The sequence below is a fragment of the Aethalodelphis obliquidens genome, unplaced genomic scaffold, assembly GCF_003676395.1.
Source record: "Aethalodelphis obliquidens isolate GAN/ISIS:26980383/991018 unplaced genomic scaffold, ASM367639v1 scaffold3, whole genome shotgun sequence".
In the NCBI taxonomy this organism is placed as follows: Eukaryota; Metazoa; Chordata; class Mammalia; order Artiodactyla; family Delphinidae; genus Aethalodelphis; species Aethalodelphis obliquidens.
Genome location: NW_020837947.1, coordinates 35,262,750 through 35,334,838, shown reverse-complemented (window position 1 = coordinate 35,334,838; position 72,089 = coordinate 35,262,750). Strand labels below are relative to the sequence as shown.

The window sequence follows — 72,089 nt, the reverse complement described above, 5'->3', positions numbered from 1 at the left end:
TTTTTTAAAGGAATATTTTACTGATTAGTTCTGGCTCAAGACATAAATCTCTTTTATTGCTTGATGTTACTGGAATTTTGCTGTAGATTATTTTTTGAATCTCTTCTGTAAGATTAACAATAGAAGTATTTTCATCCTCAATTCCTTCTTTGAGCTACTACTTTGAATTTAAGTTTTGTATATGGATGACATTTCCTTCTGGCTTAATACCTGAGCTGGTAGAAATGTCTCACCTAAATCCTCTATCTTCTTTCTGTTAGAAAGGTTCATAATCCAGAGCCCTAATAGTTGGAAATGCATGTGATGACCTGTAGGCTCACTCCTGTCCCTGTTTTTTAATTCCCATGACAATTACTTCGCTAAATATTATCACCCAAACTCTGTTTGATTACTTCCAGTGATGGGGAAATTTCTCTTCAATTTAGGCATCTTGGGTCATGCTCAGGTCATTACCAACTATTTTCACCTTAATACAGATTCCTACCTATCAAAGTGTTTTGTGGGTTGGACCATGGAGCAAGAAGACTTAATCTTGGTTCAGGAATGTAAATTGACCAAGGTGAACTCTGACCTATAAGAGAAGGGTACCATTGTTCCCATGAGATTGTGATTGTGGTAACTAATAGAAAAGATTGTCAGCCATGCTGGCCCTGGGAGTGGGGCAGGGAGTATTTCCCAAGACTGGTTAATGTCAGTATCCTGTGAGTTGAGAGTATTCTGCGATCTGGCCTGTTTTCAGGAGAACTGAGGCAACTGAGACAGCTTACTGAGCCAGGGTTCTCACTACTATTATTTTCTTTTCTTCACTGATTCCTTCATTTTAATGACTTTTTGCCAACACTTAGAGGTAAGAAATAAGATCCACCAAAAACATAGCAAGTCATCCTGTTGGACAACAGACACTTTAAGAGCAGACTCCTTGGGGTAAGGAGGAAAATTTAGAAGAAATTGTAGACAGTTTCTACTATCAATGAATTTACAAACTGATGGAGATAAGGAAGAGACAACCAACTCATAAATAAGCCATGTAAAACATGAAAGTTTTATAACTTTATAGACTGAAGTATTACATACTGACATAAACTCTAGAATGCACAGATTCATCAAAGCAGAATGGGGGTTGAAAAAGTTTCTACAAAAGAGAGGGAAAGAATATGATTTTACAGGATCGAGCGAAAGCTTTTGGGGAAGGAAGAGGTATTGTTTAGTAAGGCAAGGGTATCCTTAGATGATCTGCAAATCCCAACAGAGCAGAAGTGTTAAGGAAGTTAATCTATGCCCAGAGCCTTGCTGTTTGGGGCAACATTTCTTCTTTCCCCACTTTTTGGTGGTCTTTTCCTTCAGAGAATTTGGACTCCCCCTACCACTCAGGGGGATCTGGAACAGAATTGCTTTGCCTTGCACATGGGCTAATGGGACTTGATTGTTGGTGTCTCCAGCAGTCTCTTTTGGGAGCACTCTACATCATTTTCCCCTGTGGTGTGTGCTTGAGACAGCATGCCAGCTTGAGCCCCTTGCCCTGTAATATGGCTCCTCTTCTGAGGATTTAAACTCCTTCCCTTCCTCCTGATGTGAGATCTCTGCTTTCACTCCTGGTGCAGGTAGGTAGACAGCTTTGTACATTCACTCTTAGAGGAATCATTTTTATGACTCTTAGTGTTCAGGGCACGTCCTGAGCTGAGAGTGCCTATTCAGGAAATGAATCGAATCATTGTCTGTGTCTTGCGACCCTCAGATCACCTTTATTATTTTACAGTCTCTGCCCAGTCACTGAGGATCAGCCTGGCTGCACACACTGAGAATGCCTTTATATATTCTGTAATTAAAAAGCCCATTTTAAAACTGGGGATGTTGCACTTCACCTACCTCCCTGCAGGGTGATGAGGTTGGTGACACTGGGAAGACTTAACAACAAGAGAATTCACGCATTCCTCCCCCAACACCACTCACCCCCAAACTGCAGGCTTCTTGGACTGATTGATGGCATTTCCTAATATAGCAGCGGTGAGATGACTTATTTTGAAAATAGAATTAAAACTTTCCCTTTTTAGGAGCAAGCTCCACTTTGGCAACACCATCAGCCCCAAACACATTAGTTCTTGTGGTCAAAACATTAACAGGGTGCTTTGTTAACAATATGTTCAGGTCATGATAAGGCCAACAAAGGAACTGTTAAGACTTTATGAGCTGAGTCTTTCCAAATAGTGCTCCAAATCAAAAGTACTGAGAGTAAAACTTCCTCCTGTAAACAAGGCCCAAAGGAGCCAGGGTGAGAGTTTTCATGAGTGGGCTGAGGTGTCAGGGTGTCGCATTGACCAAAATAAGCCACCTCATGAAAAGTAGGAAACGACTGATGGGTCCACAAAGTATGCAGCTCTCTGTAAGTTTCCAGTAAAGGAGCTGAGATGGGCTTACTAATTAGCCTTCTTGGACATAGTAGGAGAGCTGGGAGCCCTTTAAAGAGGTCCCAGGGAGTGCTAAGTGCTGGGGGAGTTTATTGCTGTGCTCATAAACAATGGCCATGGACAGGGGATTGAAAGGAGATCCTGTGAACTGCAGGGGCACCTGCTGTGGGAACTCATCTTTATGAAACCTTCCCTGACTGTAAACTCTGATTACTGTCCTACTCAATCACCTTGGCATTTTAAACAAGAAATCTAGATTAATTTTTACTGTTTACTTGGTGCTTTGTCTGTTTAATGAGGGGGAGAGGGGAGAGAGAGAGAGAGAAAGAGAGAGAGAGAGAGAGAGAGAGAGAGGTTGGGGGATGGTTGATGCCCACACCCTGGGAGAGGCATCTTTAATCCTCAGTTCAAGTTCCATCTCTCTGGGATTCTGTCTTGTCCTCTGTAAAATAAGGGAATTTTATTTTAAGGGATACAAGATATCACTTTGATTTTATTTTAAGGGATACAAGATATCACTTTGATTTTCAAAATCACTACTGATTTCTTACGTTTTTGAGTGCCCCGACACACCTTATTTGACATTATAGTAATCCTTGAGGTAGGTGAAATAGAAAACATTATCTCTGCCTTAAAGAGGAGTTATCTGAGACTCAGAGCAGTCAAGTGATTAATTTATGAACCACAGCAAATACATAGTGCAAACTGGGTCAAGAACCAAGGAATTTTGATTTCTACTTCTTTCTACACCCCTCTAAACTACAGCTGTAGTTTAAATAGTCTAGAGTTCTTCCTTCACCAGAGTACTTGAAGGCGAGGAGAACATTAAGTATCCACTGTGTAGCTGCTGTGGATCTGGCTAATTCTGCACAGCTTAATGAATGTTGCTCACTGCAGCTTAGGAGACAATGTTCTTACTCTGAAGTCCAGAGTAGAATAACAATAGTAATGATAGTTTTTTTAACTGCTACACTGTGCCAGAATCATTACATACGTCATCTCATTTGTTATTCATTTTGAAGAGGAAGCACCTAAAGCTCGGTGGCAAGCCAACTGGGTGGAGATGGAATGTGGTCGAGGCTGACCTCTCTCTCTCTGTGTATCTTTCTCTCAGTTCTCCCTCCGGCTCAGAATTCAGACCTTCTCTGGTTCTCTGAATTGGAGGAAGGCATCTAGGAAAGAGCATAGACCCTGTGAGTGTTGCAGGAGGATTCAGTAGGATACGTGGATTCTAGGAACTAGGGGAACCTGTACCTGGCTTTCCTGTAGTGTTGCTATGGAGCAGAAGTTTTTCCCCAAGAGGAGAGGCTGCATAGTTAGTAGGGTGAAGCCAGACCATATGTAACGTCAGAAAAGAGTTTCTTGCGCGAAAGCTTGGCACAGGGACGGTAGCTTGTTTAGGACCAAGCAGAAAGGACTGACCGGGGGCTTCCCTGGTGGCGCAGTGGTTGAGTCCGCCTGCCGATGCAGAGGACACGGATTTGTGCCCCGGTCCGGGAGGATCCCATATGCCGCGGAGCGCCTGGGCCCGTGAGCCATGGCCGCTGGGCCTGCGCGTCCGGAGCCTGTGCTCCGTGACGGGAGAGGCCACAACAGTGAGAGGCCCGTGTACCGCAAAAAAAAAAAAAAAAAAAAAGAAAGGAGTGACGGAGTTTCCAGTGACAATCTGTGAGGACTGATGTTCCAGAGCTGGGTCCATCTCCCTACCTCCCTGATGCATTTGCACAACAAAACACCTTGTGGCACTATTCCAGGGGGTGATGATCTGGAAGTCTGAGGTTTTATTTGTGCTGCTAGCCTGGTGGAATGGGCTTCTTACACTCAGAAAGTAATTTGAGATATAGAAATTAAAATTTTAATTTATTGTCTATCTCAGATTATTGATTGTGATACGTATTTCCTATAGACGATTTCACAGTCCTTCATGTAGAGACCAGTGATGGAGAAATTGAGCCCTATACTTCAGGCATGCTGGACTCAAAAGAACTGATGCCATAGGAATAAATGTATATCAATGTTTGACTAGCAACTAGTGTCCATCCCTTTAAATTAAACCTTTAAACCTTTAAATTAAGGTTGCAAATTTGATTTTCATTGTCTTATTATTTCATTTAACTTAATGTAAGTTGTATTTGGCTTCATAGTTTAAATTGACTTTATACTTTAAAGTTTAAGAGTTATAAATATAAAATATTTATATCTGGTTTTATGTTCGCACATAAAACACACTAAGTATATCTAGTATCAACATTGGAATCCTTGAAATTATCTCTTTCTTCATGGCCCACTGAAGTTTGAGGAAAATTGGTCTAATTCAAGGGAATGATTCTAATTGTAGTTGTTGAAGGTCAAGAAGGAGGAGAAAACATAGTAGGTCAGTAGGGGAAGTATCTTGGGACAGTCCCTGGAAATAAGTCACCTTTCTCTATTCAGAATGTTCTGCAGATAACTTAGATTTGCTTTGAAATATTTATTTGGTAATATGATTTATTTCTAAGTGAGGAGTAAAGTCAGTAGGACTGGCTTAGCTAAGCTGTTAAGGTCAGCAAAGTTTATCTTACTCTTTCAGTCTTCCTCAGGATGCCATCCCTAATCTCCCCTTGGTGTTCTTTACTCTCCTTTTTGGAGACCCTTCACCTTCTGGAATGGTGAGCAATGATCTGGTGAGGAGCCAGCCCTCCTCTGCATGTCCTAGCCCCAGGCTGCTCTCAACATCCACCTAAAAATAAATATTGCAAGTCTGCTGAGCCTGTTTATTCTGAGAGTCACTTGTATTCTCTTAATGATATGCTTTTCTAATTTAAAAAAATTCTCCTATTCATTAATACTTAATTTTCCTATCTGATGTTCTTCTATTCTCTTCCTTTCTGCTTCCCAGGGTAACACTTGCTGATTTAATAAATGGAACCATAATTTAAGGTAATTGCTTTAGGGTTTAGTTAGCCCTCCATATTGGCATGTGCATTTTAAAAGAGTCTTCTGAAGGAGATGCTGTAATCCCAAAGATTAACTTCAATTGTGAGACTTTGGGTCCTGTGGTTTTTTTCTTTGTTTGTTTTGTTTTTTGTGAGGTAATGAGGCCTTCCATGGCTTGCCAGAAAACATGACACAGGCAGCTTACTGGTTTATAAGACAGAGGACAGAGCATCTCCATTTATTTTGGTTAGACACATGTATCCTGGGCCCAGGATAACTATATCTTTATTTCATTTCATCTAAGTTAAGCATACAGCAGGATTTTCTTCATTAAATTGCAAAAATACATTTCTTTGGGATCTACAAGAATATCTAAATGAAACTTCAAAAACAACCAGTTGTTTTTTTTTTTTTTTAAGATTCCATATATATGTGTTAGAATACGGTATTTGTTTTTCTCTTTCTGACTTACTTCACTCTGTATGACAGACTCTAGGTCCATCCACCTCACTACAAATAACTCAATTTCATTTCTTTTTATGGCCGAGTAATATTCCGTTGTATATATGTGCCACATCTTCTTTATCCATTCATCTGTCGATGGGCATGTAGGTTGCTTCCATGTCCTGGCTATTGTAACTAGTGCTGCAGTGAACATTGTGGTACTTGTCTCTTTTTGAATTATGGTTTTCTCAAGTTAAAAAATAAAACAGTTTAACTGAATTCCTAGAATGTATTATGGTGCAAGAAGTAGGATATTAAATTAAAAAGCTATACCAAATAATGATTTTGGAAAAGAAAGCAATGTAATATTTTCATTGCGACTAGGAAGCATCTGTTATGTTGTGTGACTTCATCTGGTCACTTCCTCTCTCTAAGCCTCAGTTTCTCATCTGCTCCTGACTGTCTCGCTGAGTGGATGTAAAATTCAAATAAAATCAATTAATTTGGGTGAAAGGGTTTGTTAACTTTCACAGCTGCTGGAATTGGGTTTAGAGGGTGAAGGGGACCACTGGAAAGGACAGAGGAGCAATTGGTAAGGGGAAAGGATGGAGGGGAATGCTTTGTGAAAGTGGCCACCCCCATGGAGGGCTAAGAGTGGGTAGGGTGGGGCAAGGAGAGATGTGGTCTGTCATGCTCAGCCCGGGGCCCCTGGAGCCCTGGGGAGGGCTCTGCAGCTGGCTAGGTGCCAGGTGGTCACATCCTACCTCCATTACCCTCATAACTGAGAACCCAGGTAAGGGACCCCAGCAAGAACCTCCTATTTCATTCTCTGTCAAGATGGCCACTGGGTAGAATGTTCCTATGGGGTTTACAGGCATTGCTTCTTCTCTCCTCCTGCCCCAGGGTCTGCTAGCTGAGCAAACGCCTATTGCTTTATGTATTTTATGTCGGGGGGCGGATGGAGTGGGTGGTGGAGACCTTTGCTCTTTGACAGGTCAAGCTCCAGGACTGGGACTGTGTCCAGCTAATCTCAGGAAAGGACCCCCACCTTCCATCCTCACAGGCTGAGAATAATAATAGTGGTGGATTAATAGCCATCCGCATTTGCTAGGCACTAGACTGGGTGTTCGTTACAGCAACCCTGGGAGATGGGATCATCATTCACATTTCACAGGGGAGGAAACTGAGGCTTCAGAGGTTAGGTAAAAAAAAAATTTCATTGCATTTTTCAGGTGTCTGCAAAATGTAGACTTGAACATTGACAAATTACAATTAAATATTACCTAGCATAATGGCTATTTTAATTATATTAACTTAGAAATCTTACCCTAGTATATAGCAGAATTATCTTCTTACTACCTAGGAGTCTTTCAAGTATGTTGTAGGAATTTTGTTAAATATTCCCCATAGACCTTTGTAATGTCTAATCACTTTTTTCCTTGATGTTATATTTTTTGAAACAGTTCCAAATTCTGCATTTGGCTCTTTGAATGAATCCCTCATGATCTTTCGTTTTCTGATCACAAGAACTTGTAGACTGCTGGATAAAATTAATGAAAAATAACCCTGAATTTTGAATTTCAGGGATAAAAGAAGAAATACACATCTAATTATAAAATCAACGCCCTTTTTAGATAAAAAATACTCTGCAAATTAAGACAAAAATGAAACTTTATTAGCCTGCTAAAGGCATCTATAAAAAAGCCTATAGTTAATATTTTATATAATGGTGAAATACTAAATACTTATGCCTAAGATTGAGATATAAGCAAGGATATCTATTTTTGTTACTTCTACTCAACTAAAGTCCTAACCAGTATAATAAGAAAAGAGAAAAAATATATATACAGATTTGAAAGGGAGAATTAGGATTGTCTTTATTTGTAGATGATATAATCATGTATAAAGAAAATCTTATGGAATTTACAAAAAGACTACAAGAACTAATAAGATAATTTAGCCAAACTGGAGGCTATAAGACTGATATAAAAACATCAACTGAATTGTTATATACTAGCAGTAAACAATTAGAAAACAAAATTTGGAAAACAATACCACTTTCACTTGCAACAAACAAAACAAAACAAAACAAAGTACCTGAGAATAAGTCTAATGAAAAATGTGCAAGACCCTACCTTGAAAGTTATAAAGTGTTACTAAAAGAAATGAAAGAAAACCCAAAGTAATAGAGAAATACCGTGTTTGTGGATTGTTAGACTCAACATTGTTAAGATGCCCATTTTCGCCAAACTGATCTACAGAGTCAACTCAATCTCAATCACAGTCCAAATAAACTTTTTAAAAGAAATAATAAATTTTAAAACTTTTGAAAAAGTAGGCAAATTCTAAAACCTATATGGAAATGAAACGAATCTAGCATAGACAAAACAATCTTGGAGAACGAAGTACAAAGATTTACACTACCTGATTTCAAGACACATCATAAAGCTATGATAATCAAGACACTGAAGCCTTGGTGGAAGAATAAATTAAATATATCAGTAAAACAGAATAGAGCTCAGAAATAGACTCACACAAATACAGTCAATAGATTTTCCATCAAGGCACCCAGTCAGTGAAGAATTCACTGGGCAAAGGAAAATCTTTTCAACAAATGGGGATGGAACAACTGGGTATTCATGTGTAAAATTGTAAGCCTCAGCCTCTGCCTCACACTATAAATAAGAATGAATTTGAGATGGATCATAGACTTACATGTAAAAGCTAGAACTATCAAACATCTAGAAGAAAACTCAGGAGAATATCTTTTTGACCTTGAGGTAAACAAAGATTTCTTAGGACACATAAAGCACACATTATGGAAGAAAAAAATTTATAAAATAAACTTCCTCAAAATTAGCAATCAGTTTATCAAGACACCAACCAAAAAATAAATAAGTAAACCACAGACTGTAAACAAAATAATCACAATCCATACGTTTGACAAATGACTCACATCCAGAATAGATAAGGATTTCCTACAAATTAAAGATTTCTTACAAATTGACAATAAATAGACAACTCAGTAAAAAAAGGCAAAAGTCTTGAACGAGCACTTCACAAAAGAAGATATAAGAATGGCCAATAGGGCTTCCCTGGTGGCGCAGTGGTTAAGAGTCCGCCTGCCGATGCAGGGGACATACGTTCGTGCCCCGGTCCGGGAAGATCCCACATGCCGCGGAGCGGCTAGGCCCGTGAGCCGTGGCCGCTGAGCCTGCGCAGCCGGAGCCTGTGCTCCACAACGGGAGAGGCCACAACAGTGAGAGGCCCGCGTACTGAAAAAAAAAAAAAAAAAAAAAAAAAGAATGGCCAATAGACATATAAAAATGGTTCAACACTGTTAGTAATGAGGAAATGCACTTTAAAACCACAATGTGATATCATTTTGTACCCACTAGAATGGCTAAAATAAAAAGTTTTACAATTCCCAAATTGTAAGTTGGTAAGGTTGTGGAGCAACTAGAATTAATTTGGTGCTCTTGTGAAATAGGTTTAAATTTCTGTTCAAAACAATTCAATTTATGTGATTCTTTTTTCTAGAAAATGTTTATTCATCATGCACTTATCCAACATCTATGTATTTAGAGTTCACAATGGGTAAAACAAAGTTCTTGCCTTTAAGGAGCATGTAGACAGTTTGCAAACAGAAGACTTGTTCAGTTAGCCACCAGATAGCTAGCGTTATTTACCATATTTTCTTGATTCCCAAACACATGTGTTATCTTACAACCAATTTCAAAATAAATCTGACAACTGATTGATCTTCTCACAAAGGCATTTTTATTGAATCAATGGTACATTTTACAGTTGAGCAAATGCTCTCAGTAAATCTAGCTGTTATATTCATATCAGCCAGCTGTTCTCCCTGGAGGAAATTAATTTGAAAGGTTAAAAAAAATAATAAAGGAAACAACTCTGTCCTTCTGATTAAAAACAAAAGTCATAGGAGTTGTAGATTTTTACATTTAATCAATCAATCAATCAATTAATTAATATTTAGGGATTGGTTCTTTCTGCTTTCTTTCACACAGAGACTGAAAGAAGAGCCTTTGAGTGCCAAAAGGTTGAAAAGGTGATTTGGTGAAGGGGTTAAGAGATGTACTCTGGGGTCAGATAGAGCAGAGTTCTGATTCTCTATTTACCAGTTAGTTGAATGCAGACTAGTTGCTTACCCTCTATGGGCTCAGTTACCTGATGTATAATGATGCAGGGTCCGATGGGCAGTGGTGGGGTTTAATGAAGTTTTCTTTAGAAGATGCTCAGGATGGTGCTTCACATATTGTAGGTGCTCACTAAATTGTCAATCTTATCGTAAACTAAAATCTTCCTTCTGATTAGTATCAGAGTCTTAGCCAAGGTGAACTGAGCATAAGACACTTACGGCTAAGGTAGTTTGTTGAGTACTTAGAGATTGGTAGCCTGTCAGAGGCACCTTCATTAGTGAAACAAGAATGGATTCCGGGCTTCCCTTCTGGCGCAGTGGTTTAGAGTCCGCCTGCCGATGCAGGGAACACGGGTTCATGCCCTGGTCCGGGAAGATCCCACACGCCGCGGAGTGGCTGGGCCCGTGGGCCATGGCTGCTGAGCCTGCGCGTCCGGAGCCTGTGCTCCGCAACGGGAGAGGCCATAACAGTGAGAGGCTCGCGTACCGCAAAAAAAAAAAAAAAGGAATGAATTCCGAGGATAAAATTTTGTCTCTCAATTAAGATTCAAGGCTGATTGATTAAGGAAAACTACGAACCAGAAAGTCTCCAAATTTTACCAGGATGTCACGTTTGCTTCACTAATTCATTAAAAAAAATATGTAATGATTTGAAAGTTAAATCAGTTTAGCGATTTTCAAAAATGACTTAAAAATAATAATAGATGGTAGGAAAAGTGTACAAACCTGACAGCTGAATCTGTCTGTAGCCTCTCTTCTTAAATCTCACAGCCATAGCATAGAGTTACTTGAAACTTGAGGGTTTGAGGATTTTTGTTCTTGTTTGAGAGATGAATAAAGCTTCTTGTGATGTTAAGTTTGCATATGTAAATAGATACAGCCCCAGAGAACCAAATTACCCTTTTCAGAATATATTAATTTTATTTTTAATGATTATAATATATGATTGGTTAAACAACTTCCTATCTTGGCATTTTCCAAACATCAAGCAGAGAAAATTGCACAGATTTGGCCAAGTCAGTCTTTTTCATCTGGGTATTTTTATTCTGTAATGCCACAGAAACACATTGAGGATTTCTGGAACAAAACCATAAATGTGCACCTGGAAACAAGCTATACTAGAAAGCAGTATGAGTGGCTTTGGATTTGTATACAGAAGAGTTCTGGTTCTATTAGTATATATTACTGGCTCTGTTGTGGCTTTTTGATCACACAAACAAATGGCTTAAGTTTTCTGAGCTTCAGCTTCATCTTTACAATTATATATATCCTACAGGGTTGCAGGGAGGAACATAGGGATGGGAGTTTCTCCTGAGATGTAAATTACTTTCTTGAAATGAGAGGTACTTGAAAAGATGGACCTTACTGAGGAAAGACACTCCTTGGGAATGAAGAGGAAAGCTGGACGATATCTGAGAAATGATGTCAGGGATCCTGGGGGCTTCATAGTATTCCCATGTGTGTTGTTACTGGCATTTATTCTCTTACTCACTGAACAGCCAGAGTTGGGGCCTTTGCCAAGTTAAGGCACTATGCTAGATACTGAACATACAAAGACGACTGAGACTCCTTTCTTTTAAAGATCGTATAATGTACTTGGGAGACAGCCCAGTACTTTTACAATACAATGTGATAAGTGCAATGGAAACATTAGGGCAGGATGAGTTCTTAATTTAACCTGCGTAGTAAACATAGGCTCTTTATCCTTGAAAGAAAGGAGTTACTTAGTACAGAATGGGGAGGCCATTGCAGGGGAGGGAGCAAAATGTATCAATAAAAGAAAAAGATGTGTAAAGTTGCCTGGTGATGATGGATTTGGAGTGCCTAGTGGGTGGTAAAGCTGGCCAGCAGGCAAACCCTGTGGCCACTCAGCTCACTCAATCTACAGCTCTGATGAGAACCAATTACTTTTCCGGAGTTTCCTCTGTGTGTGTGTGTGTATGTGTGTGTGTGTGTGTGCGCGCGCGTGCGCGTGTGTGTGTTACTTTGTAGAAGGAGAAAATTGGAGAAATAACCATGGAAAATCCCTGTCAACATTTCCCATTCAGAGATTTTGGGAAACACATCGTATAGGCAATGAAGTTTTTCGAGAAAGATGTCCCTAATTCTGAATGTAATTTGCAAGTCAGTGATGATGACTTGATGAATGACTTAACAATGATGAATGTTAGTGTTTCCTGCTGTGAGATTTACCAGGACAAAAGGATCAGAAATCATTGGTCTTGAATTTAAGAAGCTTGAGTAGAGCTTAAGCAGAACATCCATCCCTACAATGGAACATTGATGATATAGCTTTTTCATTGTGTTTGACTTCATGTCTACAAATGCTCACAAAGATATATTTGTGTTTTCTTTTCTTTTTAGTATTTATTTATTTATTTGTGTATTTATTTATTTTGGCTGCCCTGGGTCTTAGTTGCAGCACGTAGAGCTTCGTTGTGGCATGAGAACTCTTAGTTGTGGCATGCATGCAGGATCTAATTCCCCGATCAGGGATCGAACCTGGGCCCCCTGCATTGGGAGCACGGAGTCTTTCCGACTGGACCACCAGGGAAGTCCCTGTGTTTTCTTTTGAATTTTCTTTTATCAGTAAGTTTATGAGTGCCTCAAATCCTAAAGAAGATGATGGTGGTGCCACTTTATAATCTTTGTCAATTTGACAGGCAAAAATATCTTACAGTTCTTTAAAAAAATAAATCTATGAACATCCTATTGCTTTATTTATTCAAATCTTCTTTTATGCTTCCCAATAAAATTTTATAGAAAATGAGAAAATTTTTACTTAGTTATTTCCCTGAGGGCTAGGAAAATGAGGCCCCATGTACCTGCATCAGGTACTGAGGTTTCTATTCCTTAAATGGCCAATAAATGTAAGAACAGATTTTACTTTGCCTGTAGTTCCTAACATTGATTCTCTGAGTTTTTTTTTGTGGTTGAGCAGGATTGGGATAGCCCTGGCCTAGCAATATAATAGCATATTATATAGATTTGCAAGATAAGTTCATGTATAATAATTTAACATTAATAATCCTTGGGAGTTCCCTGGCAGTCCAGTGGTTAAGACTCCGTGCTTCCACTGCAGGGGGTGCGGGTTTGATCCCTGGTCCGGGCACTAAAATCCCGCATGCCGTGAGGTGTGGCCAAAAATTTTTAAAAATATTTAACATTAATAATCCCAAATTCTTACTTGTCCCTCAAAACATTCATTGTTTGTTTACATATTTCTAATCTCTGGTGTTTATGTACATCTTTTACTCTTGTCATTAGTGAGATGTAGATAACTGTGTTATGTTTTTACAGATTGCACAGCACTTTATCTTTTAAATCACTTTTGTTAGAGGACCCTGGTATCTGGAAGAGCTTGTGTGATAGCTGGCCACGGGCCTCTCACTGTTGCGGCCTCTCCCGTTGCGGAGCACAGGCTCCGGACGCGCAGGCTCAGCAGCCATGGCTTACAGGCCCAGCCGCTCCGCGGCATGTGGGATCTTCCCAGACCAGAGCACGAACCTGTGCCCCCTGCATCGGCAGGCGGACTCTCAACCACTGCGCCACCAGGGAAGCCCTAGCTGGCACTCTTTTTAACCTCATCTGTATTTCTGTAGTACTCCTCAATTTAGGACGGTGTTGCAGCAAGTGCTTTTCTTGCAGAGTAGCTTATCAGTGTCTTCACTTGGCCAAGGTCTTGTGTTAGTTACTTGATGGACATAGCTTCTAAACCCTACAATGGCTTTCTTTAAGTAGTTTCTATTGTCCCATTTTATTGAGGACTAAAATTAGTTCCTTGGAGAGCTTAACAGAACAGCTCAAGGTTATAAGTAATGTAGCCAGGATTCAAACCCTGGTCCACCTAGTCATCAAATCACTTTTCTCCTCAGTGTACCACACTGTCTCCATATATCTAATACCTTAGCATAGTTGAGGCAGTATGTTGTATGTAGCAGTTAAAAGACGTGAACACTGCCTGGCTTCAGATTTCAGTTCTGATGCGTACTTGCTCTGTGACCATGGATAGATCATTTAACATTTTCATTGCTTCAGTTTCATCACTTTAGGGTTTTGGGGGCATCAGATGAGTTGATGTACCTAAAAGCACAGTACTTGGCATAGAGTGTGCATAGCTGCTTTTTATTCTCTGTTTGCTTTGGTGCCTGATGTTAGGTCCTTCCTCTCCAAGCAGTGGAAATGTCGAGTGGTCACTCTTTCCTTTGTGCTACTTACCATTTCACTGATGATACACGTCACTGATCATTTATATGACGATTCAATTATTTCTTCATAAAATTCGTTCCTCTTGCATACTCCCTGAAAGCTTATCTTATTCATCTCAACCCTGTGACGTTCACTGATTTACAGATACATTAACAAATGTAATTAATATGGGTTTTAGAACCTAGAGTGGACTACCAATCTGCTCTAGACAACTTTTTGGATTTATACCTTAGAAAAAAGTTTTATTGTAATTTGAATGGGATTTCAGGTTGAAACAAATATAAGTGAATTTTTCAGTCTGCCATGTTTTATGCAGAGGTTGACAAACTGTTTTCTAATTTATATTTTTCACTTAAGCATATAACAGGAACATTTTCCCATTTTGTTAAATGTCCTTGATCATCACACATTTTAAAGGCTACATAGTATTTCACATTATGGGAGATTATTAGTGCAATTTCTAATGACTGGTCCAATCCATAAAGATTTCTGCATGTTCCTTAGATCATTTTATCCATTATTTTCACTGTATCAAACAAAGCACACCTGCTCCTTTGCCTTTCCTTCCACATAAATCAGCTTTATTATATCACCGACAAGATCATTTATGAATAGGAATGCAATAAGGACACAAATATATAGATTTTCTTATTTTGACTTCTTTCCTATGAGTGTCATATCCTATCACTTTTGTGTGGTTAGAGGTATCACAATCCTGCTCCCCAGCTGCCCTCAGCTCTCACAAGGTGCAAGCTTGTAAAATCTAGAAGGCAATGAAGGACTAAGGGAAAACATGAACACAAAGGACATACACCAGTCTAACAAAAGGGCCTCTCATAACAAGTAGACTATTTCTTATCCAGGTGAGAAGAAATAATAAAACTCCTTATCAGTCAACTTGATCTTGAGTGGAGAAGAATGAATGCAGTCTTTGAAGCAACTTAATAAGACAGAATAGACTTGGTGGGAACATTTTAGACATAGCTTACATTCTACTCTTAACCTTTCAGGACACAGTCACTGCCCTCTGTCAATTACTGCCATCTCTTCATTGACAAGTCTGATGGGTTATAAGTACAAGAATCTTCCAGATGCATGGCAGAGGAAAAAAAATAGACCTCTAACACTGGGGTGGTGCTTCTGGTTGCAGGAACTTAGGGCCAGAAAGGGAGGAAACCATTGTAGGGAAAGAATGAGCCTGAGAACTGCTCTCTATCAAAAAAAAAAAAAAAAAAAATTGTCAGTGTGTCCATTCTTATAGTAAGCATATGTAAGGTTGTTGCTCTTTCTTTTTTCAGATAATTTAAAGTGGGTCTTTATGAAAGCTAAGAAGAAGTTTGATTTCTTCTAGTTTTCTCTATTTCTGTATCTTGTTTTCAGATAAATCTTCCAATGGATTCCCACCTGAACCTGATCCTAATTCCAGAAACACAAAGCCTGGTTTCTTTGTGTTCACCACGCTTATTCTGTCTTTCTATGAGCTAAGGCTGTAAATCCCACAGTGAAGCATGCATAAACACAAGCTAGGCAGGATTAGACCACACTATTTAGTTAATCTCAGTTTACAAAACCCCTTCTTTCTTTGTGTGACAGGCTGCCACAGAAATTCAGCAAATGCAGTTTGCAGACCAAGTGTGAGAACTTTCTGCATTATGGGTAGAGAGACGGTAAAAAATAACTACTCGCTGTCATAAGCTCTCTCTCTTGGAGAAACCTTAGGGATATTATTCAGGGTGAAGGATCTCTACAGTTAATTCTTCAAATCATCATCATGAAGGAGAAGAGCACACAGTGTTTCCTTCCAAAATTTAAGCACCATAACCTCCAAGAATCTTGACATGTGTAACTAAGACTACCAAGAAAGAAGCCTCTTCCCGACGTCCACCCTCCAATTCACGCCCCCTCTCCCCATGTTTAAAGAATTTGTGTTTCTGGATCCAATGACACTAATACTGGGAGGACTTTAACCAAAGTCCTTTGAGTTCTAGGAGGAGAAACAAAGGATGGTTTTCTATAGCATGTTCATATAAGTGAACATCCATTAAATAATTGGTGTGCAGCTGGGAATAAAAATGGCTTAACAGAGAAAAGTTCCTATAACAGATGTGAGCACAAAGCCAATGAAGGACTTGATGGCCGAGCACTTCTAATATCCTGTCACAATCACCTGATGTCATGTTCCTTTATAGAAAAAGCACTGTGGTAGAAACATCCATATATATATGTCTGGTGACAAACATTCCATTTCAGTTCTGTATTTAGATGAAAGATGCTCTGGGTGATTTATTTTCTGCAATCCTCAGGCCTGTGGCTCTACAGACTGCTCTTTGAATGTCCTCAAGGATCATGTTTGCTTTGGTCAAAGATCAGATACACATCCCAATGTTCACATTTTCTTCTCTCCCAAGTTGGAACAAGTTGAAGTTGCTTTCAGAGTCCAAATGTGTTAGACTAATCCAGAGCTCTTAAAGTGTGTTCTAAATTACAGAATTTAGTTTGTCACAGAACAAAACTTTACTTCAGTGAAAACAGTGACTGTTATGGATATATATTATGGGATGCTAATCTCCTGTAAATCAAGGAGAAATTAAAACTAGCAAAAAGTCCTGATGGTGTCAGTGGTGGTAGTTGAAGGGGTATGTGTGTGGCTGATATAGTAGGAAAGAGAACCACATCGAGTGGTAGACTGTAATTATCATAATATTCTCTGGCCTTAGTGTTTACCTTCTTCTCCTCCAGAGAACAGCAGTATTATGTTATTTTAAAATACAAAAAGTCAGAAATTAAAAAGACCCACCACCATGTTTTAATCTCTGGAGTTTATACCTAGTTACGAGTTCACTGCTAAGCAACATATGTAGTGACAAAATATGACTCTTCAGGATTTAAATCTCCATTCTGGTCTGATACACATTAATAAAGAAAGACTGACTCATCACTGGCTTGTCCTGATTTTTCTGGCTGAGAGTAGTTCTCTCTATTGAGGCAGTGGTTTTTAGATAATGGTGCAAACACATATTCTTAAAGCATTGAGAATAGGGAGTGTTTAGACAGAGATTGTGGGGATTTGTCTGCTAACATGGTTTTAAATGAAAACTAAAGTAACTATCCAAAATGAGCTGCCTGCCAATATCATATTCCATAAGAAATCTTGGCATCTGTAACAAATGATATATTTATTGATTCAATCTCCTTGGTAACTACTTGGTCCATGGACAAATGCTTCTCTATATCTGGGACAGCTATGACAGTGCTCATCATAAAAATGTTGAATACTGGCCATTGATTTTAAATAATGAAGATTATGTTTCAAATTTGCTTCTCTTAATAAAAAGAAAACCTTAATAGGAAAAATTTGACATAGATTTTATTCTAAATTATTCTTTGGGATAATTTTCCTTAGATAAAACAAAGGTGTAAAAAGTTGGCAGTTATAAGGAATGCAGTCTTTAGATTGTACATTCTGCATGCTGCCTGTTCTATGTGCTGTTATCCTACATACTCCATATGGGACCATCGCCTTCCAAGAACTAGAGAGCCTTTCCACAGATGTCTTTCCCTGTGGATTGGTTCTAATTCTTTCAATTCCACAATGGACCCAGGAAATTATAAAATAAGCCTACTGTCCTGTTTTTTTTCAAATGATATTTCACAGACTTCCATTTTTCTCTATTTCTCTCCTCCTTGAAGCGTTTGACCCCAGTCTCTTTGATTTTTCATGATAATTTATATCTTGGTCCTCTTCTCCTTATTCCTCTTCTTCTCTACACTTCTAGAAATTTTTTCTTCTATTCTCTCTTTACTTATCTTTTTTTCCTTAAATTATTTGTCCTCTTCTTCATTCTCTCATTTTCTTACTCACATGACTCTGTTATTTCTTTTTTTGCCTACTCTATTTTAGAGTTCTTTCATATTCTGCATTAAATTGTAAGGAATATAACTGTGGACATGTATAGCCCATTCAATGGAGCCTTGTCCTATAGCATTAAATTGTAATTATGAATGCTCTACCTTCTCCTCCACTGTTGCATTTTATACCCCATAAAAATAGTCTTTATTTGTTTTTATGTTTGTATTTTGCCCAAGTCCTCACAGAGGTGATGCCCTATAAATGCTGGCTGAATGCTGAATAAGTTAACATTCGTTAACCTTTATGCCAGCCACAGACGTGAACTAACCTAAACTCCACTGTAACCCTGGTGCATAACATGGTACCTGATATATAGTAGGCACCCAATAAAGGTCTGTTTAATAAATAAGTAATCAAAGACCAAGATTACACCTAAAGCCTGTTTTAACATACTGTTGTTCACATAAATGTATATTCTGTCATTTATAGGTTGATATACCCATATTTAGAAACTGTTTTACTCTCAAAGAGTATTCGGGACTTGATGGGCCAGTCAGAATTTCATTCACTTTCTAAGGCTTGAGTGTGCCTCACCCATATTTCAAATCAACATTTCTTTTGACTATTTATCTACATGTATTCCTACTTTTTTCCTGTAGTTAAGACCACAAAAAATCTTGGCTTGCAGCAAATATACATTTCCATGGAAACCAAGCCAAAAGCGCTAGAAAAAGAAGGCATTAAATATAAAATGTCTCTTAGCTGCCAAACTTCAGACCACTGCCTGATTTTCTTTAGCTTTGTGTTGATTTCTTTAATTCAATGTGAATACACAGACCAGGACTTTTTAAATTAAAAACTATTTTTTTAAAGTATACTGTGTTTGTTGATTTAAAACATATACTTACAAACATACACACATTTGCAGGGTGTGGAAAAATAGCATTAGTGAATGAGGTTTGTGTTTCAGTGTTACTTTTATAGAAGCTTCATCTTTACTGGGTTAAGGGCATTTACTGTAAATTTAAACTGTTCACTGACAGATGAGGACATTATTCATTTATAGAATCAAGGCTTTTTTTCCCCTACGTGAAGTGTAAGGGAAGTGTAGCCGCATATTATTAAGTAACAAATGGTTACATCAGCAATTGCATAAAGAATTCTGCCTGCTCTTCAGGCATGAATGTCTGAGGAATAAAACAGATGATCTGAAAACTGGTGGTGTATGACCGAGTAAGTGATCATGGCAGATAACTTCTGGGTGAGCACGAGCCTAGGGCCATTTTCTGCACCTGAGAGTTGTACGCTTGCACAGGGCCCTGTGCTCAGAAGGGCCCTGGCCTTGGTTTAACGCTCTGTTGTTGCATCTTAACATTGTCAATAATTTTTGAACAAAGGGTTCTACATTTTCATTTTGCAGTGAGTCTTGCAAATTATCTAGCTGGTTCTGCTGAGACTTACCCTTCACACCATCTTCAAAGTTAGGGAAGACTACTTGGATTTTCCATAACTGTTTTAAGAGTATAAGAAAGATTCCAAAAGGGTGAGTAGAAATATTAGTGAAGGTGTAGCCTTTTATCTGAGACCTTCCAGGTGTACTAAGAGACTGTTTTATTACCTCAGCCCACCCTGGTCACCACTGGTTGAGAGCAATCCATCTCTTTGGCAGTGAAAAGCAATTTATATGGTGTTAATGAAAGGCTTACCTCAAAACCAACTTATACTATTGTATCTCAAAAACCTTGAAATATACATACCTATTAACTCAATAATTCCACCACAGGATAAATGGTGCAAAGCTGTATGTACTTTACAGTATTACTCATAATAATAGTAAATAATTGGAAATGATCTAAGTGTCTATCTGTGAATAATTAAATAAATTACATGCTACTTGATGGTATATGAAGTAGCCATTAAAATGCTACTGTAGATGTATACTGCTAAATATTAAAATTATATTACAATATACTATGTACAGCATGATACATTTAAAAATCTCTGCATAGATAAAAAGTTTACAAAGTTGTCTAACACAAGGTAATTATCTCTGGATGGTGAGATAAGGTTTTTTTTTTTAGCGTATTGATACATTCTAATTTTTCTAGATTAAGTTTGTAAAGCAAAAATATTAATAAAAAGAATGAGATTCTGCCATTTGCAGCAACTTGAGTGGACCTAGAGAGTATTCTGGTCAATGAAATAAGATAGGGAAAGACAAATACTCTGTTATCACTTATATGTGGAATCTAAAAAATAAAACGAATGTGTATAACAATACAGAAACAGAGTCACAGATATAGGTGAGTGATTACTAGTTGGGAGAGGGAAGAGAGAGGGGTGAGATAGGGGTATGGAATTAAGAGACACAAACTATGTATAAAATAAATAAGCAACTAAGGTATATTGTACAGCACAGGGAATATAGCCATTATTTTGTAATAACTTTAAATGGAGTATAATCTATAAAAATGTTGAATCACTGTATTGTACACCTGAAACGAATATAATATTGTAAACAACTATACTTCAATTAAAAAACACAAAACATACATACAGATAACAGCAAAAAAATCAGTCAAAACAACAGAGAAAAGCAAACCAAAAATAATCATCTATTGCTAAGCTTTGTTTCCATGCTCAAGAAAACTATGACTTTTTATTATTTTTCTTTATAAACTATAGGCATTGAAGAAACAACCATGTGTTAAAGAGAAAGTTTCAATAGGATATTATTTTCTTCCCATTGAAGATATTGTTGTCTTCATGTACTTTTAGTTAGTCAGCTATAATTTACTGTTCTTTGGTCTTCCTCAGAAACTTCTCCAGAAGCTGTGGCAGGTGCAGAATGCATCAGCTCAGCTGCTACTGCATAAAGGTGTGAGAGAAGTGGCAAAGCCCCCATCTGTGAGGCACACTGCTTGCCAGCTTGATGAAAGGATTCCAGAACAGATCCTTATTTTCTGCTGTTAGACTATGGCTCTCTCTCACAACCACTGAGGAAGAGAAGTTACTGTATATACTAGAAGGCCTGTGAGTATTATATTCTTTCAGTTTTTCCTACCACCACAGGCTATCCTGATGGATACAGTCCATTTAGCTCTGAATTTTACCTTAGAGGGCAGTGACAAGGTTGGAAGCTTATAAAATCATCCTGTCTGTACTTATACATATGTGTTCCCTCCTAACAGATCTTGATTCCATAGGTCAATTACAGCATAATATGGTAGGCTGGCAAGAGCCCATCTTGCCTGTGGTGGCCAAATTTCATTTCCTTGGGTGTTGATGGAGGTGAGTTATGGTTCATTGTTTCTGCCTGAAGCTTCTGCCAACATTATGTACTGTGTACACTATGTAGCAACTAATGACAATATCATATACTATAGCTTTGTCTCCAGCTATACCAAGACCTGTTTTAGCCAAGGATTAGTAAGCAAGTTGGGCAGGTCTAGTTGTCTAAACCTGTTGGCTTTTTGATAGAATCTTTATGGTAACTGGATTTCTTAATGTTTATTGTAAAATATTAATAACTAGGGATGTCTCTTTCCATTCAATCTAAACAAACATTTTTTTTTAAGAAAAGGCATCTGAGGAAATTTGGTAAATATATATATATATTAAATTTTATATAAATATATATATATAAACAAAATATACTTTTTTTTTTTTTTTTTTTTTTGCGGTATGCGGGCCTCTCACTGCTGTGGCCTCTCCCATTGTGGAGCACAGGCTCCGGACGCGCAGGCTCAGCGGCCATGGCTCACGGGCCCAGCCGCTCCGCGGCATGTGGGACCTTCCCGTACCAGGGCACGAACCTGTGTCCCGTGCATCGGTAGGAGGACCCTCAACCACTGCGCCACCAGGGAAGCCCCCAAAATATACATATTTTAATAAATGATGAAAATTCTACTTTTTTTTCATAACGAAGTGAGTTTATTCCAGGATTGCAAGGTTGGCTTAACATTAGAAAATCAACGTAATTCACGTTAACATCTTAAAGGAGAAAATACAGTCATTCAATAGCTTTAGAAAAAGTGTTTGAAAAAATTTAATCTCTATTCATAATTTTAAAAATTAGCAAATTAGGTAACTGAAGGAGATTTCTTAATTTGATAAGAGGTATCTACAAAACCTAGAGCAGAAATAATATTATTTAACTGTACCTCCATATCTCTTTTCCTGTTTGTCACTTATAATTAATATAGTTGATCTTATTCCTCCTCATTTCAGAGCTCTTCTCAGAACCATGCTATGCAAAAAAGACCACTCAAAGCGGTTAAAAGATAAATCCTCTCATTTTCCCTGCTAACGCAGGCCTTCTCATAGTCCTTGAATTGGTGTGTATTTTAAATGCTGAAATCGAACAGAACGTACTTGTTATATTCATTTGGACCAAAATGGCATAGATCACACAGCTGTCATAAGAATTCCAGTTCCCTGAGTCTGCCGAAGTGACATTGCCATGTTTTGGAAGCATCTTCCTCAGAATATCAGCTTTCTTGTTATATAGTTTAGTTGGGCTTATAGAACCTTCACATTTCCTCTTACCCACTCCTGGCCCTTAATTACTCCCTACTTACTTCGCAATTAATTCCAGTAGGCATACCCCCATCCCACTTGCTCTCACCCACCTGTATTCTGTCTTTTCTTTTGCTTCTTTGCTTTACCTTCCTGATATTCTTTCCCATGCTTTCCATCACTCATGTTCGCCTAATTCTCTGGCTCATCAACCCTACGTAACACTTCCCAATCTTCATGGTACCCAGTCTTTCCCCAGCTTCTGTTTGAAGCTGTTTTCAATGGAATAGGCTCTTCCCCATTTCCAGCTTTTTTTCGCCTCTTCTCAATCCTTATCTTAAACTTTTATCAAACTTTATGTCAAGTTATACACCTATGTACCTCCCCTTTCTCTCTCTGTACTCACTACCACCTCCTACCTTGGAATTGATCTAAAGCTGCTTCTACCTGGCCCATGGGGCCCCCAGATCAAAGCAGGTCTCATAATTTTAGAGTCACCACTCTGCAGTAATATTGGGGATGTGGCAAAACCAGTTACAAATCAAGTAACAGAAGCTGTGCTTGTGCCCTGTGGCCTTCCTAGCCCAGCAGGCCTATCCACCCAGCTTGCAACTTCTGTCCTCATTGTTTTGCATTTTTATTCTGTTTCTGATCAATAGAGATCCATAGACCGTTTCAACCTATATGTGTCTTTCCCCCTTTTTATCAATATATTAATCCATCATTTCTCTGTTAGAGCAATATAGATTAAATACTTATATACTCATTTACCAAGAAGCAATCTGCCAAGCTGGTCTTCAGCATTCATTCCCTAACTGATCTATTTAAACTTTTTTCTATTCTCTGGATCGTCTCTGTTTCTTCTGGGAGTCAGATCATTGTTACTCTTGTTTCTTTTCTTTTATGCTCTGCTTTTTCTAAATTGAAGTATAGTTGATTTACAATATTTTATTTGTTTCAGGTATACAACATAGTGATTCAATATTTTTATAGATTATACTCCATTAAAGTTATTATAAAATATTGGCTATATTCCCTGTGCTGTACAATATATCCTTTTAGCTTATTTATTTTATACATAGTAGATTGCATCTCTTGATCCCCTATCCCTGCCTTCCCCCTCCCTGCTTCCTCTCCCCACCGCTAACCACTAGTCTGTGCTCTATATCTGTGAGTCTGTTTCTGTTTTATTCATTTGTTTGTTTTATTTTTTAGATTCCACATATAAGTAATAACATACAGTATTTGTCTCTCTGTTTCTTACTTATTTCACTTAGCATAATACCCTCAAGGTCCATCCATGTTGTTGCAAATGGCAAAACTTCATTCTTTTTTATGGATGAGTAATATTTCATTTTATATGTATACCACATCTTCTTTATCCATTCATTTGTTGATGGACACTTAGGTTACTTCCATATCTTGGCAATTGTAAATAATGCTGCTGTGAACATTGGGGTGCATGTATCTTTTCGAATTAGTGTTTTCGTTTTCTTTAGATGTATACTCAGGAGTGAATTACAGGATTGCATAGTACTTCCATTTTTCATTTTTTGAGGAACTTCCATACTGTTTTCCATAGTGGCTGCACTAATTTACATTCCCACCAACAGTGTGCTAGGATTCCCTTGAAAATTCTATTTTAATATTGCAATTAGCAATTAGCAATAATTTATTAGGATTTTAGTGCTAGTGTACTCAGACCCCAGTTGAGATTTGAACAGATACACAAGTTTGAAATAAGTGCATTTATAGTGAGGGGAGAGAGAATAGGAAGACTCAGCCATTTTTCATCTCCAAGGATGAAAAAAGGTAGAAAAAATTTATTTTAAAAAGTTAAGATAGGAGCACATTATATTTCAAAGATGGTTGTCCACTAGTCATTAAGGGAAATTTACTTTATCATAACATTGATTTGAATTATAGTCAATTAAACTGTGTTTTGATTTAGAAAATACATAGACTCTTTTTTAGGGGTATAATGAAGGATAAATTGAAGCACTATTATTTAGCCAGGTATCCTTGTGTCTGTTTCTTCCTGGCACAAGTTGGAGGGAAAGTTGTGCTAGAAGACAGCAGTTATGGAGGACATCTAGGAGATGGGGATGGGAGAGGCAAAAGGAAGATGGCAGAAACCGCAGACAGACACATAGATAACACACTCGAACATGTGTGTATGTGTGAACACATGTATACACACACACACACACACACACAGGAGTTGAGCTTCCCACTCAAAACACTGTTATTAACCGTGGTTCCCTGTGTCAGTGTGTAGGTGTGTCCCCTTAAAATACTGTCTTAATAACAATGATCCCTGATATTCTTTTTGGGATTTGTTTCTGTTCAGAACTCTGCCTTTTAAAACCTGCAGTGTAACTTAGAAAATGCCATTCTTCTGATTATTCTTTGTCAGGCTGGCAAAGTCCAGGTGAGTCTAGATTGCTTGACATAATAACCTAGCCTGCCTTTGAGCTGATGCCCTTAGGTTTACTCTGGATCAGTGCTTCTCAAACTTTAATGTCTCTGGGAATCTTGTCTTTGGGGCCCTAGATTCTGCATTTCTAACCAGCTCCCAAGTAATACAGATGTGGCCAGTCTGTGGACCACAGACTTTGAGTAGCCAGGATTGGATTGCTCTACTTTAATTCACAGCACAAGAGCTGTTCAGTTATCTTGTTCCTGGTATTCTCAGTGTCTTGTAGGGTTGGCATGTGAAAAGGATTATATGAAGCCTGGCTGTACCTAGTTATCTAACACTCAAAACATGTCATATTTTTGCTTACAGCCTTGGTGGAGAAGCTAATTTTAATCTGCAGTGAGTTATTTGCTGAGTGCTGCTGGTTCAGAACTCATAATACTTCTGGGATTCTTTAGGCCCCTCTTGGATTTGGTCTCTGTGCCAAAGCAAGGCTTCCTCCAAAGCACACTGGGGTTTGTAAATAGGCTTCTGGGTACCTTGTCAATGAGAGAATATTTGACCACTAGTCATGTCTTGAAGGGAAATTCACCTTAAGTAAGCATGACTTTGAATTAAACTCTGTTTTGATTTGGAAACTTACCTACACTCTTTTTTTTTTTTTGAGTGTAACAAAGTAGGAATTATTTCATTGAGGAAATAAAACGTATTGGATTGGCCAAAAAGTTCATTTGGGTTTTTCCATAAAAGGTACAAAACCCCAAACGATCTTTTTAGCCAGCCCAATATATTAAAGCAATATCTTTTAGCCAAGTATCCTTGTCTGTATTCTTGGCAGAAGAAGTTGAAGGTCTCATGCCATATAATTTATTGTTAACTTTCACATCTATGATGTTTAATATCTGCGATGGATATGATGTCTTTTGTCCAATGTGCTTCCCTCTTTCTCTGAGAATTTATTCTCTCCACTTGTAATCAAGTGATTCTGGTAGGGCTTCCTTTTGTGGTGCTCTGCCTTGTATCCACAACAGTGAACACATGACCAATCGCATTGCTGTATTCCCCAGTCTAAAATGATTTAGTCCAAAGAAGGGTAAGTGACCCACCCTGAGCCAGTTAGAGGCCTCCTGGGAATTGTTCTGTCTGGAGCTGCATGCGTAGTGCGTTGTATCTGGGCCATGCAGCTGCTAGGAGGTGAAGCAGAAAGCAAGAAGCTACTGATTCTGTTGGGGAGAATAAAGCCACTCAGAGACAAACAGATGAGAGACAGAGCACATTGAGTTAGTAGTTCTAAGTCACTGAAGATCTCAGAGTCGTTTTGATTCCCTTTGACTTTTCTTTCAAATCTCTGGGCTTCTCAGATCTCATGAGCCACTAATTTCCTATTAGTATAAAGGCAATTTGAGTTGGTGTTCGAGCTGTTATAAAGAAGCCTATTAAATATCTAACACACATTTCTTTAAAACAGTAAACTGAAGAGGTATCTCAGTGAGGCTGCCATACCTCATGGCTGTGCTGCCGTCAGTGTGTGTAAACTCAATTTGCAAATAAGAATCAGAATTAATGAAGAACAACTGAAACCTGTCTTTGTTTGCCAGCAAGTGCATTACATTAGTAAGTGATACCAAAGGGCTGAAAAATAAAAGGTAATAATCACAGTTATTGTCACAACAAGTTTGAATGAAGATGAACATTTTGAATACAAAGTGCATAAAATGAACATTAACTTTAAACTAAAGACATTGATTAAAGAAATAGAAAAATAAATCTGCCTGGCTCAAAAAGTAAATGAGGTCCGGCCATTGTAAGATTGAATATAGAAAAAGAAAAGCAGCTTAGACCAATTTTTAATGGAAACAAAGGATTGTTGGTGAGTGATGATTTGCCACAAAGAAGAAAAAGTACTCTGGAGTTTATTTTACTCTCAATAATACATGCATCAGAACATTTACTAATAGTATCTAGGGACCTCAGTGAGGAAGAGGGAAAGGAGAATAAGCAGCACATACTTGGGGGTAGATGTTTGAATCACCCAGAGGCCTTCCAGACTACACATGCTGCTTTCCTCACTCCCCTTTTTGGAGCTTCTCATAGGCTTTTCTAGGGACTATTTTTTCCCATGCTAAATCCCACTCTCAGGTGAGAACTCAATAAGGGAACAATGATTACTAATGGGAATGTATAATGTTTTTCAGATGTGTAAAACTTTAATAAAGACTGATAAATTCAGACTCAATAAGAAAGCTGGTTCTTATTTAATGAAAAATGGAGTAATTTATAAAGCATACATAATGCAAACAAGGACAGAATGGCTCCATTATTTACAAAAATGTCTGCAAGTATGACAAAAGGCTATAGCTGCCCATGAAAAACCAAGAAGCAATGGAAGGAATGTGGTCAATACACTGAGAATCTGTGATGTACTCTATGGAGTACATAACATCTGTCATTAAGTTATCATAATGTATTATAAGTTAGGCATTCTTATATGTGTTTAACAGATAAAACAGATACAGAGAATCAACTTGCTCAAAAACCACAGGGCTGTTACATGCTGGACTCATATCTACTATTGTCTGTTTCCAAGTCAGTGAGCATTCTCGTCCTCTACAGATGAGCAACAAATAGCTACTGAGTGCCATATAAATAAAGGACTGGGAGGAGACTAATATAGATAATTTATAACATAATTCAAATGTTTTAACCAGAAATAGATACAATATACTTACAATAGAAAGGAATTTACAACATAGTTCAGGAGTTTGCAGGAGAAATGGGGACAACGAATAGAATAATATATAATCAACTAATGTTTATGGCTGCTTGGATGAGTTATATAAGGGAAATTATTGAGGAAAAGTTCCTGGAACAGTAAGGAAAAAGATCTTCAATCTTTTCAAATAATCAGTTTAGAGTGTGTTAACAATATACTATAAAATGGTATATTTGTATGACCCTTTGCATGCCATTTGAAAGTGTAATTGGTAAGATGAGAGAGGGAATTTTATGAGGATTGTCTCTAGAAAATAGAGAATCTTAGGGCTTCCATGCTGTATCCTAAGGTATGGATAAAATAAGGAATTGTATCTCTTAAATAACTTTAATTTTATTGAATATAATTTTCTGCGTAAAGCTTTATGACCAATCTTTTTTTTTTTGCGGTACGCGGGCCTCTCACTGTTATGGCCTCTCCCATTACGGAGCACAGGCTCCGGACGCGCAGGCTCAGCGGCCATGGCTCACGGGCCCAGCCGCTCCACGGCATGTGGGATCTTCGCGGACCGGGGCACGCACCCGTGTCCCCTGCATCGGCAGGCGGACTCTCAACCACTGTGCCACCAGGGAAGCCCTTTATGACCAATCTTAATCTCATGGAACAGCCTTAATAGTTAAAGAAAAAATAAACAAACTGATTTCAGAGTCAGGAGATCCGTGGTTCAGCCCTTCACTGGCTGAATGACTTGGGCAAAATCATTATTATCCATATCCTATTGGTAAAGTAAGGAGATTTTATTATGTCATTTCTGACTTTTACTTCTATTTATGAGTCTAAAATATTGATAACCTCAGTCATATCAAACTTCTTTATTAAGTTGCAAAATCTGAAATAGATCAATTATTTCAAATATTTGGGTGTGTTATGGTTAAGGCTGTTGGATGTTAAATTATAACAAAAATAGTAGAGCTTCTACTTCTCTATCTCAATCTCAGATACTTCTATCCCACCATTAAATATAGGAAATCATAATTGTTGTTTTCCTAGGTGCTGTGCTCTTCTCACTCTATACTTTCTCTCTAGGATATCTCACCCTTGGACATGCGTGGTAAGCAGAAGTCTAAGGTGGCCCGCAAGATTCCCACCCGCTAGTATACACATGCTGTATATTCCACACCCCTTAGTATAGGAGGGACTTGTGAACATGATGGAGGATTTCACTCCTATGATTAAATTATGCTAAACGGCAAAGGTGAAAGAATTTTGCAAATATAATTTAGATCCCTAATAAGTTGGCTTTTGGTTAATCAAAAGGGATATTAGCTTGGTCAGCCCTGACCAAATCAAGTGAGCCCTTGAAAATTCAGATATTCAAATTGTCTAGAGATTTGAATTGAGAGAGCTTTGAAATGAGAGAGATTGGCAGCTCTCTTGCTGACCTTGCAGAAGCAAACTGCCATGTTCTGGAGAGGGTCATATGGCAGGAAACATTAGGTGGCCTCTAAGAGCTGAGGGTCTCAGTCCCATGATCACAAAGAACTGAATTCTGCCAGCAACCAGTGAGTTTGGAAGAGGACCCTGAACCTCAGATTAGATTGCAGTCTTGGCTGACACTTTGACTGCAGCCTTGTGAAACCCTGAGCAGAGGACCCAGTTTATCCCTGCCTGGACTCCTGACTCATGGAAACAGACATAATAGATGGATGTTATTTTAAGCTGCTAAATTGTAGTAATTTGTGATGAAGCAGGAGAAAATTAATTCAAGATGATTTCAGTTATCACCAGATGACTCATAAATTTATATATCCAGCAAGACCTTCTCTTGCATATCCAACTATTTGACCTCTTCTCATGGCTGTCTCAAAGGTATTTCAGGTTCAGTGTGCGCGATACCAGACTCATGTTCATTACTCTTGAGCCAAGTTCAGTGAATAGCATTTATTATCCCTCAAGATGAGAAGCAAAACACCTAGGAGTCATTTTTTATACCTTTTTCAAATTTATACTTTATATCCAATGCATCAAAAGTTCCAATTTATTTCACTTCCTTGTGGAAAGTACTTTAGTCTGATTCACTCAATGTCTACTCTATCCCCATCAAATATGCCTTCCTTATACTTTCAAGGATGACAGGCTAAAGATAACATTTATTTTTCTTTGTAGCTGAGATTTCTCATGACACTTAGCTTCTGTGAGACAAATGAATTTATGTGAATTTGGTAAATGAGAAGTGGCAGCCGTGTATGAGAAGTACAGACCATCTAGCAAGCATGTTGAGGAGATGATTGGTTTTTCTGGGGCAGCTATGGCAGGAGTTGTACTATCTGGTCCTTAGCCTCTTGAGGGCCGTGACTAGAACAGTTCCACTAGAACAATCAGTCTTGTGTGGTTGGATGTTTCTCTTTGTTGCAATGTTTCTGGCAGTGGAGCATTACATCTTGGTGATTTGACCCTTTTAGAAATTCTGTAAGTTACCTAATACCTTGAGATATATCTCTTTTTTGCTTACAATAGATTAAGTGAAAGGATATATATTTTTAAAAGCCAGCTAATCTATCTTTTCTCTCCATCTCTACCACCACCATTACCACCATATTATTACAAGTTTTCATTATTTATGGCATGAACTCTAGCAATAGCCTCTTAGCTGGTTAACTTCTGTATTCACCATGCCCTCATATAACCCTTATAATCCACTCTCTACTCTTCAGCCTGAATGACCTTTCCACATGTAATCCTCTCCCACTTAAAACATCTCCCCATTGTTTTCTGGATAAAGACCTAAATCTTCACGAGCCTATAAAGCCTGGCCCTTACCACCCTCTATCCTAATTTTGTACTTCTTTTTCCCTTAGTCACCACTCCAACTGGAGACTTTTAGTCTCTTGTAGGTACCGTGCATCTCACCTGCACAGGTCTTTGCATACAAGTTGCTTCCTCAAGGAAGGCTCTTCCTTCCCAACTTTCCCTAATTAACATCACTCTGTGATTTCCAGATTTAAGCTAAATCCTCAAGGAAGCCTTTGCTGACTTCCCTACCTTGGTCAATTATCTCATATGCTTTCTTGTGCCATCTGCTCCTTAGGGATTCTGGTTTGCAAAGTTGCAATTTTATGTTTGTGTCATGATTCGACTAACAATTGCTTTTCCCAATATATGGTCAATACCATGTGAACAGGTACTTTTTGGTTTTGCTTTCATCATATTCCCTCCACCTAGCATAGGATTTGGTACATGGTAGGTACTCAATAAATATTTGCTGAATAATGAAGCAGTTATAATGTTCTAGGTGTTTTTCTAAGTGATTTATACTCAGTTTATCCTTAACAAAAATATTATGAACCAGGTAGGATTATTCTGTCAGTTAGGATAAGCTAGGCAATGCTGTGGTAACAGATAACCCCCAAATCCAGAGATAACATCACCTAATGCTTCATGCTTACGCTTCACATATAATTATGGTTAGCAGGTAGAAGTCTTTATCATAGTTACTCAGGGAACCAGGTCAAATGCCCCATCTTGACACATGCTTCCACAATTATTGCATCAGGGAGGATAAATGATGGAGAATCATGTACCAGCTTTTTTTTGTGTGTGTGTGGTACGCGAGCCTCTCACTGTTGTGGCCTCTCCCGTTGCGGAGCACAGGCTCCGGATGTGCAGGCTCAGCGGCCATGGCTCACGGGCCTAGCCATTCCGCGGCATGTGGGATCTTCCTGCACCGGGGCACGCATTCGTGTCCCCTGCATCGGCAGGCGGACTCTCAACCACTGTGCCACCAGGGAAGCCCCATGTACCAGCTTTTAAATGCTTCTGTCCAGAAGTGTCACACCAGGGCAAAGCAAGTCACCTGGCCATGTCTAATGGCAAGGGGCAGAGATGTATAGTCATTTCAGGTGCCTGGCAGGAAAAGAATCAGAAATATTGGTGGTTGGATAAAATATTGGTCTACAACATTTATTATTTCCATTTTATAAATGAGTAAATAGACAGAGAGAGAAGCAACTTGCTTGAAAGTGAAGAAGCCAGGGTTTGAATCTGGGAAGTTTGACTTCCTCCTCCCCCACCTAGAGTTCCACGTTCTTCTTCTTTGTCCACATTGAGACCTAAACATTCATGAGAATTCTAGGAACAAATGGTTAACCATGCTTCTGTCATTGCTTTTGCTCCCAAAAGAGAGGAGTGAAGCCAATTGCTGCTCTAGCCAGAGTTTCACTCCCTGAAGATAACAAAAATGAAGACTTTTTTTATTTTCAGGAAGACCCTGGCCAGAAGCTGATACAAGAGCAGTCTTTTTTTTTTTTCCCTCTGTTCTTTTGAAAGAGTCCACTTCTACCACCCTTATATAAAAACACTGTAGATAAAGAATGATTTTGTCAAGTCTATGTAGCCAAATGTTATCCTGAAACAGAAACTTTAAACAAAGCTGATCTTATTAAAGTCTTTTTCTGGTTGTTTTTACCTTTGGTTTGCAAAAGTCTGTTATGCTTTCTATTTTTTCAATCAGAAAAACATTTCCTTGGGTACTGTTACTTTGGACTATTAAATGAGTTTGAGAAGATGATGAATAATTATCTCTGAATCTCTAAGTTCTTTCGGGCTTTTATGAAAATAAAATCCAAAACTAGTATTTTACATAATAGAGTAAAGCAAAAAAGTTAGTTTTGGTTTTGTTTTTTTTAAACTATGGGATAAGAAGAATAAGAGGGGGAGACTTGAGTGTATTTTTATTAGTGATGTCCTAGCTTTTGAATATGATATAAAATAAATTTGTGATTTTGACTCATGACTTGTTAGGATTTATTTTGTCAGTACAGAAAATGCTTTTTTCAAAATACAGAATTTCAAGCAAAGAAATATATAAACCTTACTAACTCCGATCTCAATTATTTGAGGATATGGTTTGTTATGTATTCAATGAACATTTGGTAAACATTAGTATTTTGCTGAAACAGTCATATTACCTGCTAACAATATCTTCTGTGCTCACATTAGAGTAATTTTTCTTATTTTCTTCCCTTGATAACAAAGAGAGATGAATTATAATTATTCCTACATATAAATGTTTATCAAATGAAGTTTGCTGCCTATTATAGGAATACAAATATTATAGTAATTGAATAATATATCTGGGATATATTTTCACTAGGAATAGAAAAAGAATAAATAAAGCTCAACAAAACATGATAATACTGAAGAAATTGTTGCATACATGTGTTCATTTGTTGCTAGCATACTTTTTTTCTAGTTTGAATTCCTAATTTACACAGGTACATTTTTAATGGACCAAATTGTAAGACTATTTATTTATTTTAAAATATTTATCCTTAGGTAAATGCTAAAATAACTAGCAAAACCTCACAAAGGACTAAAATAGCTCTGCAATAAAGGCTTATAGTCCAGGCTTCAGTGTTTCCTTCATAGAAAAAGCAGGCAAATGTGCCATGTTTCCTCTCCATGGGGAGAGGAATATATCTGAGAAATCAGGTTGTCTTTTCTGAGTAACACTGTCAGTACCTGGTACTCCAGAATTCCAGGTGCCAGGACCAGTTTAAATCTCAGCTAAACATAGGAGACTCCCACTGAAATGAGCCAGAGAGATATATGAGCATCTTATCCAAGCAGAGTGATCCTTCCTCTCTACCATGGAGCCTGATTTTGTGAATACTTACATACCTCTGTAGAACATTTGGCTATTCAACCATTTGAGAAAATTGCATAAAAATACGATGGTGTGTTTTGAAGAGAAGTTTAATCTCACCTTCTCTAATATTAATAAAATTCCCTTCTTCCTTCTGAAATTAACTCCCCAGAAGATATTTACAGTGTGCTTCTGTTTTGTTACCTGACACTGCTAGCCCCTCCTCTATTTTAGTTTAGCTAAGGCTTCCCACTTTAACACTGTTCACAGGCCAGCGTATCTGTTTCTCATCTCTATTTGTCTCTGTCTCTATCTGTCTGTCTGCCTCTCTATTATATCTCCTTTCACATGACACTAGACTCTGCAAAAACCCCCTCCCTCTTGGAAATGAGACTACTTCCTGTTAAGTGATCCTGGGGTCTGTGGCATGTAAAAACAACTGAGAACAATGTAGTGTGTTCTGCTGTAAAGACACATAAAAGCCATAAAACACCAGAGCAGGGGGTGGGGTATATGTGTATGAGTAGGAGAAGAGGGTGCTGAGTTTTGCGATGTGCTGTTTCCCTCTAGATCTGTTTTTTAAAAGTCACTTCTGGCCCTTTGGCCAATCTGCACTTAATTACCTGTGTCTGCCCTACTCCCCAGACAGTGTGGCCAGTCTATTCCCCATTCCCTCTGCGAGGCCCAGCTCTGGGGCTGAGCTGATGCATTACAAAAGCCTTGTGGACCGAAAACATGTATGTGTCTGATGGGATTTTCCCTAAGTGGTCAGGATGCCAACCACAGTCCTGATCATTTTAAATGGCTTGCGATCTGAGGATGGGGAGATGCTCATTAGCGGCTGTAGGAACCCGATATCAGGAACAGATTGAACCAAGATGCTCTGCCAGCACAAGCATTAATAGAAAAGAGCGTGTCAATAAAAGTTCCCAAGATGAAGCCATAGAATGAGGCACTTATGGACGATTATAAACATTTTGCCCCGTGGTGACTCTCCTCTATCAAACCTACTCCAAGCCTGATAAGCGCTGCCTCTTTAGGGGTCATTAATTTCCCTGAAAATTTAAACAGCTGTCACTTGTGATCCTCCTCAGGTGCTCATGTGGGAGAGATTAGCCTGTGTTTATAAGCCAGTCTGTTCATTAAGCGCCTGCCCATGTGGAACCCCCTCCACAGGCCTGCAGATCGCCCACAGATAATTGGGGGCAGCAGCGAATTACACAGAGGCATTGCAGGCAGCAAGAATGGTGTGGCCTTATTAATATCAGCTGGGGAGAGTGCACCATTTTAATGATTTCCAATAAACCAAAGCAAGCCCTCAGAGTTTCACAAGCGTTTGGGCATGACAGTTAAAAGGACTATACAGGTTTGGGTTTCCTGTAGCTACTATCAACTTTTCTCATTAACACTGAAAATCTTGGTTTAACCCTTTGCACTGCAGTGATTCTTCCATGGTCAGCTTCTAAGTTCAAGTTACTTCTGGTACTTTTAATGCCTACTGAATCTTCTGGCAGATTTAATGGCTGTTATAGTAAGAAATAGATACTTCATGAAGCTATGTGGCTCCAATGTAGCACATCTGGGCTGTGTTTCTGAATCAAGATACTCACGTTTTAAATAGCATTCTCCAATTATATAATCTTTTAATGAAATTTGGTATACCGTATTTCTGTATTCTCAGATATTAATAAGTTCTTGTAAACTAATAAAAAATGTTATATTTTAACATTTTTAACAGGAGTTCAAAACTTGCTGAGAAGTCTTTGTTTGGAAGAACTTTAAATGTATTGGACATTTTCCAGCCCAATCAACATGTAAAGAAAAGATGTAGGGACATTTTAAAAATCGATGACACTTTTTTTTTAGTAATAGAATTCTATAAGAGTAGAAATATTTCCAAATACCTTTTTCAAAATGCTGTCTCTATTGTAAGATCTGCTTTTGAAAAGTAATCACTCATCCAACTTCAAATCCAACAGACAGACTATATGTGTTTATATTTTTTAAAAATCTTCTTGGGAGGACACTATGGTCAGTCATCATAATCACAGTAAAAAGTTTGGCAAATTTTACACATTTAAAGAAATATATTCTGCCTTTAAGTTCGACAGTTCTTTTAAGAACTTTGCTGTGAGCTAACAAGCAAAACTTTGAGAGCCAAAGACTTTCTTGATTTTTTCCTACCTCATGCAGTATATTCTAAAAATTCCATTATTTTAAAAAGGCTTATTTCTACAGAACTTACCATACTTTTGACATCCTGTGTCTTGAAGGGCATCTCTGGCTTTCATTTCTTTGCTACCACACTTGGCTTATGAATGAGGCAGGAAGCAGTCCCTTGTACAGGGCTATCTCTGTAAGCTTAACCTTGAAGTCTCATATTTTAGTAGAGGCAGTGGCTTCAGCAATGGCAATGACTGTATTATACAGTTGTATAAAGCATTGTTTTATTAAAGAATTTTTGTACTATTGAGAATCTACCTTCTCTGTTTCATCTTTCGTTTGATAGCTTATAAAAAGAAGTAGTTCTTTGTGTATTCCATTTAAACAAAATCTGACAGATACCATAAGCTGTGCATGAGGGAATATTACTCTGCTCATCCAACTTAGCAAACCTCTTATACTTCATAACGTGATCTGATGGTTGATTGGCCAAATCTTTAACAATGCTTTCTATGCACCTTCCAAATCTATTTGTTGATAAAGGAGTGCTTTGTAGCTTGTTCAGTATATTGATTTCTATAAATTGTATCATACATTTTTATTAGGAAGAGAAAGTGTTTCCCCAGTTGTATGTGGCTTTCACTATTAACTAATGAATCACAGAAGTGGCTCCTAAATACTGATCATTAAGTTTAGTAAAATGTTATAAACTGGTGGCTTGAGGATAGCATGGCTTTAAACATTGCTGAAAAAAATGATTATGCTATATTTTACATGCTTACATCATGAGTTAATATCTTCATGTACAATGTGCCTTAACATGAGACTCATTGTGGCTCATGGTGTGATGAAAATTGTGGCTGTTCATTGTTAAAAATAATGAAGGAAAACCTGTATTTCAAATAGCGTTCTTGATAATTTTGAAGTTTTCAAGCAGATCTTTTTACACAGGACTAGATGATTTTTTAAAAATATATAATGTGGCTGATTAAAAAATAATACTAGGAGCTGAAATATTGATTTTGCCATTTCCTGGTGGTTTGCTTGTATTTAAATTACTAGCATTTTTCAATCCATGGGTTATTTGCTGAAACTTTTTAATCTACTTGACATTTTGTGAGGATAGATTCATTCAAAACCCAATACTTTTTTAATTCATTTAACTGGATCCACAAAAATTATAACGTAATAGAACTGGAAACAAGTACACTGGAAACAAGCACATGAGGCAGTACATTGCTGCCACCCCTGATGTGTTTTGAAACTAGTCCCTTTTTTATTTCTAGATATCTTGCTCATTGCCTGTGGCAGAAGTCTCTGCATACTGACTGAATAAGGGGAATGGTGTTGATCCATGCAATAAAGTGTAGTTACTTTCTTATTGCTTAGATAAAAGATAAAGTTCTAATATTTTTCCCCACACTATAACAAATTATCTTCCTTAATGCCACTTTGGGGGCTACTGCTGGAGAGAAGGACGCACAGGCTCAGCAGCTATGGCTCACGGGCCCAGCTGCTCCGCGGCATGTGGGATCCTCCCGGACCGGGGCACGAACCTGTGTCCCCTGCATCAGCAGGCAGACTCTCAACCACTGCGCCACCAGGGAAGCCTGAGAAGAGTATCTTTGCCTCTCATTCCTTTACCAAGCTCTGGCTCTGGCCACCAGAGAGTCTTTCTGACAGGATGGGCAATGATAGACTTCGGTTAGAGGTTTTCTCTCTTTGTGGATCAGCTTTGATCTTAGGAGATAAAAATATATAATCACAATGTAAGTCTTCTGGTGATACTCCTATTGCTGTATCTAAAATGAAAAAAAGTTAGAGGTTTGAAAATATTTATTATTTGAAATATAGTAAATATAGCTGAATGCTGCATATTCCATGTATATATATGTGAGGGAGAAACTCAGTTTTTTAAAAGACTTCTAAGATGATCTGGACTTGCCTAAATAAAGTAAGAGATTCCCTAGGGAGCAAGTGATATCTGTGTTCTTTCATTTTGTTTACACTAATGAACAATGAATGGAAGAACCCCCCTGCCCATTTCAGACTCATTGAAAGACTCCCTTTTAAATAGAATATGGCTTTTATACAATAGTAGAAAACTTTGTTTTCTTTCTGGCTGCTTTGAAAGAAAAGACCCAAGACTCAGGTGTATATATGAAATATCTTACTTTTTAAAAAGTGAAATTCAATTAGTAACTAGACTGTTTTGTGTATTCAAAGAACAGAAGTAGTTGGTTGGGCACAGATCCTGTTCACCCTGATGGACACACTGATAAGGCAAAAAAGTACTCAGGAGGGATGAACCTATATCCTGAGGGTTAGAAGGAAACAACTGGATCTGTATTTGGAAATTTTTTTTAAAATTTTATTTTACTTATTTTTATACAGCAGGTCCTTATTAGTTATCTATTCTATACATATTCGTGTATATATGTCCATCCCAATCTCCCAATTCATCCCACCACCAGCACCACCACCCCCCACTTTCCCCCCTTAGTGTCTATATATTTGTTCACTACATCTGTGTCTCTATTTCTGCCTTGAAAACCGGTTCATCTGTACCATTTTCCTAGATTCCACATATATGCGTTAATATACGATATTTGTTTTTCTCTTTATGACTGACTTCACTCTGTATGACAGTCTCTAGGTCCATGCAGGTCTCTACAAATGACCCAATTTCTTTCATTTTAATGGCTCAGTAATATTCCATTATATATATGTACCATATCTTCTTTATCCATTCATCTGTCAATGGGCATTTAGGTTACTTCCATGTCCTGGCTATTGTAAATAGTGCTGCAATGAACATTGGGGTGCATGTGTCCTTTTGAATTATGGTTTTCTCTGGGTATATGCCCAGGAGTGGGATTGCTGGGTCATAGGGTAGTTCTACTTTCAGTTTTTTAAGGAACCTCCATACTGTTCTCCACAGTGGCTGTATCAATTTACATTCCCACCAACAGTGCAAGAGGGATCCCTTTTCTCCACACCCCCTCCAGCATTTGTTGTTTGTACATTTTCTGATGGTGCCCATTCTGACTGGTGTGAAGTGATACCTCATTGTAGTTTTGATTTGCATTTCTCTAATAATTAGTGATGTTGAGCAACTTCTCACGTGCCTCTTGGCCATCTGTTTCTCTTCTTTGGAGAGATGTCTATCTAGGTCTACTGCCCATTTTTTGGTTGGGTTGCTTGTTTTTTTAATATTGAGCTGCATGAGCTGCTTGTATATTTTGGAGATTAATTCTATGTCCGTTGATTCGTTTGCAAATATTTTCTCCCATTCTGAGTGTTGTCTTTTCGTCTTGTTTATAGTTTCCTTTGCTGTGCAAAAGCTTTTAAGTTTCATTAGGTCCCATTTGTTTATTTTTGTTTTTATTTCCATTACTCTAGGAGGTGGGTCAAAAAGGATCTTGCTGTGATTTATGTCGAAGACTGTTCTTCCTATGGTTTCCTCTAAGAGTTTTATAGTGTCTGGTCTTACATTTAGGTCTCTAATCCATTTTGAGTTTATTTTTGTGTATGGTGTTAGGGAGTGTTCTAATTTCATTCTTTTACATGTAGCTGTCCAGTTTTGCCAGCACCACTTATTGAAGAGACTGCCTTTTCTCCATTGTATATCCTTTCCTCCTTTGTCATAGATTACTTGACCATAGGTGTGTGGGTTTATCTCTGAGTGCGCTCTATCCTGTTCCATTGATCTATATTTCTGTTTTTGTGCCAGTGCCGTATTGTCTTGATTACTGTAGCTTTGTAATATAGTGTGAAGTCAGGGAGTCTGATTCCTCCAGCTCTGTTTTTTTCCCCTCAAGATTGCTTTGGCTGTTCGGGGTCTTTTGTGTCTCCACACAAACTTTAAGATTTCTTGTTCTAGTTCTGTAAAAAATGCCATTGGTAATTTGATAGGGATTGCATTGAATCTGTAGATTGCTTTGGGTAGTATAGTCATTTTCACAGTATTGATTCTTCCAATCCAAGAACATGGTATATCTCTGTCAGTTTGTGTCATCTTTGATTTCTTTCATCAGTGTCTGACAGTTTTCTGCTTACAGGTCTTTTACCTCCTTAGGTATGTTTATTCCTAGGTATTTTATTCTTTTTGTTGCAGTGGTGAAGGGGATTGTTTCCTTAATTTCTCTTTCTGATCTTTCATTGTGAGTGTATAAGAATGCCAGAGTTTTCTGTGTATTAATTTTGTATCCTGCAAATTTACCAGATTCATTGATTAGCTCTAGTAGTTTTCTGGTGGCATCTTTAGGATGCTTTATGTATAGTATCATGTCATCTTCAAACAGTGACAGTTTTACTTCTTTTTTTCCAATTTGTATTCCTTTTATTTCTTTTCCTTCTCTGATTGCCATTGCTAGGACTTCCAAAACTACATTGAATAATAGTAGTGAGAGTGGACACCCTTGTCTTGTTCCTGATTTTAGAGAAATGATTTCAGTTTTTCACCATTGAGAATGATGTTTGCTGTGGGTTTGTCATATATGGTCTTTATTATGTTGAGGTAGGTTCCCTCTGTGCCCACTTTCTGGAGAGTTTTTATTATAAATGGGTGTTTAATTTTGTCAAAAGCTTTTTCTCCATCTATTGAGATGATCATATGGTTTTTATTCTTCAGTTAGTTTCACATGATGTATCACATTGATGGATTTGCATATATTGAAGAATCCTTGCATCTCAGGGATAAATCCCACTGAAACATGGTGTATGATCCTTTTAATGTGTTGTTGGATTCTGTTTGCTAATATTTTCTTGAGGACTCTTGCATCTATATTCACCAGTTATATTGGTCTGTAATTTTCTTTGTTTGTAGTATCTTTGTCTGGTTTTGGTATCAGGGTGATCAGGGTGATAGTAGCCTTGTAGAATGAGTTTGGGAGTGTTCCTTCCTCTGCAATTTTTTGGAAGAGTTTGAGAAGGATGGGTGATAAGTCTTCTCTAAATGCTTGATAGAATTCACCTGTGAAGCCATCTGGTCCTGGATTTGTTTGATGGAAGATTTTTTTTTTTTTTTTTTTTTTTTGCGATACGCGGGCCTCTCACTGCTGTGGCTTCTCCCGTTGCGGAGCACAGGACACGCAGGCTCGGCGCCCATGGCTCATGGGCCCAGCCGCTCCGCGGCATGTGAGATCTTCCCGGACCGGGGCACGGACCCGAGTCCCCTGCATCGGCAGGCGGACTCTCAACCACTGCGCCACCAGGGAAGCCCTGTTGGAATATTTTTAATCACACTTTCAATTTCATTAATTGTGATTGGTCTGTTCATATTTTCTCTTTCTTCCTGGTTCAGTCTTGGAAGGTTATACCTTTCTAAGAATTTGTCCATTTCTTCCAGGTTGTCTATTTTATTGGCATAGAGTTGCTTATAATAGTCTCTTATGATGCTTTGTATTTCTGTGGTGGCAGTGTGACTTCTCCTTTTTCATTTCAGATTTTATTGATTTGAGTCCTCTCCCTCTTTCTCTTTTTTTTTTTTGTGGACTCCCAACCACTGCACCACCAGGGAAGCCCCTCTCCCTCTTTTTTTTGATGAGTCTGTCTAAAGGTTTATCAACTTTGTTTATCTTCTCAAAGAACCAGCTTTTAGTTTTATTGATCTTTGCTGTTGTTTTCCTTGTTTCTATTTCATTTATTTCTGCTCTGATATTTATGGTTTCTTTCCTTCCACTAACTTTGGGTTTTGTTTGTTCTTCTTTCCCTAGTTCCTTTAGGTGTAAGGTTAGCTTATTTATTTGAAATTTTTCTTGTTTCTTGAAGTAGGATTGTGTTGCTATCAACTTCACTCTTAGAATTGCTTTTGCTGCATCCCATAGGTTTTGGATCGTCGTGTTTTCATTGTCATTTGTCTCTAGGGATTTTTTGACTTCCTCTTTGATTTCTTCAGTGATCTCTTGGTTATTTAGTAATGTATTGTTTAGCCTCCATATGTTTGTGTTCTTTTATGTTTTTTTCCCTGTAATTCATTTCTAATCTCATAGCGTTGTGCTCAGAAAAGATGCTTGATATGATTTCAATTTTCTTAAATTTACCAAGGCTTGATTTGTGACCCCAGGTGGGATCTATCCTGGAGAATGTTCCATGAGCACTTGAGAAGAAAGTGTAATCTGCTGTTTTTGGATGGAATGTCCTATAATATCAATTAAATCTGTCTGGTCTATTGTGTCATTTAAAGCTTGTGTTTCCCTATTAATTTTCTGTCTGGATGATCTATCCATTGGCATAGATGAGGTGTTAAAGCCCCCAACTATTACTGTTTTACTGTCAATTTCCTCTTTTATAGCTGTTAGCATTTGCCTTATGTATTGAGGTGCTCCTATGTTGGGTGTATGTATATTTATAATTGTTATATCTTCTTCTTGGATTGATCTCTTGATCATTATGTAGTGGCCTTCCTTGTCTCTTGTAACATTCTTTAGTTTAAAGTCAATTTTATCTGATATTTGTATTGCTACTCCAGCTTTATTTTGATTTCCATTTGCATGGAATCTCTTTTTCCAGCCCCTCCTTTCAGTCTGTATTTGTCCCTAGGTCTGAAGTGGGTCTTTTGTAGACACCATATATATGGGTCTTTTTTTTGTATCCTTTCAGCGAGCCTGTGTCTTTTGGTTGGAGCATTTAGTCCATTCCCATTTAAGGTAATTATCCATATGTATGCTCCTATCACCATTTTCTTAATTGTTTTGGGTCGGTTTTTCTTTGCGCTTTTTTTTTTTCCAGTACGCGGGCCTCTCACTGTTGTGGCCTCTCCCATTGCAGAGCACAGGCTCCGCGCAGGCTCAGTGGCCATGGCTCACGGGCCCAGCCGCTCCGTGGCACGTGGGATCTTCCTGGACCGGGGCACGAACCCACGAACCCACGTCCCCTGCATTGGCAGGCAGACTCTCAACCACTGCGCCACCAGGGAAGCCCCTTGGGTTGGTTTTTGTCGGTCCTTTTCTTCTCTTGTGTTTCCTACTTAGAGAAGTTCCTTTAGCATTTGTTGTAGAGCTGGTTTGGTGGTGCTGAATTCTCTTAGCTTTTCTTTGTCTGTAAAGGTTTTGATTTCTCCATCAAATTTGAATGAGATCCTCGCTGTGTAGAATAATCTTGGTTGTAGGTTCTTCCCTTTCATCATTTTAAATATATTGTGCCACTCCCTTCTGGCTTATAGGGTTTTTGCTCAGAAATCAGCTGTTAACCTTATGGGAGTTCCCTTGTATGTTATTTGTTATTTTTCCCTTGTTGCTTTTAATGATTTTTCTTTGTCTTTAAATTTTGTCGATTTGATTACCATGTGTCTCAGCGTGTTTCTCCTTGGGTTTATCCTGCCTGGGACTCTATGTGCTTCCTGGACTTGGATGGCTATTTCCTTTCCCATATTAGGGAAGTTTTCAAATATAATCTCTTCAAATATTTTCTTGGGCCCTTTCTCTCTCTTCTCCTTCTGGGACTCCTATAATGAGAATGTCGGTACATTTAATGTTGTCTCACAGGTCTCTTAGGCTGTCTTCATTTCTTTTCATTCTTTTTTCTTTATTCTTTTCCGCAGCAGTGAATTCCACCATTCTGTCTTCCAGGTCACTTATCCATTCTTTTGCCTCAATTATTCTGCTACTGATTCCTTCTAGTGTATTTTTCATTTCAGTTATTGTATTGTTCATCTCTGTTTGTTCTTTAATTCTTCTAGGTGCTTGTTCTTTAATTCTTCTAGGTCTTTGTTAAACATTTCTTGCATCTTCTCGATCTTCGCCTCCATTCTTTTTCCAATGTCCTGGATCATCTTCACTATCATTATTCTGAATTCTTTTTCTGGAAGGTTGCCTATCTCCACTTCATTTTGTTGTTTTTCTGGGGTTTTATCTTGTTCCTTCATCTGGTACATAGTCCTCTGCCTTTTCCTTTTGTCCATCTTTCTGTGAATGTGGTTTTCATTCCACAGCCTGCAGGATTGTAGTTGCTCTTGCTTCTGCTGTCTGCCCTCTGGTGGATGCAGCTATTAAGAGGCTTGTGCACGCTTCCTGATGGGAGAGACTGGTGGTGGGTAGAGCTGGGTGTTGCTCTGGTGGCCAGAGCTCAGTAAAACTTTAATCTGCTTGTCTGCTGATGGATGGGGCTGGGCTCCCTCCTTGTTGGTTGTTTGGCCTGAGGTGACCCAGCACTCGAGCCTACCTGGCTCTTTGGTGGGGTTAATGGTGGACTCGGGGAGGGCTCACGCCAAGGAGTGCTTCCCAGAATTTCTGCCACCACTGTCCTTGTTCCTATGGTGAGCCACAGCCAGCCCCCACCTCTGCAGGAAACCCTCCAACACTAGCAGGTATGTCTGATTCAGTCTCCTGTGGGGTCACTGCTCCTTCCCCCTGGGTCCCAATGCACACACTATTTTGTGTGTGCCCTCCAAGAGTAGAGTCTCTGTTTCCCCCAGTCCTGTCGAAGTGCTGCAATTAAATCCCACCGCACTTCAAAGTCTGATTCTCTGGGCATTCCTCCTCCCGTTGCCGGATCCCCAGGTTCAGAAGCCTGACGTGGGGCTCAGAACCTTCACTCCAGTGTGTGGACTTCTATGGTATAATTGTTCTCCAGTTTGTGAGTCACCCAGCCAGCAGTTATGGGATTTGATTTTATTGTGATTGCGCCCCTCCTACTTTCTCATTGCGGCTTTTCCTGTGTTTGTATGTGGAGTATCTTTTTTGGTGAGTTACGGTGTCTTCCTGTCAATGATTGTTCAGCAGTTAGTTGTGATTCTGGTACTCTCACAAGAGGGAGTGAACACACATCCTTCTACTCCACCATCTGGAACCAATCTCTGGAAATATTTCTTACTAAGATGCTTTTTCCAGGTACGTTTTGTGGACTCTAACCTCAGTGTCTTGCTTTGTGTCAGTTAAAATCAGAAATTATATGAGCAAAAATATAATATATATACTTATCGTCAAAACTGACAATTAAAAAAAAAAAACTGACAATTAAGCAAAATGTACTGAATCCATCATTTATGTGAACTGTTCCTTTCTTGGAAAGTTTCTAATACTTCCTGTAAGTAGTCATAATGCAAATTGCCACGTCATGTAGTTCTGGCAAAAATTCACATTGAATTTGTTTCATTTTTTTCTTTCCATTTGTCTTTTTTTTGGATTCTCTTTTGATGACACTTATTGCTTCATAAAGTTTATGATCTTCTTCTTTCTCTCATAGTTGCTTTGTTCTCCATGCTTTTTGTTTCTCTGAAGGGAGAAGACAATATGGGAAGGCAGTGAACAGAGCATAGGTTTTGAATATTGATAGGTCAGGATTGAGCTTTGCTATGTTTTAGTTTGTACTAAATCACATTGAGAAAAATCACATCTGTGCCTCAGTTTCCTCAGTGTGAAAGGTGATTCTATTTGAATATAGGTTTGGCTGCATGTAACCAAGTCCCCAAATAGCTGGGACTTAAACTGAATAGAACTGAATAGAAATTTATTTCTCATTCATATAAAATCTGGGCTGGTATTGTGACTGCTCTGGGAAGTCATCAAGGCTCCATGAGACATCAGAGACCCAGGCTCTTGCTGTCTGATTGTTCCATTGTCCCTAGAGTGTTGTCCCCAATTCCATAGCCTGAATGACTCACTCTTTTTTTTTTTTAAGATTTTTTTTTTCTTTTTGATGTGGACTATTTTAAAAATCTTTATTGAATTTGTTATAGTATTGCTTCTGTTTTATGTTTTGGTTTATTGGCCAGAGGCATGTGGGATCTTAGTGCCCTGACCAGGGATTGAACCCGCACCCCCTGCATTGGAAGGTGAAGTCTTAACCACTTGATCACCAGGGAAGTCCCCTGAATGACTCACTCTTACCATTACTGAATTCCAAATGCAGGGAAAAAGAACACGACCTGGAAGTTGTGATCATTGCTCACGTGTCATTGATGAAACTTGCTATCTGGCCGCACATAGCTACAAGCGAGGCTGGGAACTGTAGGCTTTATTTTGCATGGCCATGTGTCTGGCTAAAAACTGGGGGTTTCATTATTCTAGAAGAAGAGGTGAATAGCTTTTGGGGATTAACTAGCATTATCTGCCATAGGCAGGGTTGGCCTATATTAGCCAGTAGGCACAGTAGTACCTCATGCCTACAATACTTTTAGGGGTCCACAAAAAGATTTTAATTTCTTTTAAAATCAGGAGAAAAAATGAATATGATAATGATATATCATAATGGAATCCAGCCTGTATTATATTTTCTTTATTCCACTGCAGTCATAAAATATAATTTTTAATGTTTTCTTAAAAAGGAAGAGTACCGGGCTTCCCTGGTGGCGCAGTGGTTGGGAGTCCGCCTGCCGATGCAGGGGACGCAGGTTCGTGCCCCGGTCCGGGAGGATCCCACGTGCCGCGGAGCGGCTGGGCCTGTGAGCCATGGCCGCTGAGCCTGCGCGTCCGGAGCCTGGGCTCCACATCGGAAGAGGCCACAGCAGTGAGAGGCCCGCGTACCACGAAAAAAAAAAAAGAGAAAAAGTTCAACATACAATTTGAAAAAATTTTCAAAACAGAATGTGAAATTTTAGATCTTTATCTACCTGGAAAGATAAATGTCTACAAAATTTCCATGGCAAGGTGGGATTTTATTTACTGTTTTCATATTTATTTAATTTAATAATTTAAATGACTTTTAAAACCAGAATCACACAATAATTACAATTTTTAAATTTAAATATATTAATCAATTAGCAGTTACAACTCATTAGAATTTGTTTTATTGAGTAAGATGGTTGTCTCTTGACTGAGAACAGGCCCCAGGGATAAGGAATCATGGAATAAATGCATGTACTTCTAAAAGGGAATTGAAAAGATACCAGATTTACAAGGATAGTCTGTATCACCCTTGTTCTTTGTATTTTCAAAAATTTTAACCAGTAATTGCAAGTCATTTGTGCTACTGAAGAAACTGAGATATGTTTATTAATATGTAATATTCCATAAATATCAGTATTTAAATCTGTAAAAATGAATATATATATTTTTCAATCATATCAGTAGCAATTACAGTGACAACCTATTTTATCCATGCTTTCTTCAAAGACTGTGATTAAACCTCTAATAATTTAAAATGACCCAGAAGCCTTGCTTTCCAAGCTAGTGTGCAGTCTTGATGTAATGAGTGCTTGAAATCACAGAGTCAACAAAATACATCTTTCTGAGACAGAAATTTTACCCTCTATTATATTTACATTAAAGTATATTACAAAAATGTGGAATAGAGCAAGATAACCACATGAATTGTCAAAAACAAAAAATGGATTCAAAGAAATTCAACATGTGGATGAAAACTCTTGGGTCTGCCTATAGAGTTCTTACTTTCCTTGTCCTTATAATTATTTCAGTAAGAAAGTTTGAGAAGTACCACTTTAAATATTTAAAATACCACCGTAAATATTTTAATATCACGTTCCACCTGATCCAGCTTCAGAACATGAATACTGCATATAGTATGAATACCTAGGTGGGCCATTTGAAGCAAGAGACCCTCACACAATCAATTAGAAGATAGCCAGATGCCCATTATGATGAAAGAGTCATGGCTTACTGAGGAGGAGACTCTATCTCATGATTGTATCTAGAGATGAGCTCACCTAAGCCAGAGTCTCAGCAAAGCTCTTTACTCTGTAGTTGAGTACATTATCAAAATTTTGCATCCTTAAGAACTTAGGTTATCTGTGACATGTTCCTGTGTCCTTAGAAAAAGGGCAAGTGTCAAAATGCCTGAATAGTACGTTGCTTTTTAAAGACTTTTTGGTGAGTGGATATTTTAAACAAAATTGAGTCCCTGCTTTCAAAGCTTAACAAATTCACTTTTTTTTCCCTTGGCAACCAAGTAGTACTTAGCAGTTTTACTGGCTCTAACCAATCTCTTCCAGCTAGGCAAGGATAGCTGTTTTCTTTGGCCTGACTATTTGGAATCATCTGCAGGAATTTGGTTGGTCGAAAATATGCTTGACAGTTGAGTCCCCCTTCTCTCTGCCTTGGCTCTGTAGGCAGAGCTTGTTAAGTTATTCTGTGTGAGTGTGTTGGTACCTGAAGTATGTGTATTTGCACATGCCACAAGGGTCTTATTCAATAATTTATTACTTTGATTCCTTAAGTAGACACTTGTGACCTGAGTAAGAATTCCTCTAAATGGACTTACCCAGTTATACTTGGGAAGTAAACTTTCTCTTGTTTGGAAGTTTAGGTTTAGAAAATGTTTGCATTAGCCCATAAGTATTTGACATGGTATAGGATATAGAACATAGTCTAGAAAGGCAAGATTAAACAAACTACAGGCCCTTCTGTGATGGATTCTCATTGAAACCTTTCATTGCCTGGTTTGGTCTAATGTTTATGTCCTTGAGTGATGTGGGCTCCACTTCATCATGAATATGATTTCACACTCTTGTAATCTATTATTACCTTATTAGATTACTTGCTTAATATCTAAATTTAATTTTACTTCTTTGTATCTAACTTGTATTCAGTCACTATAAAGTAAGAAATTATCTTACCATTATTTACTATGAACACCCATTCTTCCTAATCACTTCTTAGATTGTAAAAATAGATGTAGTCAGGATGAATCTCTGACTCTAAAATTGAGTGTAACAATATAAGTTTAGGGCTTCCCTGGTGGCACAGTGGTTAAGAATCCTCCTGCCAATGCAGGGGACACAGGTTCGAGTCCTGATCTAGGAAGATCCCACATGCCGCTGAGAAACTAAGCCCGTGTGCCACAACTACTGAGCCTGTGCTCTAGAGCCCGCGAGCCACAACTACTGAGCCCGTGTGCCACAACTACTGAAGCCCATGTGCCTAGAGCCTGTGGTCCGCAACAAGAGAAGACACCACAATGAGAAGCCTGCGCACCGCAACAAAGAGTAGCTCCTGCTCGCCACAACTAGAGAAAGCCCGCGTGCAGCAATGAAGACCCAACACAGCCAAAAATAAGTAAATAAATAAATTTATAAAAAAATACATATATATGTTTAAAATATATATATATTTTTTGCGGCACGCGGGCCTCTCACTGTTGTGGCCTCCTCCGTTGCGGAGCACAGGCTCCGGACACGCAGGCTCAGCGGCCATGGCTCACGGGCCCAGCCGCTCCACGGCATGTGGGATCTTCCCGGACCGGGGCACGAACCCGTGTCCCCTGCATCGGCAGGCGGACTCTCAACCACTGCGCCACCAGGGAAGCCCTAAAATTTTTATATAATTCAGCTTATTCTCTATGTTGCACTCTCTTTCTCTTATAGTGGGGTAGAATATTTCCATTAATTTGAGATTTCCCCTCCTTCACATTTCTTTAGGATATATATTTAAGAATATATCTAAGAATTTGGAGAGGATAAAAGACATTGGGGGAGGGGATCCATGTGGTCTCTCTGTCATATTTGCATGGAGATAGCAAATGAGATATCTACTCTCCTAATTTGTCCTAAGTTATCACTCCACTTGGTTTGCTGCCAAGATGTCCTCAGCTTCCTAGGCATACTTTCTTTGGTTGTGAGGGCTCTTTTTCCTGATTCTGTATCACTCATAGGAGCAAGGAATCTTTCTGTTTCTCTCAGCCATCTCTGTGAGGCTGTTCATGGTCTTTTCAACTGAAGGTGTCACAGAGCCTTTCCCTTTCTAGGTACGTGTCTACTGAGAGAAAGAAAGAGAGACAGACAGACCGACAGACTGATTATTGACGTGTGTATCTATAAACGACTCTTAGAACAAGTATAGACAATTTGTTGTTTCTGGAAGCTTTTCCTAGGAACCAGGTTCCTTTTGTTTCAGTGCTCCATAAACACTCAGATCTTTCTCCCTTGGGCCTTCCCTCTGAGAAGTGGGGTACAAGATCCTCCCTCTGGGATCCAGGGAGGTTTTTGCTCTCATTTGACCTTCGTTCCATCTTTTTCCATCTCCCCTGCTGGAAAAAAGATTTTCTAGTCTGGATAAAAGTCAGATTACCTTCAATTAAAAAAAATCTCTTTAACAACAACTAGGAAAACTTTCCTTAAATCAACCCTAAGTCAAGGAACGTGGAGCAGACGGTCTGCTCAAATTAGGGAAAAGGAAAGCAAGAAATTCTGGAAGGAAAAAAGGAACATGGGTGAATATCACAGAAGTATTATCCCACCACATTTAGGTCTTAATTGTCTATACAAGTTACCACTATCTGAGCCTTGTGAAAAGAAATTAAAATCTTCTCTGTTTTTTGGGAAATTTCCTTGGAATTGAACCAGTTGATTCAATCATCCAAGGGATGGTTTTCTAAGCATCTTGTCTCTTATCTTTCCCCCTTATGCTACTTCTTTCATTAAAGAACAAAAACAAAAAACTCCATAAGTGTGTGGGAGAAGGAAAATAAAGTAGAACAAAAATTCAAATCGCTGTAGCTGCCATCTTGCGTCCCTGCGTGTGTGCGCCTTACCTCAGCTGGTCTGCCCGAGACCCCCTGATCGCCAACCCTAGGCCCCCGCACGGCCCCATTTCTGCTCCAACAAGATGAAAGAAGCTATCATGAACCAAGAGAAACTCGCCAAACTGCAGGCACAAGTGTGCATTGGTGGGAAAGGAACTGCTCACAGAAAGAAGGTGGTTCATAGAACAGCCACAGAAGACTACAGAAAACGTCAGTTGTCTTTAAAGAAGTCAGGGGTGAACAATATCTCTGGTATTGAAGAGGTGAATATATTCACAAACCAAGGAACAGTGATTCACTTTAACAACTCTAAAGTTCAGGCATCTCTGGCAGCAAACACTTTCACCATTACAGGCCATGCTGAGACAAAGCAGCTGACAGAAATGCTACCCAGCATCTTAAACCAGCTTGGCGCAGACAGTCTGACCAGTTTAAGGAGACTGGCTGAAGCTCTGCCCAAACAATCTGTGGATGGAAAAGCACCACTTGCTACTGGACAGGATGATGATGATGAAGTTCCAGATCTTGTGGAGAATTTTGTTGAGGCTTCCAAGAATGAAGCAAACTGAATTGAGTCAACTTCTGAAGAAGATAAATCTTGAAGAAGTTACTGGGAGATGCTATTTTATATTATGACTGCTTTTTAAAATTTTGTTTATGGATCTGATAAAATCTAGATCTCTAATATTTTTAAGCCCAAGCCCCTGGACACTGCAGCTCTTTTCAGTTTTTGCTTAATACAATGTCATTCTTTACAGCTAATTAAGCTGAAGAAGCCTGGCAATAGTTTGAAACAAAGGTTAATAAAGTTTCCAAAAAAGAAAATATTCAAATCACTAGTAGTTTTTTCTTATAAGCTAACATAGAGAAAGACAAATTGCTGGCAGGGTTTGGTACATTCTCTGAGTTTCTCTAACCTAAATTATGCTTTTTCTGAGAGTTGTTTATAAATACACAGGTCAATAATCAGTCAGTCAGTCTCTCTCTCTGTCTCTCTCTCTTTCACATATCCCAGGAGAGCAAGTACCTAGAAAAAGGTCCACAAGTTTAATGTGCTCATAGTTGACATCATTGCTCATTTTGGCACTCTATCACCTGGAGTCTGGTGACCAAGTTTTTTCAACAGTTATTCCATGTAGTCACTATCAATCACAGTTGACATACAAGATGAAATTTGTTTGATATCCTTGCCTAGTGGTTAAAAAAGTGTGCTCTGTTACCAGACTGCCAGTGTTCAAGTCGCTGTTCTATCATTTATGAACTGGGGAAACGGTTTGGGCAAGACATTTAACTTTTCTAAGCCTCAATTCTTTATGAAGTAATAATAAGAACTACCCAAAAAGTTACTGCAAAAATTAAAGGGAATAGTCTATGTAACGAGCTTAGAGTAGTGCCTAGCCCACAAAATACTTTAGCTTTTATTAATATTACTACTATTACTCATATGAGGTGTTTTCTATTTAGAATATCCAGGGAAAGGTTGACATATGATTCCAAATCTGTGAAAATTCCATCTGCCTAGAGTTTCTCAAATGTAAGAAAGGTTTTATGATGTAATTGGGAGAATATGTGAGTAACCATTCTTGGAACCCTTGATTGTGGGGGCAGATTGGCTGTACCCATTAGTGATTGGAGCTGGAACAAGAGCTATCACTGTCTACACTACACCATTTTATTAGGAGTCAGTGTGGACAAAAACCCTTTTTTTGTTGTTTATTTATTTGTTTGTTTTTCAGCACCTAAAGAATCCATAGTTGTGGGGAATCTTAGCTAATTTGAAGCTTTTCCTCATCTTGACAGATTGGATAGAATCTATGCCTAGTATCAAAAGTTATTATAGTTGAAATGCTCAGACTAGAAGAGTAAATGTTATTAGCTTTTCTTCCATGAGAAATCAGGCTTAAAAAGGGTAATTTAAACCCAAAACAAAGGGCCGACTGGCAGAGATACACATATCCACTTAGGGACAGATGGATTGAATCTACTCTTGTATTGGTAGCCAATTAGGTAAGTGAAAACTTCTGCTTTGAGTGTTTAGCTTCAAAAACTTCATATAACAGAAGTTTGATTATAATAACTGAAATTAGAAATAGAATTACAATGCTATATTGTAACTGGAAACTGAAAACAGGTGTGGTTCTTTGCTCCTCTCAAGCAAAGAACCAATTTTTGAGAGGGAGACATATATGAAGTTTGAATATATTGTATTACTGGAAAATAGGTTATATAAAAATTTTTGTAAAGATAAGCCCCAGGGTTGACCTCACACCAAGATGAGCAAATAATTCATCAATTATTGAACTTGTGAAAAGTAAATGGGAAATACTATGGTGTAGTAGAAAGATTATCTTAAAACCAGTTCTAGATCCTTTAAGCATTCACCAGTTAATTAATTAACTGATTAATTAAAATAGGATTGATTGTATGCCATTTCCTGATTGGATGAAAAAAATAAAATGGTATTAATGACCGTAGTGAGTAGAGAACACAAAACTGGAGTCCAGAAGAGAGAGAAGAGCTGTCATGTATAATGGGTTCACTGGCTTAAAGTGGTAGTTAAATCCATGGGAGTGAGTAAAAATCATCCACAGAAAACAAATAGAAGAAATGGAGCATAAACCTTCAGGGAGGAATAAAAGAAAAGAAGGCAGAGCTAACTGGGACAAATAAATGTCAGAGAAGTGGCAGAGAGCAGGCTAGGGGGAGAGGACTTTGAGGAAGTGAGGCTTCTGGTTCAAGATGACAGGTTGCACATACATTATCTCTTCTTCCACAAATCCCATGGAAATACAATTTAGAAGTACCAAGGGTAAGAAATTTATAACAGTTCTCCAATGAGGCAGAGACATACGCAAACCATTAACCTTGATGAATTTCTGGAAGATGGAAAGTATGTGGTATATTAAGGAATACAGGAGCAGAAGCACAGCCAGATGTGCACACCCAGAGGCTGCTGTGGAGGCAGGAGCCAAGCTCCCTAATGGTGGTGCCTCCAAAATGCTTCCAACCTAGAGATAAAAGCTCCAGTTTCACGAGGGGTTATGGCTCCGATATCAAGGTTGATGTTTGTCTCTAAACGGTTGTTAGAGACAACAAGTTAGCACCTGTTCCGTAAGCACTGCTTGCCAAAGGAATTGGTTTGGGATTCCCAAAATAAAACCCAGATAGTGGGCCTAGCTTGCTCCCTGCTGTCTGCTTACACAGTTTAAAGGAAAGCTGTCTGTGGGCTCAGAGCTCACAGTCCATCCCTCTCACTGAAGAGAGGCCTAGTGGGGAAGAGAACTACATGCCGGCAGAGGGAAACCAGGTCAGCAACGTGTTCCAAGTAAGTAGTCCGCAGTTCATGAGTTTAAATGGACACATATCATATTAGAGGAAAAATAATCATACACACATATGCACAGTGCCAATATGAACCAAGGAATCTTTGAAAGAAACTGATTATTCAGGACACAGAATATAATTTCATATATCTCTTCATAAACACTAAGGAACAATAAAGAAATATTGGAAATTTAAAAATATGATGTCTGAAATTTTCTTGAAAAATTAAAAAGAAGTGCTGGAATAAAAACCTGAGGAAATCTAGAAATTAGGCTAAAAGAAAAATAGGAATGTATAGAAGAAAACTTGAAAGTCTTAAAGGATCTATCTAGGAGAACTACAGTCTTTCAAAAAAAGTTTCAGAAAGAAAAGGGAATATTTTAAGGAAATTATTGGAGAAATAATGGATGAAAATATATTTCTGAGACATAAACACATGGATCCTCAGCTTGAAAGGGCACACAGAATGAGGAGGACATGAATGAAGAAGAAAAACCATACCTAGACAGAGATTCAGGAAAAGTAGAAAGATCCCCAAAGCCTCCACTTACTGCCTCTAATAAATGGAAATGCAGCTTCTCATCAGAGACACTATATGCTTGAAGACTGAGGTCTGAGAAAAATGTGATGTGTAATCTAGAAGTAAATGCTCAGCCAAACTATCAATTAAGAGTTCCAGTAAACTAAGGACGTTTTTAGATATGCAAGACCTAGAAAATTTTACCGCTTGTCAACCACCCTCTTTGGAAGACTTACTCTCTATTTATCCAACAAAACAACAAAGGAATGTGAGAAAAAGGGAAAAGAAAGTGAGATCCATGAAACAGAATACCTAATCTATTGTATATTATGGTTGTGTAGTAGAATCCCTGTTTTGTAGGAAACATACACTACAGCATTCAGAAGTGATAGAAAATTGCGTCAGCAGTTCACTCTCAAGTGATTCAGAAAAACATATGCTTTGTATTGTACCTTCAGCTTTTCTGTAATTTTGTGATTATTTTGAAATTAAAAAATTAAAACAAAACAAAACAAAATGAAGAAAAGAGGCTATACAAGGTTAAAAAACAAGCCCCCTCACCCAAGGCATGGCCTACCTAAAACTCCATCCCCATCCTCCATTCCCCAGCACTCTCTATCCCACCTTCCTAGCATCAATCAACAGTTGACGTACGTAGTAATGTATTTAATTATTTATACGTTTCTTATCTTTTGCCTCTGCCTCACTGCTGGAATAAAATTTGTGAGGAGCTCTTCATTGCTGTATCCCCAGAACATGGAAAACTGCCAAGAACATACTGAGTTCTTGATAAATATTTGTTGAGTGAACTAATAATCTTGTTATTACAAACATTAGTAATAAGTAAAATGTCATTCTTTATAAAATATTAATGCTTTCCAAATACTAAAATTGCAGCTACTCAATATTGCCTATTATTTGAGGTTACAAATTTTCACTTCCTTTCTACGTGAAAAGAAATCTACTCCAACACCACTTTTAAGATTATTGTCCCCCGAGATTTTCTTGAAATGAGATGTCTTCTGCAAGTCAGTCCAAGGGAGGAAAGTTTCAAATGCTAGATTGCAATCTTAAGATGGTTTGCTACATTATTTTTTTTTTCAGAAAAAGATATCAGTAAAAATATTAGGATAGGTAGCAGAAGATTTTAAAAAAGGAAAAATAATTCCAGGATGACAGTGATATAGTAGGTTTAGAGTGCAAATTAGAACAGCGAATAAGATGGCTCCAAAAATAATTTCCTGTAATAAAATGTGATTAAGAAGCTAAGTGACCTTAGTGATAAAAAGGAAGTATAGCATCATAAAAATAAACCAACATAAGCAACGTGCCTTGCCCCCTTCCCTGTTTGTTATGTGCTCCTTCCAGCTGAACAAAATTAATGGCCCCTGCAATCCCCATCTCCACTCACTGTCCAGTCACTGTTTGATTTTGCAGGGAACTATATCTAAATAATTATAATATTGTAAATGCTGGGGTTTTTTGATTAACCTACAGACAAAGCAGAGTTAGCTACTTTTAGTTCTAAGAAGAGAAGAGAAATGATATAAAATCGGATGTTACAAAGTATGAGACAGTGCCTAAAATGGATGAGTCAAGAAATAGAAGGTTGTGTTTTATTTGAAGACACACATTAGCAAATTTTAAAAACTTAATAAATAAAAATAGGCCTTTAGAGTTTAAGGTGGGAAATCCTTGTGGGAATAGGGAAGTGAGAAAGCAGTGTAAATCAGCAAAACTCCTCATTCTTCATGGTAGGGGTAGCAGTTAGATATAGTTTAAATTGATAAATAACTAAATGAATAAATATAAACATTATGGATATAACCACCAAAAGAAACATAACTTTGTATCAGTGGTTATCAAAAATGAGGAGTAAGATTGAGGGTGAAGGATAGTTTATTCTTTAGTCTCAAATCCTCTTTCAGTTTGGATTTGAAATTTTAGATTATATACTAGATGTGCACAGAAAAATGTCTGGTCTGATCAGCCTCAGCTCTGAGCATTGGTTCCCCCAAGTGGGATGGAGCCATAGTGAGGAGAGGACTTTTTATACTCTTCAGTATAGTTTTCAATTTTTTTTTTTTTGCAACAAGTATACATTATTTTGTCATTGACTAAAATTATATATCTAATGATATGTATGTACTATTAGGTAATAAGAAGATGTATAGGTAACAGAGGTAAATGCTAGATCAGATAAGAACTAAGAGTTCATTGGATTTGCAGCTGGAGAGAGACCCAACGCGTGCAACTCCCATAGATGGTAGGAACACAAGTAAGATTGCAAGGGAACCCCCTTCTCAGTAAGGAGTGCAGAGGAGTAGGGGCGGCAGATACAAGTGTAAACTATTTTCAAGAAGTTATGATGAGCAAGGGAAGGGAGGGACATTTAATAATCACCTAGACTGTAAAATAGACTGTGTCGTGTTGAATAGCTTTAACTTAAAATGAAAGGATCATGATACATAAAGAGCATTAAATGGTCACATAAAGATTTTTCCAAGAAAAGATTATATCTACATCTTTCCATTTTGGATGAGGCAAGCATCCAACACGTTTTTATGGAGGCTTATTTTTACAATTTTAAGGCTTTTCCTGTCTTCCCCCCTTTAGTCCACTCTTTCAGAAATGCCTTTTGTAGACACTCTCTACAGAGGCTTTTAAAGCTATTGAGAAGTAATTACGTCTCTGTATTGCACATGGTTGAGGAGTCTTTGACTATATCTGACTGTTCACACATATTTGTGAGAAGTGAAATATCAGTGTTTTATTTCATTTCATAAAGTTATGCTACATTATACTCCAGTCCTTAGTCATTATGACAGATGTGCTTAATTGATAAACCATCTATCTTTGCCATCCAGAAATAACTACTGAATGAAGCTTGATTGTCTTTAGTAACTAGGTCACTCTTTGGGGGAAACCAAGGTACCTCTGCCATTTCAGGGTGGCTTTCTGGGCCAGATATCAATTTGCACAGTCAGATCAGGTCAAGGAAAAAAAATCTGAGATAATTTTTTGGGTTTTTTGGCCGCTATTCTCTCTTGTTCCCATTCTTCCTCTATCCTCTGTCCTTTGTGCTGCCCCTCAGCTTATTCATGCCTAGCATCCAGATATATTTAGCATCTTGCCCAGTGCCTCCACAATACAACTTCCAGCAGAACCTGATCTCCAGAAGGAATCAGAGAAATTCATCCAACCTGAGATAAAGCTAGTACAATGTCTTGCCTCATTAGGCCCTTGATAAATGTTAAATGCATGAATAAGATGTCGGTGACTGAAAATGCTTCTTCTGGTTGGTGATTGTTGTGTAACAAACTACCACAAAACTGAGTGGAGTAAAAGCCATTTTCTTATGCTCATGGATTCTGAGGATCAAGAATTCAGAAAGGCACAGAAAGGACTGCTCTTCTCTGCTCCATATGTTTGGAATCTCAGCTGGAAGGACTCAGATAGCTGGGGGTGACTCAGATGTCAGGGCTGGGACAGCTGGGAGTGGGAGGATCACTCTCAAGATGGCTTCTTTACGTGTCTGCTGTCTGACTGAGACAGCTGAGGGTCAGGCTCACCTGGGATTGTCACCAAGAGGGCCTACATGTGGCTTTTCCAGAATGGTGGCGTCAGGGTAATTGGATTTCTTATAAGGCAGCTCAGTGCTCTAAGAGTGAGTGTTCTCTGAGTCCGAGGGGGAGGTTGCATGGTCTCTTATGAACTAGCCTTGGGACTCACATAGTATCATGTCCAACATACTCTATTGATAAAAGAAGTCAAAAAGCCCACCACAACTTGAGGAGAGGGGACTGAGGCAACCTCTCAATGGGAAGAGTGTCAGCAAACTTGTGGCTGTGGTTAACATAGTCACAATGCTTCATCAGTTGTTTAAGATGATTTTCGTCTTTACCGAGGATAAGAAGTGAAAAAACCAAACAGTGAACAGAAGAAATACCAAGAACCTGTGAGCAGGTGGAGAAAAGATTTTTAAGAAAGGGATCATTTTAGTGATGCATAAATGATTCAAGACAATTTCAAGAAGCCTCTCTTTAGGATTTTAGGATGACTTTATTTATTGAACGTTTTCAGACCACTGAACGTACTGTCATACCAACTTCTAAGTTTCTTTATGCATTTTCAAACATTTCTTCATGAAGTAAACGGGGAAAGGAGAAAGAAACTAACATTAATTGAATTCCTTCTGTGTTCCAAGATCCCAAAGACTGCACATTATTTGCAGACTGGAGAGGCTGCAAATCCTGCCTTTTAAAATATTTAACAGTCCTTCTTTTTGGTTCTCTCTTCCGTTATATTTTACTACGAGCAGAAGAAGCAGCCAGGGGGCACTTTCAACACTGCCTGGAAATCTCCTGGGCCCTATCACCCAGTTCATAAGTTACAATTTTTATATTTCCATCTAATCATAGTCAACAATGTTGCTAAACCCTTTGCCACAGCATAACCAAGATCCTCTTTCTTTTTCCAACAGCGTTTTCTTTATTTCATTTTTGCCCTCACTAATAACCTTGTAGTAGACTCTCAGACTCCTTATCACTTGTTCAAGACTCTTTAGGTTTTTCACAATCTCCTCAAAGTCCTTCCAGTTTTTGCTTATCATGCAGTTTCTAAGCCACTCCTGCAGTTTTAGGTTCTTGTTATGGCAGCAACCCTACTTCCAGATACCAAAATGTATGTTAATCATCTATTGCTCTGTAACAAAACCCAAGAACTTAGTGGGTTAAAACAAAATAATCATATATTATTTCTCACAGATTCTGTTGGTTAGGAATTCACAGCACAGAGGGGATGATTTTTCTCTGCTCCATTATGTCTGGGGTCTCAGCTAGGAGACTCAAAAGTTGGAAGCTAGAAGCATCTGAAGACCTGTTCATTTGCATGTCTAGTAGTTGATGCTGAATGTTGGCTCTAGGTCTAGCTGGAGCTGTTGGTTACAACAGTCACATGTGGTATCTCCTTGTGGCCTGGACTTCTTTACAAAATCGTGGCTGGATTCCAAAAGGCAAGCATCTGGAGAGCTGTATCCTTTTAATGACCTAGCCTTGGAAGTCACAGAGTATCACTTCTGATGTATTACATTGGTCTGGTCAGTCACAAGCTCCCAGGAAGATCTAAGGGGACGAAACATAGATATCACCTTTTCGTGGAAGGAGTGTCAGCCTCATTGTAAAAAGAGCACGTGGATGGGATTTGTATAGGTGTTTCCATTTTTGGAAAAATATAATCTGCCATAGTCATTAAAGCTTTAAGTTATGTCAAGGATGAAAACACTCTCAGGCACATCAAGCCATACATAATATGCTTCCAATTTACTCACAATAGGATATCTATATCTATATATATACACATACACACGTGCACTATTGTGAGTAAATTTATATATAAACTATTATATATGTTTATTTTAAAAGTAGATTGTCAAATTTTTCTAGTTTTATCAAAAAATTAAAGGAATCATGGATATAGCATTGTCAAATAACTGAAGTTAATTTAATAAAAATATACATTTTTTACTATTATAATCAATGGTAAACATTTAATTTAATAGAATTCCAAAATATAAGAGCAAATGTTAAAGACTTGCCTTAAAAATATTGAATCTTTGAGAAGAATGTTACCAAATATTCAGAATAATACAAATTTTTTAATCTTCCATTTAGAACATTATATAAAATTATACTGAAGTTGAATTTTTGTTTTATACTTATATTTGCACAGTACATAGTTAATCTAAAAAGAGGGCAGTACTGAGTACAACTCTATGTCGATGGACATATGCACGAAAAGGGAAATCTCAGCTATTTGTGCATGTTGATTCCACGATCCCAAATATATAGACCCATAGAGCATCTACAAGCCTCTGCATGGGAAAGACTTTATCATCCATAAACAGCTTGGTGGGAAATAGGTACTCTTTGCATCTGACTTTCACTGGTTATTTGGCATAATATAGACCCTTACAATTCAAAATGTGGTTCGTGGACCAGCAGCGATAGCATTATTGGAGCTTGTTAGAAATGAAGACTGTCAGATCCTCCTGGAACCACTGACCCATAATCTGCATTTTTTACAAGATCCCTTAGTGATCTGTGGGTATATTGAGAGCACTGTGACAGACAACATTCTATAACATGATTATGTTAAAATTTGCAGATGGGCGTGCAAATTAATTTAGGGACTGACCTTTACTATAGTTTGATGGGATTATTTTCCTGTGTGTTTCAAATATCACTGACTTTTGATTTGCCACTTAGCCACATGAAGCAAAAGTTTTCTAACCACAGTATTTTTTGACCAAATCATTTTTAACCAAATTAATTAACACATATACTGACTGCCTAGATTCAACAGTACATTTTTTTGCCATGTTTCCTTTAACTTTCTGTAACTGTGTAAGACCTTTTTTTAAATTATTATTTAGAGGTAATTTAAGAACATGATAAAACTTCATCCATCACTATTTTCTCATACTTCTTCTAAGAATAAAGATGCTTTCTATTCTCATCTTAATACCATTAACAGGGAAGAGCGAAATCAGACTCCACGTTTGATCTGTTTCTTTGACTTTAACCTTTGCTTTTCATTGCTTTTGTTATTATAATCATACATAATGGCCTGCCTCAGGGAATCCTGCCCCTCTGCCTGAATGTTAAACTAAAGTGTCTCTGTTCAGCTCACAGGGAGACAATTTGACCCTGCCCACCTGTGGATGGCTGCAAGGAAGAAGAAATTAACACATCCCCTCACTGAGGCTGGCCATTCCAGGGGATATTTGCAAAACTTATGGCCTTTTTACTTTAATTCCTCACCTCCTCCCCCTCTCTGTGCTATAAAAGAAACTGGCATCCAAACCCCGATAGGATGGTTTATCGGAGACACTAGTCTGCCTTTTCTCAGTCTGCCAGCTTTCCGAATAAAGTGATATTCCTTGCCTCAACACCTCATCTCTGATTCATTGGCCTGTCGGGTGGCGAGCAGAGTGAGCTTGGACTCAATAACATTAACACACCTGATAAAATTAGCAGTAATTGCTTAATACCATTTAATATCAAGTCCATGGTCAGTTCATCCCAAGTGTCTTTTATAATGTTTTTAAATCCAGGAGCAGAGATCATATTTGTTTGTTTGTTTTGATTGGAAAAGAAGGACATAACATCAAGTTTAGTTTTAAAACCTTTTCTTTGAAAAATGGTTTCAACCTTTGGCATCCCAGTTTGGGTAGAAGTTATGGAAGGAAGAAGTTTAGAGGCAAAGGTTTTGGAAATGATTCAGGTAGGGAAGACAAATGCGGACCAAATCTTTACGAATTAAGAAAATGGAGCATGAAAAGACATTGAATCTGAGCAAACATTTTTAACAAGAGTCCATCAGATTTTCTTAAAAATAAGTATTTGTATAGTGTCCCTGCACACAGGGGCCCTGTTGGCTCTTTCAAAAAGGGAAAAAATGGAGGCATTACTATTCGCTATCTACTATTCATTACTTTTTGCATTCTTTTTATAGATGAGAGTCACAGAATATATATTCTTAATTGAGAATCTTCACTATGTGCATAATTTTTTAAAGGTTAGAAGTCCTAGCTGAAGTGAACATGGCATCATACTAAAAAAGGCAGTGTGTTAGAGCAACAATTTTGAAGAGCAAACACTTGAGGTTCATAGAAGGCCACTTCTGTAGGCTCTTCTCTTAAAGTAACTTTAAACCCTTTTTCCTCTAGCTTCACAGCTTGGGAGGTCATTAGGGAAGGAAGAAGGTGGTGAGGATTTGGGAAAAAAGGTGAGGATTTTATGGGATACTGATTTTATGTATAAAAAAGAGGGAAAATACCTGGGCCAACACTTATTCTGGCCACTCTTAAAGCACTGATTTCACTAATAAGACTAACAGCTTTGAAAAATTGACTGAAAAAATTTGTAATTAAAATACAGTTTGATAAAATATTCAATAGGCCGATATGATTTTATTTTTAAGACATTGACACAAATACAATATACTAGTTTATTCTTTTTTTTTTTTGATTGAATATTTTGGCATCACGTGGATACAAACTATATGGGAACATTTGCTAGAAATTGTAGGCCTTCTACTGAAAGAATAAAGGGAGTAATACAGTGGAAAGGCATTGGATTCTTGATTTAGGCAGTTTAGAATCTTTGTTCTGTTACTAGCTATAAACCTGGATAAGTTATTCAGCTTCCCTAAGCCTCACTTATTAAATGGGGATACTTACCTCCAGGGTTCTTAGGAATACATGAAAAAATACAGAGTACAGTTCTGGCAAAGGCAGGTACTCAAGAATGTGCATCAGCCTTGCTTTCATTATCCTTATCGATTTTGACAATATATCTGATCCTGGGACCACCAAACTGTACTCAGAGGGATAATCTGAAACACTAGGTCTTCAAAATCAGATAATTCCTGCCACTCAGAAAACTGGTAATTGGTCTATTGTCCAACATGCAAGTTAGATGATTAGTAGATTCTTCAGTTTTTACTAGCTCTCTGTTAAACTCTAATTCTACAAGGCACTCTGTGACAGAAAACTCTCTGGGCAAATGATGTTGGTACACTTTCTAGACCTTATTTTTGTTCTGGTGTATCTCAATTTGACATATTGCACTAAATGACATATTTCCTAATAAAATACCTTTTAAAAACTCCAAATCTGTCTCCTTTGTCTGCTCTACAAACACCCTAGTGTGTCACTATCTTCTCTCACCTGAGCACTGTTAGTACCTCCTACTTTGTCTTCAGGCCTCCTCTTCTGTCCCACAGAGCAGGCTGGGTCATTTTTTAAAAATGTAAACCAGATCTTACTATTTACTTGTTAAAAACCCCAAAATGCTTTCCATTACTCTTAAAATAAAACCCAAATGCCTTTCCCTGCCTTACAAAATCCTACATGATCTTTCTTCAACCCCACACTAGGAGCATCCCATCTTCCCACTCATCCACTATTCCAGGAACATTCCAGTCCCACTCTGTACATCTTAAAAGTACAACATTTGCTCACCCTGGGGCCTTTTCACTAACTCTTTTTTTTCTAACATGAATTAATTCCTCCCTAATTTTTACATGGCCTGCTCCTTGCTATACTTTAGATTTGGCCATTCTTCAGAGACGCTTGCCCTGATTACCCTGTTTGAAATAGTCTTCTGGTCACTCTATTTTAATTCTTTGCATAGCATTTTCCTCTAATATTCTTCACATTTATACCTACCTACCTACCTATCATTCCATCTTCATTTATTATTTCTCCTACTACCATGTGTGATTTATTAAAACAGGGACCTTGCATTTCTTGTTCACCTGGACGAGTGCTTGGGATAATCAGCAGCTTAATAGATACACTTGAAGAACAAAAGGCATGACTCTCCTGCCCCCATTCTATCTTTATTCTTGAATAGCAGAGAAGTAGTTTGATACAAAGAGGAGAGGCTAGGAAAAGTGCAATGGGGAAGAAAAGCAAAGATGCCATGACTATATCTAAGAAAGTTCTATTGGTTAGACTTTAACTTGAAGACAATTTTATGTTACCAAAACAAAAAAAAAAATTCTTGAAAGGAAGTTTTATTTTAATAAATAATTGTCTTACCACCAGCAGCCAACTATTAATCTGATGAAGCTTGACTTTCTAAGTGATTGCAGATGTGCCCGTGTTGTTTGCCTGTAATTTGATAATTAATCGTTGAGCTATCTGAGGTTTACAAGATACAGTCTTTTCCTTTTCTCCTTTTCCATTATTTTTCCACCACGCACTATTACACAGTACATGGTGAGTTTTACGTATAGATGATAAATACCTGAGAATCAAACAGCATGTATTTTAATGACAATGCTCTACATCTGTGTTCTACTTTGTACACTGCAAAATGTTCTCACATTTATTACCCCATTTGTTCTTCTAAAATATTTTATTTATGAAATGTGTTCCTTATATTGTGTATGTTCCTTTATTGGAAATTCTCTCTTATTATCAAAGAAATAAATATATTTCTGGAAATATTATGCATGTATTTTTCTTCTAAAAATTTTAAAAATTAAATTTTTCCCCATGTATGGAATTAACTCAGGTTTTCTAATGTGTTTTACCATTTGGATCTTCTGCCAATGCTTTTTGAAAAGTGTATGGCAATTTTTCCATGCCTGTTACAGAGATCTTTAAGTTCTAGTCCATTGTTCCTTGTTTCATCTAATTCTCCCTCTTTTGTTCACCAAATCCCCATGAAAACCTTTTGGTAGCTTTTGCACTCTTTTCTGTCTGATGTTTGGAAGTTCTTCCTTCAAAGCCTCTTGCAGTGGCAGAGATCAGGCATGGTCTCTGACATGTTTTAAAAGATTTCTTGCAAGATTTTAAGTATTTTATATTGCTCATCCTTTAATTCTACAAGTTTTTACTTTATAAGTAGAAGTCTTTTTGTATATATCTTGACAGAATGCAATCCTGGCTTTTAGTTTTTGGTCTTTTTAATTTAGTTTGTCTTTTCTTCAACAGGTATTTTTAGGTATTGCTATTTCTTAGGTATTGTCTTTTCTTCAACAGGTATTTTTAGGTATTGCTGTTTCTTATAATGAAATATTTTGTCTTATTTGAAAACTGTCTCCTCATCTGATTTTTAACAGAGCAGGAAAATTTCATTTCTGACATCTCTCTCTCTCTCTCTGCCCCTTCATCTCTTCACATGACTGTGGTCTTCTTCCCTTGAAGAGTTTATGCTTCAGAACATTACACTGTGTCTTGATAAGTTCGAGCTGCTATAACAAAGTATTATAGACTGAGTGGCTTATAAACAACAGAAATTTATTTCTTACAGTTCTGGAGGCTAGGAAGTCCAAGATCAAGGCACCAGCAGATTTGGTATCTGGTGAGGGCTTGCTTTCTGGTTCATAGATGGCCGTCTTCTCGTTGTGTCCTCACATGGTGGGAGGGTCAAGGGAGCTCTCTGGAGTCTCTTCTGTGAGGGCACTAATGCCATTAATGAGGGCTCCACCCTCATGACCTAATCACCCCAAAGGCCTCCATCTCCAAATACTGAGTCAGGCTGGGACCTGGGACCCTTTGCTGCAAGTGCTGCAATGCTTGCACCTGGACAAACACCTCCTCCAGCAACAAAACACAAAGAAACAATATGGGACTAAAAATAACTACATGCACCTGCAGTTGTGCCAAATTCTGGATAAAAGATACGAAAAGACCAAAAAAAGACCAATTGCGACTTATGAAGAGCTGCGAGCAAAAGCAGGGTACTGAGCATGCCCGCTGCACTCAGCAACACCAGAGGAGTGGGCAAAACTCCTAAGCCACCCCTTCGGCTGGACCCCTGGACACACCCCTACTCTCACCCCATATAAAGAACCAGCTGCCCCACCTTGGGAGCGAGCAAGGGAACCTGTTACTTGTTTTTGCTCCCCAGCTGCTGCAGCAGAGGCCCCAGTAAAGCCTTGCCTGAATTTCCTGTTTGGTTTCTAGTCAATTTCCATTGATTGGGGAAGGCCAAGAACCTCTGGTCACGGTATCAATACCATTACATTGATGATTAAGTTTCAACATATGAATTTTGGGGGACACAAGCATTTAATCTGTAGCGTGTAGTAAGACAATTTTAAATTGCTACAGGGTAACACTTCTCTGTAGTAAAGGTAAAGTAAATGTGGGTTGCTTAGTAAGTTTGTCTTTACTTTAATCCATGGAATGGGCCATTAAAATGTCCACCTATTCAACTGATGGTTATCATACAGAGATAACATGCAAGAAATTGCTTAATCAGTCTTAACCATTTTTCCAGCAGTCTTCCCTACTATTTGCTGAACTAACTCCTGTCTCACCTTCTACAGCATTTTCTCTGGGAAGCCTTTCCTGACACTTTAAGCCTGGGTTAGATACTCTCCCTCTATGCTTCCACAGCCCCCCACACTAACTCATCATGGCCCTGATCACATATCATCTGCTGCTTTTCTCTTTTTCTACATTTGTTGGTAGGCACCAGGAAGGTAGGGAAAATACCTTGTTTGCAGCTGTATTCCTAGTCTTAAAAAAATACTTGCACATACTTGGTACTTAATAAATATTATTAGATTAAATTCTTTGGTTGTAGTTGGTGAGACAGGTAGTTCTTTGGTTATTTATGCCTCTCAAGAATATCTGTTACCCTAAGCCCTCTTTTAGTCTTGACAGACTTTTGAGCAAGATTCATGAAAGAATCTTAATAATCGTGCTCAATAACCTTCAACCTTATAATCATGCTCAGTAGCCTTCAGTTTCTAATATCTTTTTTCTTTTCGTTTATAAAATGTGTTGGTTATTTATCTTTTTCAGGATAATTGACTGTCAAAGCTCTAGAGAACTTAGAGGAAAATTCACCTACTAATCCCCTTTCCTCATTTTAAAGTTGAGGACACTCAGGCCCAGAGATATCTGTGTGAGTATTAATTAGTTAATTGACAGCTTCAGCACAAGAACCTAGCTTCTCTGTCTCTCACTGCCTCACACTGCTGTATGTCACTCAAAACAAGAGCCAATGGCTTAGTTAGGGAATACTTATAAGTCACACAAAAGTAGTAAAGTTATCAGAAGCAGGACTGTTTCTCTTCTTCAACAGTCTGATAATACTACTCATTTCTTAAACTGTGATATGTTCCTCTAGATGAATTACTTTTTGTAAATTTTTGCCTTGACCTTGGTCTACAGCATTCCCTTTTCTTCCTCCTACAACAGAGGCAGAGGTTTCCCTTGTGTGTAGAGAATCATACCTAGTTGTTGAATAAGATCTACTAGTTGGAAGATGGACTCGCACTGGGATTCTTCAGGGTAGTGCCATGCTTTGAAAGAAAAGAGGTCATTGGTAATGTAAGCAGTGATTGTGGCAGGTCAATCACAACACTAACATTGCCCACATTTTTGGCCTCCTTTCGCACTCTCACAACTGACTTAGCATCTGCTGATCCTGTGCCTGCAACCATTTTGCATTTGGGTAGAAGATCAGCTTTCTTCTTACTGTAATTCCCTCCTGTATATTCTGGGCTGCCCCTTCCTTGCTCTGTTTTGACCACGTCAACACACTTCCATCTTATTTCTGATTTGCATCCATTTGTTACAACCTCCTAACTGCTGTTATCCCTTTCCTATCCTCTTCACTGTCAAAGGTTTATCCTTCACAATCATTTTACTGGGATCTCTAGTAGGAAAGGAAAGTTGTGTTCAGCTTAGTTTCCATCTTGAGCAATTATGCTTGTTTTTCTAAAATTTTAAATAAAAATAAATTAATGTTCTTCATTTTCCATCTGGATTCTGAAACATTACTCATGCTGGTAATATTGGGTGAAAAATAATGAATCATTGTTCTGTATCATATGCCCCCATCTGCTATAGAATTAGGTGATCCCCATTTCTAGATCTAAAACTTGTATGTCTTTAATAAAATAATATGTGTAATTGGCAAAAATATAAATGAATCAGTAATCACTTCTTTATTTCCTCTTTTGACTATAATTTAAATAATTAAAATATTACAAAACAAAAATCTCTACAAAAACATGCAAAATGTCAGATGTGTAATATCTTAATGTTGTGTGAGATCCAGATGTGTCTAAGAAATGAAGAGCTAATTAGAGGTAATATTTATCTCCAGCTATAGGAGCTAATATCAGGCAAAACTTGGAAGGTTCAGTTCAGATAACCATCCAAGTGCTTGGCTGCTGATCTCAAACCTTATCTGAATTATCTGAACCTCTCAAGTCTTGAAAACTGGGCTGGACGTCTTTATGAGAACAGCCTCATCTGGGGTATTTGGGTATGTTTGATTCCAGCTGGAACCCAAAACTGCAGAGAGAGGCAAAAATGAAGAATAACTGAGGGGAAACACTGAACTTCCTCAAACCTCAGAAAGAGGCTTTGGTTAAATTTGTAGCAAAGGTTAGGGATTATAAGCAGCTTCTATTTTATGTGGCTGCATTCATTCAGCCTTAAAAAATCCTATTTTAATCTTCCAAATGAAAGGTCGTTAATATTTCTTTGTTTTTGTCTGGGAAATATAATGAAACATCTTTAAAAAAGTGAAACTCTGCTGGTTTTACATGACACAGGTAAGAATTTGACAGCATATGATTGCTTCAAATGGTAAAGTGCATGTCACTGATCATTGATACATACCTAGGTTTGGTTTGGGGCATCACACCAAATGGAGCCTTCAATCAAGCTGTAAGAACACCGTAAAATATAGTCCACTGTAAGCACAGAGAGTAAACAAGAATAAATTATTCTCTATTGTGTTGTTATTTATCAACTGTGAGGATTACACATATTCAAAACACATTTTTTTTCTTTCATTTTTACAGCTACATTTCACTTTTTTTTTTTTTTTTTTTTTGAGGTACGCGGGCCTCTCACTGTTGTGGCCTCTCCCATTGCGGAGCACAGTCTCCGGACGTGCAGGCTCAGCGGCCATGGCTCATGGGCCCAGCCACTCCGCGACATGTGAGATCTTCCTGGACCGGGGCACGAACTCGCGTCCCCTACATCGGCAGGTGGACTCTCAACCACTGCGCCACCAGGGAAGCCCTTCATTTCACTTTAAATACACCAATTACAATTGAGGGATTTTGAACACATGAATATGTAGATGTAGTACACTAAAATTTGTTAATCGCCCACTATGTGTTAACTATATGTGCATAATCTCACAACAGCTCTAAGAGGTAGATATTATTAACCTAATTTTACAGAGACTGAGGTTCAGAGAGGGCTGTTTATTTGCTCAAGACTACACAGCTAGTGTGATGGTTAATTTTATGTGTCAGCTTGGTTGGACCATGGTGCCCAGATAGTTGGTCAAACATTATTCTGGATGTTTCTGTGAGGGTGCTTTTGGATGAAATTCACATTTAAATTGGTGGATCTAGAGTAAAGCAGATTGCTTTCCATAATGTGGGTACCTCATTCCATCAGTTGAAGACCTGAGTAGAACAAAAGACTTGCCTCCCAAAGCAAGAGGAAATTCTGCCAGTAGACCGCCTTTGGATTCGTCTGTAACATCAGCTCTTCCTGGTCCAACAGCTGATTGCCTTTAGACTCTAACTGTAACTCTTTCCTGGTCTCTAGCCTGCAGGCCTTCCCATCCCCTGTTGGACTCTCCAAGTCTCCACAATTGTGTGAGCCAACTCCTTAAAAGTTAAATCTCTTTCTCTCTCTATATATACACACATCCTATTGGTTCTGTTTCTCTGTAGAATCCTGACTAATACAGCTAGTAAGTGGGGAGGCCAAGGCTCAGACCTCGTTCTGTTAACTTTCAGAGCCTTGAACCAAATCTCATTTTATATAAACACTTTTCTTTTTCTGCTGCTGAATTTATAGTTCAGTTTGTCAAAATGTGAATTATATGATCACATTTACATTCATATACACACATGTACACCTGTATGCATGTCAATATATAGTTATTGAGTGTGTGCTATGTGGTCTTGTTTATATGTGTATGAGTTACAAAGTTTTGGCTTTTGCTGTGGAACTCCTTAATCAAGGAGAATGATGAATCTTGTCCTCAACGTATAATTAATCTTGTGACGATAAACTCATTTCACCATACTTACTATTGCATAATGGTAATATTTTCCCCCTATGGCATTATTATTGGCTAAATTTATCCCTAAAACCTGAGGTTTATACCTGAATCCTAATAATTGAAAGTATTTTCCTGAATTTACCCCAAATTTTGGCTTCATGGAAAATATTCAAAATTTTTTTACTGTTAAAATAATGATAATTCTATCTGATTATTCAGTTCTCATGTACTCTTTTTTTTTTTTTTTACTAGATCTCTATTGGAGTATAATTGCTTCACAATACCATGTTAGTTTCTGTTGCACAACAAAGCGAATCAGCCATATGCATACACATGTCCCCATATTCCTTCCCTCTTGAGCCTCCCTCCCATCCTCCCTATCCCACCCCTCTAAGTCATCACAGAGCACCGAGCTGATCTCCCTGTGCTATGTTGCTGCTTCCCACCAGCCAACTATTTTACATCCGGTAGTGTATATATGTTGATCTCACTTTGCCCCAGCTTCCCCTGCCCACCCCATGTCCTCAAGTCCATTCGCTATTTCTACCTCTTTATTCCTGCCCTGCAACTAGGTTCATCAGTACCATTTTTTGTGTGTGGTTCCATATATATGCGTTAGCATACGGTATTTGTTTTTCTCTTTCTGACTTACTTCATTCTGTATGACAGACTCTAGGTCCATCCACCTCACTACAAATAACTCAATTTCATTTCTCTTTATGGCTGAGTAATATTCAATTGTATATATGTACCACATGTTCTTTATCCATTTATATGTCGATGCACATTTAGGTTGCTTCCATGTCCTGGCTATTATAAATAGAGCTGCAGTGAACATTGTGGTACATGACTCTTTTTGAATTATGGTTTTCAGGGTATATACCCAGTAGGGGGATTGCTGGGTCATATGGTAGTTCTATTTTTAGTTTTTTAAGGAAGCTCCATACTTTTCTCCCTAGGGGCTGTATCAATTTACATTCCCACCAACAGTGCAAGAGGGTTCCCTTTTCTCCACACCCTCTCCAGCCATTCTGACCCATGTGAGGTGATACCTCATTGTAGTTTTGATTTACATTTCTCTAATGATTAGTGATGTTGAGCATCCTTTCATGTGTTTGTTGACAATCTGTATATCTTCTTTGGAGAAATGTCTATTTAATTCTTCTGCCCATTGTTGTATTGGGTTGTTTGTTTTTTTTTGATATTGAGCTGCATGAGCTGCTTGTATATTTTGGAGATTAATCCTTTGTCAGTTGCTTCATTTGCAAATATTTTCTCCCATTCTGAGGGTTGTCTTTTCGTCTTGTTTATGGTTTCCTTTGCTGTGCAAAAGCTTTTGTTTCATTAGGTCCTATTTGTTTATTTTTGTCTTTATGTCCATTTCTCTAGGAGGTGGGTCAAAAAGGATCTTGCTGTGATTTATGTCATAGAGTGTTCTGCCTATGTCTTCCTCTAAGAGTTTTATAGTGTCTGGCCTTACATTTAGGTCTTTAATCCATTTTGAGTTTATTTTTGTATATGGTGTTAGAGACTGTTCTAAGTTCATTCTTTTACATGTAGCTGTCCAGTTTTCCCAGCACCACTTACTGAAGCAGATGTCTTTTCTCCATTGTATGTTCTTGCCTCCTCTGTCATAAATTAGGTGCCCATATGTGCATGGGTTTATCTCTGGGCATTCTATCCTGTACCATTGTTCTATATTTCTGTTTTTGTGCCAGTACCGTACTGTCTTGATTACTGTAGCTCTGTGGTATAGTTTCAATTGGGGAACCTGATTCCTCCAACTCTGTTTTTCTTTCTGAAGATTGCTTTGGCTATTCAGGGTCTTTTGTGTTTCCATACAAATTGTAAGATTTTTTTGTTCTGTTCTGTGAAGAATGCCATTGGTAGTTTGATAGGGATTGCATTGAATTTGTAGATTGCTTTGGGTAGTATAGTCATTTTCACACTATTGATTCTTCCAATCCAAGAACATGGTATATTTCTCCATTTCTTTGTGTCATTTTTGATTTCTTTCATCAGTGTTTTACAGTTTTCCAAGTACAAGTCTTTTGCCCCCTTAGGCAGGTTTATTCCTGGGTATTTTATTCTTTTTGTTGCAATGGTAAATGGGAGTGTTTCCTTAATTTCTCTTTCTGATTTTTTGTTGTTGGTTTATAGGAATGCCAGAGATTTCTGTGCATTCATTTTGTATCCTGCAACCTTACCAAATTCATTGATTAGTTCTAGTAGTTTTCTGGTGGCATCTTTAGGATTTTCTATATATAGTATCATGTCATCGGCAAATAGTGACTGTTTTACTTCTTTTCCAATTTGTATTTGTTTATTTTTTTTTATTCTCTGATTGCTGTGGCTAGGACTTCCAAAACTATGTTGAATAAGAGTGGCAAGAGTGGAAATCCTTGTCTTGTTCCTGATCCTAGTGGAAATGGCTTCAGTTTTTCACCATTGAGAATGATGTTGGCTGTGGGTTTGTCATATATGGCCTTTATTATGTTGAGGTAGCTTCCCTCTATGCCCACATTCTGGAGAGTTTTTTATCATAAATGGGTGTTGAATTTTGTCAGAAGCTTTTTCTGCATCTATTGAGATGATCATATGGTTTTTATTCTTCAATTTGTTAACATGTTGTATCACACTGATTGATTTGCATATATTGAAGAATCCTTGCATCCCTGGGATAAATCCCACTTGATCATGGTGTGTGATCCTTTTAATGTTCTGTTGATCCTGTTTGTTAGTATTTTGTTTAGGGTTTTGCATCTACATTCATCAGTGATATTGGTCTATAATTTTCTTTTTTTGTGATATC

At 38.1% G+C, this 72,089-nt stretch overlaps 1 pseudogene; it reads left to right on the top strand.

The window, feature by feature from the left end:
• Positions 1-49,884: 49,884 nt before the first annotated feature.
• LOC113605881 (transcription factor BTF3 pseudogene) lies at positions 49,885-50,489 on the top strand (annotated as a pseudogene).
• Positions 50,490-72,089: the final 21,600 nt, after the last annotated feature.